Here is a 63,714-nt window from a genome sequence, read left to right as displayed (position 1 = left end):
TTTGCATGGAAGAGCTCACTTAGTAAGGATTGAAAAGTCTATTAAAGCTTCTTTTCCCTAAAGGAATTAATGATGTCCTTCACCAACTCATTGCATGGTGTAGCATGAGATTTTTTAAGATAGAGAGTCCTTTTGATTTGACATTTTAGAGAAAAATGACTCTCTTTCTTAACAATCTTTGGACAAGTCACATCTTCCTCCTTTTCACTCCTCTCACCCTTTAGGAGTTACTTTTGTTGTTCTTTTATTTTCCCATTTTCTTTTTCCCTCATAAGTTTCATTTACATTTTATCCTTTACCACTGGATAGGTGCAACAGGATCTAACACAAATTTCTCACTTTTATGGGTGAGGGTTATTTCATTAGTAAGACAATTATGCATGGATTTCCTATCAAATTTTCATGGCCTTCCTAACAAAATATGGCTAGCCTCCATGAGAACTACATCAAATTAAACTTTGTCCTCAAAATTCCCAATAGAAAACTTGACCTTCACTTGTTAATTTACTATCATATCCTCTTTTTCATTAAGTCATTAAAACCTTTAAGGTTTTGGATAAGGAATGGTAGTGAGGGCTAACTTAGCAACCATCCTTGTGCTACAACAATTGTAGCTTGATCCACTATCCATAATGAAAGAACAAGTTTGCCATAAAATTTTACATTTTGTATGGAAGATGTTCTCTCTTTGTGAAATGCTAATTTCACAAGGTTGACTACCAAGAAGCCTTCGAATCAATAAGAGATCACCATCACAAATAGGCATTTTGTGGAGAAAAGAAAGACACCAGAAGGGGGTTGAATAGTGTCAATAAAAAACTCACTTTTTCAAAACAATGAAGTAGTAATGCAACTATAGAAGTGCAAACAAAAGAGTTAGTTAGAAAAACACAAAGTATTTTTATACTAGTTTGTCTCAACCACCAAGACTACATCCAGTTCTTAATCAACCCAACATCTAGAAAAATAAAGTCAACCCCAAAAAGAATTAGCAACACATATAGTAGCTCATGCATAATAATAGCTTTCTACTTCATTCCTTTATCAAGTTTGAGCATTTATGAAGTCTTGAAGCATTTGAACAAGTGAAAAGAATGACCATATTATGATGATTGAAGATCTCACTTCAAATGGCTAAGTGTTAAGGCTCTCACCAATGAATATATTCTAAAGCCTATAAATATAAGAAGACTTGAAGAGAAAGATAAAACTTTGTCAATATTGTATAAATGCATTTTTTGATATGTTAAACCTCTGACGAATTTTCTCTAAGGCTTAAACATCTTGTAAACCAACGATTAGAAAGAAAGCTTGAGCTTTTGATATCCTTATCTTAGCAAGTAAAGCCTTTTTTGAGCATACCTAAACATACATATCCTCTGTGTGAGAGTTAGTTTGTAAACACTCAAACATTTTCTCTTGTAAGCTTAAAGAAGCTAGCTAAATAATATTGCAAAGTGTGGTTGCGTCTTGGCCAGGAATGGCATAGACAATACTTGGTGTAGCTAGGAGTGGCAAGGAAAATACTTGTTTATAAAAGTTTCCAAGTTAGTGGAACCCTTCTAATTTGAAGGTAATTGGTTGTAGCTTAGTTAAATGTGATAAGTCAGACGAAACAAATTCGCAATTCCCACCAAGGTTTTGAATATGACAAATATAATACATATTTTTATTACTAACATGGGCATTAGTGTTTCAGTCGGAGAACGAAAAGTTCAAACAGTTGAATATGTTCAAGCATAATCTGGCGAGACAAAATATCAGACGATAGAAAGACCAGCATCAAGGCTAAGGTTAATTCAGGCTCAAATCAAATACAAAATCTATCAAGCTTGAGGCATCAAACGAAAATTGGCCAAGGCATCAACATGATGTGACCATCAAAAAGAACCAATATAAAAGATGAAGTTATCACTTCTACACTCCGACGAAAAGGGTCATCAAGATCAGACATAGTATTTTGTAACCAGACGATGTCGAGAATGCTAAAGCACGTCTGAAGTCGACTAATCACATTGAAAGGAATTATACAAGAAACAAAAAAGGACATCATCATAAATAAAAATTGGGCAATCATGCATTCACAAGTCAAAGCCGAGTGTGTCAGAGAAAGGACACATACTTTTCAGAAAAAGACAGCATCGCAGCGGCTAAACTGATGAGAAAAGTACAAATATACCTAGATCATGATTGGAGTCAGATATCTAAGAAATCAACTACACAGAAAAGCTCCACAAATACAAGCAAGCATTTAATGCAAGATCGAATGCATTAAATGAGAAGATCTGCATAAATATGAACGAAGCCTCCATCTGCAATGAATACAAGCCTACGCTCTAATGGAAAAATTCAAATTAAAAAGCAACAAGCAGATTTATCAAAAGGTGTATAAGTATCGAGGCAAAGAAGAAGAAGAGAGAGAGATAGAGAAGCTGAGAAAAACGTGCAATACGAAAAAGAAAATCAAGAGCATATACTATCCTTTCCTTCTCAAAGAAATTCCTATATATTTGTGTAAAAACTAAGATAGCTTATCTTAGTGAGTGTTGTCAATAGTTCATCCTCTCTACGAGAGTAACCAAACACTCAGACACCTATCTCAAAAAAACTAAGGTTACGCAGCTTAGTGAGTGTAGAAACTATCCAATCCTCTCGGTGAGAGTAATACACACACTCAAAGCCTACAATTGTTGTAAAGTTTGAAGAGGCTAGTAGAAAGAATACTTGTGAACCGGAAGTGGTTGAGAATACTAGCGTTGGTGAGTGAAGCCGACGGGCCAGGAGTGGTCGAGAGTACTTGTAGAACCAGAAGTGGTTAAGAATACTAGCGTCTAGTTGAAGAGCCATAAGTGGTTGAGAATACTTGTGATCCTTTGTGATTAGTGGAACCCTTCTGCGGAAGGAAACTGGACGTAGCTCATATTGAGTGAACCAGTATAACTGTCTGTTCATTCTCTTTACTTTCCAGCATTACATACTTTGCACTTGGTTTACTTCGTTTTTCAACAAAGCTTTGGACGAAAACTTATTTGATCTTGTTGAAACTATTTTACCAAACGATAAAGTTTTCTAGATTGAAAACCAGTTTACTTCATCTTCTACGTTGAAAATCAGTTTTGTTAAAACAAAAGTCACTAGATGAAGATTCTAATTAAAATTGCCAATAGCACTCTTGCGAAAATGTTTTCAAAAAATTCCTTCAAATCCGATCACACACATTCAACCCCCTTTCTGTGTGTATTTCCGCTAACTTCAGTTGGTATCAGAGCTTGATCCCTTGGGTTGAGCATCTAACACTATAGGGGAAACGATCATGGAAAACGAAGGACAAGTCGTAAATCGACCACCCCTTTTCAAAGGAGCAAAATATGACTACTGGAAGCAAAAAATGATTACATTCTTTGATGCATGTCATATAGACATGTGGGACATTGTTGAGCAAGGAAACTACATTCCCCTAGATCAAGCCGACAACGAGAAACCCATAGCACAATGGAATGAAGAGCAAAAGCAAAGATTCATGCTGAACTCCAAAGCACGCAATGTGCTCATGTGTTCTCTGTCCGAAGAGGAATACACCAAAGTTCACAACTTCAAAAGTGCCAAACAATGTGGGGCACCCTAGCTCTAACCTACGAGGGGTCCCTAGAGGTAAAACGCAACAAGCTAAGCTTGTTGGCACGTAAGTATGAACTTTTTGAGATGGAAGAAAGTGAACCTATACAGACTATGTTTGGAAGATTCCAAACCATCATAAATGAAATTTCCTTCCTAGGTAGAACTTATGATAATTTTGATCATATTGACAAATTACTTCGTACAAAATGGAAACCACAAGTCACAGCTCTGAGAGCATCCAAAAACCTAGAAAAGCTCTCTCTAGAGGAACTCATTGTACTCCTTAAAGTTCATGAGCTGGAGTTACAACAAGATGTTGCCGGAAGAAAATAGAAGTCTATTGCGTTAAATGTGCAAAAGACAAAATCAACACCATCCCCCTCAAAAGCGTTAAAGATTAATGACATGTCCGATGATAACTACAGTGAGGGAACCTGTGACACATACGATGAAATATCCTTCCTGTCAAGGAAGATTCATTCAATGATGAAGAAAAAGGGAGGGATACGATGGAGGAAATACAACAGACCTTCCAGAGAAAAGGCACAACCATTGTGCTATAAATGTAAGAAACATGGACATTACAAAACAGAATGTCCGGAACTGAAAAAAGAAAAAGAAAAAGAGAAGAAAAAGTTGATCCCTTTCAAAAAGAAGAAAGCCATGATGGCCACCTAGGAGGATCTTGACACAACTTCGTCAGAGGAAGACGAAGAAGCAAACATCTGTCTCATGGTAGATGCAGACTCATCATCAGAATCAGATAATGAGGAGGTAACTGAATCTGACCTAAAAATTCTTGAGCATGCATATAATCAACTTTTATCAGATTCAGCAAAGATTTCTATAGCATATAAGGAACAAAAGAAAAGAATTTTGAAATTACTTGAAGAAAATCGTCTACTGAAAAATGAAAATACAAAGCTCCTTTCAACTTCTGAAGAATTAATCAAATTAACTAAAGAAAATGATTTATTAAAATCTGATTTTTCAAAATTCACACTGGGAACAAAAAATCTTGAGTATCTTCTAAAGCACTCCAGGAGTGGGAAAGATAGAACAGGATTAGGGTTTGTTGAATCTGAGTCCGAAATCAAGACAAAAACTTATGCATCTTCCTTGTATGGAAAGAATGAACATTTTACGTCTAAATGTAGTCACATGCATAAGAAGAGGGATTCCAAAACCTCTAGTACTAACACTCATGGACCCAAATCCATTTGGGTACCAAAAACTGAAATGGTGCCTACTGTTGATTTGTTCAACAAAAATAAAGAGTGCCTAATCATGGTACCTGGACAGTGGCTGATCGCGACACATGACGGGTGAAAGGTCTATGTTCCTAGACCTCAAGTCCAAGAAAGGAGGGCAAGTCACATTTGGAGGAGGACAGAAAGGGTATATCATGGGAATAGGTAAAATAGGTATAAACTCCTCTATTTCCATTGATAATGTTTTGTATGTTAAAGGATTAACGCATAATCTACTAAGCATAAGTCAATTGTGCGATAGCGGTTATGAAATATCCTTCAACAAAGATAAGTGTATTGTTAGTCAACCTGATTCATCCATATTATTCACGGCTAACAGATGCAACAACTTGTACAAAATAATGCTTAATGAACTAGAAAATCATAATGTTGATTGCTTAGTTTCATATGAAAATCGGTGGATCTGGCACAAGAAACTTGGTCATGCAAGTCAGAGATTAATCTCAAAATTGAAAAAATATAACCTCGTAAGAGGACTACCAAATCTTGTGCATCAGACGAACGGTGTATGTGAAGCATGTCAAAAGGGGAAACAAGTTAAAAGTTCATTTCAAAGCACAAATCATGTTTCCACCTCACGACCTCTTGAACTGCTCCACATAGATCTATTTGGTCCCACTAGAACAACATCTATGAGTGGTAAAAGTTATGGATTGGTCATTGTGGATGATTACACTAGATGGACATGGGTACTATTCATAACTCACAAGGATGAGTCTTTTAGGGTATTCCATGTATTCTGTAAAAGAGTTCAAAATGAAAAAGGAATATCAATTGCATCTATCAGAAGTGATCATGGGGGGGATTTGAAAATGAATAGTTTCAAGAATTTTGTGAAGAAAATGGAATAATACACAATTTTTCAACACCTAGAACTCCACAACAAAATGGAGTTGTAGAACGAAAAAATTGCTCTTTACAAGAAATGGCAAGAACCCTACTAAACGATTTTTCCACCCCTAAACATTTCTGGGCAGAAGTAGTTAATACGTCCTGTTATATTCAAAATAGGATATATATTAGGCCCTTACTGAAAAAGACTCCTTATGAATTATGGAAAGGGAGAACGCCCAACATATCATATTTTCATTCGTTTGGATGTAAATGTTTTATCCTGAATACCAAAGATAATTTAGGAAAATTTGACTCAAAAACAAATGAAGGTATCCTACTTGGATACTCTGAGAGGTCAAGAGCCTATAGAGTGTTCAACAATAGAACTAAAATTGTTGAAGAAGCCATTCACGTTAAATTTGATGAACACAAGCTTGATAAAGAAATATCATAGCTAGGAAATTTTTTTGAGAACATGCAGGTAAATAATGATCAGTAAAAAAAGCCTGAGTCTGAAGGAACAACAACTCAATAAGATGAAAGAGAGGATAGAGAGCCAATCAATCGCAACTGGAAGATGAAGGCTCATCATTCGTAAGAGAAAATCATTGGAGAGGCAAAGGATGCTGTAAGAACTAGAAGCTCGTTCAAAACGCAAGCACAAATTTCTCTTCTATCTCAGACAGAGCCAAGAACCACGGATGAAGCATTATCAGACAAAAGCTGGGTTCAGGCCATGTAAGAGGAATTGAGTCAATTTCATAAGAATGATGTTTGGAAACTTGTTCTAATAAGGACAAAACAATCATAAGAACAAAATGGGTATACATAAACAAACTGGACGAATCAGGAAACGTGGTAAGAAACAAAGCAAGGTTAGTTGTAAAAGGGTACTCTCAATAGGAAGGTATAGACTTTACTGAAACTTTTGCACCTATTGCTCGTATAGAAGCCATTCAAATTTTACTTGCTTTTGCTGCATGTACTAGTATGAAACTATATCAGATGGATGTTAAAAGTGCATTTTTAAACGGAACAACTTCATAAGAAGTTTATGTATGTCAACCCCCTGGTTTTGAAAATGAATTACTATCATCTTATGTTTTCAAACTAAATAAAGCCTTATATGGATTAAAACAGGCACCACGTGCGTGGTATGAAAAACTAAGTTCCTTTCTAATAAATAGTAACTTTGTACGAGGCAAGATTGACAACACCCTATTTAGAAAAATAATCAAGGATGATTTCATAATAGTCCAAATCTATGTTGATGACATAATTTTTGGTGCCACTAATGAAAATCTTTGCCAAGAATTTTCCAAGCTTATGTAGGATGAATTTGAAATGAGCATGATGGGAGAACTGAAGTTCTTCTTAGGACTTCAAATCGTCCAGTCAAACGAAGGTGTTAAAATTCATCAAACAAAATACACCAAAGAACTGCTACAAAATTTTAAAATGGAAAATGCGAAACCAATGAAGACACCAATACATCCTTCAACAACTCTTGGTCTAGACGAAGAATCACCAAATGTTGATAGCACAATGTACCGAGGAATTGGTTCTCTTTTGTACCTAACAACGTCAAGACTTGACATCATGTTCAACGTCTGCGTTTGTGCCAGGTTCCAAGTACGACCTAAGGAGGTACACTTGCAAGCAGTTAAAAGAATTTTAAGATATCTAAAAGGAACACCTAACCTAGGCATCAACTTTTATAAAAGCCAGAACTTTTCTCTTCTAGGATATTGTGGTGCAAATTATGCAGGCGACAAATGGGAGAGAAAGAGCACTAGCGGAGGGTGCCATTTTCTTGGTCGTTGCTTAGTTTCATGGACTAGCAAGAGGCAAAGCACGATTGTCCTATCCACTTGTAAAGTTGAGTATGTTGCCGCAGGACAATGTCTCACGCAGCTACTATAGATCAAACATCAACTAGAAGACTACGACATTTACGAAAGTAGTATCCCTATACTCTGCGATAACATTGCTGCTATTAACATTTCAAAAAATCCTGTTTTGCATTCTAGGACTAAGCATATAGAGATTAAGCTTCATTTCATTAGAGATCATGTGAAAAAAGGAACATTTGAGCTGATTTATGTTAAGACTGAAGAACAACTTGTTGATATCTTCACCAAACCCCTTCAAGAAGATAGATATGTTTGGTTGAGAGATAGGCTAGGAATGGAATTGATAGATGATCACTAGAATGTCATACTCACCCTCTATTTCTTTTTGATGATTACAAAGGGGGAGAAAAAGAATAAAAGAAATCTATCAAACTAAACCAATCACGTAGTAAGGGGGAGAGCATTAACTTAAGGGGAGGAACTTTAGGAAACGGAATGATTATAGTATCCCCTACATTACATGATATTATATTATGCTCTGTATCTGATATGAACTAGATAGATTATATTTGTCATCATAAAAAAAAAAGAGATTGTTAAGTCAAACGAAGCACATTAGCAATTCCCACCAAGGTTTTGAATATGACAAATATAATACATATTGTTATTACTAACATGGGTATTAGTGTTTCAGTCGGATAACGAAAAGTTCAAACAGTTGAATATGTTCAAGCATAATCTGGCGAGACAAAATATCAGACGATAGAAAGACCAGCATCAAGGCTAAGGTTAATTCAAGCTCAAATCAAATACAAAATCTATCAAGCTTGAGGCATCAAACGAAAATTGGCCAAGGCATCAACATGATGTGACCATCAGAAAGAACCAATATAAAAGATGAAGTTATCACTTCTACACTCAGACGAAAAGGGTCATCAAGATCAGACGTAGTATTTTGTAACCAGACGATGTCGAGAATGCTAAAGCACGTCTGAAGTTGACTAATCACATTGAAAGGAATTATACAAGAAACAAAAAAGGACATCATCATAAATAAAAATTGGGAAATCATGCATTCACAAGTCAAAGCCGAGTGTGTCAGAGAAAGGACACCTACTTTTCAGAAAAAGACAGCATCGCAGCGGCTAAACTGATGAGAAAAGTACAAATATACATAGATCATGATTGGAGTCAGATATCTAAGAAATCAACTACACAAAAAAGCTCCACAAATACAAGCAAGCATTTAATGCATGATCGAATGCATTAAATGAGAAGATCTGCATAAATATGAATGAAGCCTCCATCTGCAATGAACACAAGCCTACGCTATAACGGAAAAATTTAAATTAAAAGCAACGGGCAGATTTATCAGAAGGTGTATAAGTATCGAGGCAAAGAAGAAGAAGAGAGAGAGATAGAGAAGCTAAGAAAAACGTGCAATACGAAAAAGAAAATCAAGAGCATATACTATCCTTTCCTTCTCAAAGAAATTCCTGTGTATCTGTGGAAAAACTAAGATAGCTTATCTTAGTGAGTGTTGCCAATAGTTCATCCTCTCTACGAGAGTAACCAAACACTTAGACACCTATCTCAAAAAAACTAAGGTTACGCACCTTATCGAGTGTAGAAACTATCCAATCCTCTCTGTGAGAGTAATACACACACTGAAAACCTACAAATGTTGTAGAGCCTGAAGAGGCTGGTAGAAAGAATATTTGTGAACCAGAAGTGGTTGAGAATACTAGCGTTGGTGAATGAAGCCGACGGGCCAGGAGTGGTCGAGAGTACTTGTAGAACCAGAAGTGGTTAAGAATACTAGCGTCTAGTTTACGAGTCAGAAGTGACTGAAAATTCTTGTAATCCTTTGTGATTAGTGGAACCCTTCTACGGAATGAAACTGGACGTAGCTCATATTGAGTGAACCAGTATAACTGTCTTTGCATTCTCTTTACTTTCTAGCATTACATACTTTGCACCTGGTTTACTTCGTTTTTCAACAAAACTTTGGACGAAAACTTATTTGATCTTGTTGAAACTATTTTACTAGACGATAATGTTTTCCAGACTGAAAACCAATTTACTTCATCTTCTACGTTAAAAATCAGTTTTGTTAAAACAAAAGTCACTAGACGAAGATTCTAATTAAAATTGCCAATAGCACTCTTGCAAAAACGTTTTCATAAAATTCCTTCGAATCCGAATACACACATTCAACCTCCCTTCTGTGTGTATTTTTGCTAACTTCAAAATGAACCAATATAAAAATACAAAGTGTTTTATTCTATCTTTTAGCCCTCAAACTTTCAAAAGAACAACTTTTTATTAACTTATAATTGTTTATTTCAAAAACTTTAAAAATACACTCACACATACATTCAACCCCTTTTTATGTATTTATTTCTACTTCACACAACGTCGATGACTCCACTAACACAGCCTCCATGTGGGCCTTCTCAATGGTGCTCACGATGATGAAGGCATGCACAAAGGTGGAGTAGTAGTGGAGCTCACAAAATGTCTCAAGAATGCAATTTTGTGTTGTGGTTGATTGAGAATGTGTGGACCCAACTATATACTAGATTAGTTATCATCAATATTTAATATATTACAAATTAAATCAATTAAATGTTTAACCAATTTGATATGTTGTATATTAAATTGGTTACATTATGACCGAATTAACGAGTGCAACATATCAAATTAGTTAAAAGATTAACTAATTTGGTAGATATATACCAAATCAATTACTGATAATATCGATTTAAAAAATCTTAGTTATATTTATAAAAAATCATTACTCTATTTATTAAATTTAATTAGTGCAGAACAACAAATTTTAATAGTATGGTGTGGTAGGTTACTTTTGCACTAATGTAGTGGGAAGTGGTATGTAATTAGGTGCTTAATTAGGTCTTATTTCTCTAAATTCTAAGTTAGTTTAACACGTAAAAATCAACTTAGTTTTCAGCTACTTATTATTAATTTTACTCATGTTTCTATTCTCTTAAGTTCATTCATAAGCTTAACCAAGTTACTTAAGTTAATCCATAGGTTTAGTTAACTCACTTGGCTTAAAGAGTTCTCATAATTTTCTTAAAATGTTTAAAATATTTTAATAATCAGTTTTGCTCTCAGAGTTACTCGTAAGGACAATGAGCTAAGTAGAGAGAAATCATAAAATTCTAAAAAAAAATCCTATAACCTTAGAATAATATTTTTAACATATTTATATTTTAAAACATCGGTATATTATGTGTTTCGTTGAAAAAAAAAAGAATCCTTAACTCTGAAAAACTATTCGTTTATTCAAGCATTGAATTAATATTTAAATTTTCACTCAATGTCTTTTATTTTAAGACTATAATAATAATATTTACAAACAATTATTATGAACGGTTAAAAACAATAATATAAGTTAATAATTCCAAAAAAAAAATGTGAAGTAACATTATAAGCTTATTTCTTTGCTCAAAATATTATTTTATATAACTCTCAAATTATCGAGTATTTATTTCACGACATTATCCTTTCTAATTTAATTTATTTACTAAAATAAGTTCAAATTTTATCCACAAATTGTTGAAATTGTTTTAATTCTTAAGTATCCAAGTCTAAAATAAATTGTAGTATTGTTTTTAAATATCTTTGGCAATCATTTAGACTTTCCAAGTGCAAGTTCCAACTAATATTTCAAGACAAATTTTTTCTTTCAAGAATTATAAATCTCTGAATTCTTAATAGAAATCATTGGATAATTAATTACATATTAATTATTAAATAATTACTTATGTGTATTTTGAGGGCATTACAATGGGAAATATTATCTTAACATATTTAATGAAATAATCCCTAAGATTTTTGTTAGCTGAATTTAACATAATCTTAAAGCCATTTTACTCATTTGCTAGACAAATGACCTTATTTTGACTAACCCTCAAGATAGTTGATCCCAATATATCATTTCATTCAATTTGACTATTGATAAATGAAAGCCCAAACAAGTTAATCAATTCAACTTAACATTAAATATACTTATTGATAGTCGAATAAACAATCGAAGCAAGTATGTCCAACTATTGGGATGAAGTTATAAAGGAGTAATGTTGAGATCTAACAACATTTCGATGGTAAAATTGTTGAAAGGAAGCCGAACTCTCAAAGGTTTGAAGAAGCACTTGTACATAAAGAAGAAGTAGGCTTCATCGTCATCCCCTTCCAACATACTTGGTCTTTGGCTAGGGACCTTTGAACCTCTATTAAATCCCCCTTACCAATCTCCACAATGTTGATGTGTTGAAGAAAGTAAATGAGTAAAGATTGGTTTATAAATTTGGAAGGGTAATCAAACACTTTATCTAAAACCCAAGTTGAGTACTCATGCGTTTTCATAACAAAACCCACTCAAGTGTTTGGAGCTAACATGAGGTTTGAATTTTCAATGTTGGGAGATCCCTCCTGATTCTCGTCTTCATCCCCATCAATGTTAATGGGTACCCCGACAATTAAGAGAAACTTTACCTTAAAAGAGGTTATCAGGGCACTAGAGGTCTCAAAAGATGAAAAACTAAAGGGAGAAGAACTAGAAATGACATTAACCTCCATACCACTGAATAATGGAGACTCAATACTATCACTAGAACTCATAAAGGAAGGGAAGAAGGTGTACATGGTGTAAGTACTTGATTTTTTGAAGGATGAAGGACTTAGGTACTTGGTGTGTTTGGGAGTCAGAGGTTGTAGGTAAAGTTATAATGAAGTAAAATGAACCTATTTATAGGCAAAATGCACCCCGAGACACGAAGCTTTGTATCTCCCAAAACCATTGGATCTTTTCAAGATCAATGGTTCAAAGAGGCATGACCCTTCGCATTCTAGGAGATGTTACACGCCTATCTAGAGCCTCTAGAACTTTCCTAGGATTTTTAACACACCGTCATTACACTTGATGTCTTTACAAAAAGTGCAAGAATATTTGAAAGGCAACAACTTTTGAAATAAATTCTTCTCCCATTTGTCAAAGACTTGAGGGGCTTGTGTATTGGAGACATCTCGGGGTCAGTAACATATTGACTCCCAAGTACTAATTGCTTGGAAATATTGTGTGTACCCGACATCCAACATCGTGACTTGTAGGAGAAATTGGGCATAACTCGACCTTGATAAATGCGTCATAACATTCGGTCGTTACAAAGCAATAAAAGTTATTGAATACACTTAATAAGCAAAACATCAATGATAACTTTTCTTTATATATAAATATGTCTACATCATCATGCGGTACAAAAAAATATATACTTGATAGCTTCGAGTACTTGCTAACTTTGACATCAGAGTCTCTTTTATAGGTATAAATCACCTGATCTTCAGAGACCGAGGACTACCAAGTCGAGGACCAAGAAGTCAAGAAGGATCATCATTTGAAGATTTCTTGTACCTATTTCTCAACAAGAACACCTTACTTCCAACTAATTCTCATTTTTTTTCTTAAAAACTCATTTAGCTAATTTTAGGTGCTAATAATTTCATACCTTTGTGAAGCACTTAATCAAATATGTTAGTAATCACACATAACCTCAACAAAATTATATTTTGTCTTATGAACATTTGTAATAATTAAATTAAGGGTTTGAATTCAAAAACAATTTAAGATGAAAGATATTGGAAGCTAAAATAGTTCCTTGTAATTAAGGTTGCTTACCCAAAAAGGTGTCATCTCATCTCAATGGAAATATGTCTCTAGTCTTCTTAATGAAATATGCTAGTTGTGATGCAAAGTTGCTAGAATACCTATAGAAAAAGAACATAATCATTTTATTGGGAATGAAAAAAAAGTCCAACAATAAACAAAGCTCAATGTAAAAGAGTTATAGAGAAGTTTACTTATTTCACCAACACGACTTGACAAAATTTATGCAAATCCATGATAAAAGAGTAGTCCAATGATTAGATTGTTTCTTAAGATAGGGCAAGCTATTACTAAGATGTATACAAATGCAAATTGTGTTGGGGAAATTGTTGATAGAAGTTCCACCTTAGGATATTGTATGTTCATTGGTGATAACTTGGTAACATGGACGAGCACACAAAACATGGTTACAAGGTTAAGTGCAAAGACAAAGTTTAGAGCTATGACTTAAGGAATTTGTGAATTGTTATAGATGAAGATCATACTTAACGAGCTCTTAATTAGGTGAATGCTCCTATGTAACTACTTCGTTACAATAAGTTTGTCATTAGAATTTCCCATAATTTGCTTTAGCATGACAATGAAACATAGTAATAGAGTAATAGCATAGCATTTTATCAACAAAAAAAAATTAGATAGCGTCCTTGTAACTATTGCACATGCTCCTTGATGACTTCAAATAACAAATGTACTAACTATGAAGGATTTCTCAAAAAATGATTTCAAGATCTCACTACTAAGCTAAGAATGATTGATATTCATTCACTTGTTGAAGAAGTGTATTGTAACATTATTTTATTTCCTCATCTATTGTTTGTATAATTTTTTATCTTATTTTCTAGTTAGAATGAGTTGTTCATTATTTAGATATTTGTTGTCTGAATTACCAAGTTAACCTTAATTATTAAGTCTATATCTTTAATATTTAGACATTGAAGTAGTCATTTCAAAATAATATACATATTCAATCCTATTTTTCAAGTACAAGGATAGGTTAAAAAATGACGAGTTTAATATGAAAAATGTTACTGATGGGCAATATTAGACAAAAGAAAAATCAAGGAGATGAAAAAGTGTAAGGAAATTAACATTCAACAACAAAAAATGAAAGAAATATCTTATAAAAATGTAGGATGATGAGGATTATATACACTACAAAAGGGATATTGAGGTATTTTGAGAAGATAAATACTAGTCACACTTACTCTAATACTTTTTTTTTTGCTAATATTCTCTATTTTGGATTGAAAATTAAAATTTTTAATTGATTTTATTACTAAATCAAAAGAGACTTATTAAATGAAAGGCATAACTCAAAAATTTTTGTGACTTTCAATAAATCTTAACTAATAATAAAGAAACAATTAGAAAAGTAGTTTTATAAAGTGTACCGTTAACATCCCTATTTTAGATTTAGAAACAAAGTGCAGACCAACTTGGCTTTTGGATTACTCTTCCTTATCCTGGATATTTTACTTTCTCAATGTTCTACATTTTTCCTATGTTATGTTTTTAGATTTTCATAGGTTTGCATTGGTTGTATGAAAGTTATTCCACATTTGCAGTAGAATATAGTTGCATTTCTAATTTCTATTAGTTGCATATTATCTTCAAATCAAGACAGGGTGTTATTATTGTTACCACTAACACTAGAATGTTATTGTTGTTGGAAACTCTATAAAATTCATTTGTAAAGTGAAATTTACCTCCAACTTATAAACTTCTTGTTTGTTGCATCTCTAGACGATATGAAACATGAATTTTTTCCAACATAAATCCTAAAAAAAATGTTAGTCATATTATTAATCGGTGAGATCAAGTCACTTTGTACTTCTACTTTATTTTAAAAAATTTAAAAATAAAATATACAAATTGAGGTTAAATAATAAAATTGGTGATTAATAATTTGAGGATCGGAGAGGTTACAGGTTATTAACTTATTTGAGTGATTAGAATAAAGTAATTTTCAACATTTTTTTATTATTTAAAGATAAAATCATCTGAAAATAAAAAAGACAAAGCAATTATAAACCGATTTATCCCCTGTATATAGAGGTATACAGGTATAGATTTAATACATCCATGGATATCATAGAATTGATGTACTAGCACCTGCTATTTATAATAAGCGAGAAAGAGAAAGAGAATTGCGGCCTCACATTACATGGCAGAAATGAGAACTAAACAAGAAAGAGAAAGGAGCAACCAATACAATCACTATGGTAGCATTTAACAACGTAAATTTGAATATTTTTCAATATGGCACTTAGTTCTACACTTACTATTTACATAGTGAACTTCACAACGTGTAGCAACTTGGCCTTTATTGCAAGTGAAAACCAGAAAAGCCTGTTTTGCTTGGGCTGAAGAGGCAGTCAGATACATAGATGACATGATTTAGGCCTCTGCATTTTCCTCATCCTCAATGTCATCAATTCCAACCCAGCGTGTAAAAGCAAAAAGAAACTCCTTGAAGTTCACCATTCCATTTTTATCCCAATCCATTTCTTCTGCAGAATTTTGCAAATAAAACAAAATACTTATTAGTATATAAATACTACTTGGGAAGGAAAAAGAAAGATAAGATTGCTTTAGTTGTTACTGTATGGAAGTCTTGCCTTGGAATGAAGTTTTAGAATGAGTTGAAGCACAATGGTAGTTTTTTTCATTATTAAAGTAAGTAAATTAAAAAACTAAGATCCAACAAATACACCTGACATTTTAAAACAGTTCTTTATTTCATGCAATACTACCGACTAGAAACAGGAATATAACTGATAAATAGACAACCACTGCAGTAGAAGGAATACAAGATACCTACAATGACCTGAGTTTCTTAAATCTTCCCTTCTCCTAATGTTTCCAAGAAGTATGTTATGATCTAGCCTGAAGACTTAACGCAATTGGCGTTCTTTGTTTTTGATCAATTTGAAGGCACTCACTTTTCTTGTGAAAGAATGTTAAATCATATTATTAATATCTAACGCACCCTGTGTTAACATGACTACATGTGCGTGCCTGTGTTTAAGCAAGCTTGAAAGCCCATTTGAGTTAATATACATGTTATTTACACTAAGCAAGCTTGAGTTTATATGCATGTTATTTCCACATAAAGGAAGAAGGAGAGACAACTGACCAAATCTTTTCATGGCTATTCTTCCAGAAGAACGCTCCCCTGATGTAGTTTCATTTATAGCTTGAACCATCTCATTTTTGCTGACATATCCATCCTTGTTTTTGTCTAAGAATACAAATGTATCAACCAAAGTCTCAAATGTGGCCTCCAGATTTGGCATCCCAATTCGTGATTTCTAGGGAAGTCATTGAAAACTATTTGAAGAGGTAGCGAAACATGGAAATTCAAGGCTTATTGTTATCAAAGCAAAGATGAAGGAAACCATGACAAATATTTAGGTTGTCCTTAAGAAATGCATGAATATTCAAGGCTTATTGTTATCAAAGCAAAGATGAAGGAAACCATGACAAATATTTAGGTTGTCCTTAAGAAATGCATGAATTAGAAAATCATGTCCATAACAAAAATATATCAATGAACATATAGAACTGAATTGTTCATTAAGTCCAAACATCTCCTGATTAAATAAATGATTGGATGCATAAAGCTTCAAAAAGACAAGAGGAATCTACATTCAATTCTCAATAGTTAAATGTATAATGACCCCAACTAATTTAAATATCAATCAGAGGTTAAGAGCACATAAGAGCAGGTTACTAGTTTATCTTTCAAAATTGAATTGTTCAAGAATCTCCCCTTATATTGCATAAATAGCCTCATATGGTAATGAAACTAATATGGCACAGATGTGGGCCAGGATACAGCGTGAAGAGCTGCAGGGTCATCCTTCAGAAGGTAGACAAGGCAAAGAAGTACAATAAACTCATTGAATTTCATCCCCATATCATCATTAATATCACATGCTTCAAAAAGATCATTTATCTCCTCCTCGGTAAAAGAAATTTCCAGCTTACTGAAACACTTTTTCAACTCCTCCGGGTCTATTGCCCCATTAGAATCCTCATCTATAAGAAAAGTCATAAACACAAAACTCTTAGCCATTATAATAATTATAAATATCAATTTGAGTGGGCATGCAATGGTGACAACAATGTTGTGTTAGAAATCTTTGCTGTTCAGCTAAAGCCTATGAATGAGCTCAATCAATGGTAGTTACGTTACGACCACAAAAGTAAGCAATATTTGTCAGTTGCAGTGTATACTAAAATCTAATTGAATTTCAATAAACATTTAAGTATTTAAAGGATTAGCTGAAGCTTTTCATGACATAGGAAAAATAAGAATGATTCCAAGAAGACAGTTACTGCTTACTTTTACTTTGAAATGGCATCTGTGGTATCTACTTTCTCAGGGCCATATTTTTCATTTACAGCATTTGAAGGCTTTTGTTGGAATGTATCAAATCTATATACCAATTTAACAAAACCATATATTTGAAGTGGAACCTACCAAACTGCTCAAATATGGCTTTGCATTTTCTAAGGCTCTCATCAATCTTTGGGAATTTCAATATTATAGTGTTGAATGATTTCACAGAACTTCCTTGAGATTCCCTCCGCTGCATTGCTTCAACCATTTTAGCCTCAACCTTGGTTTCTGGCATCCAACCCTTTTTGGGTGAATCATCCTTTCCCAGTGCACCTCCCATTGCCGATCAATAAGCCAGAAATGGTGCCGCTAGTAACTGTCATGTAAGAGTGAAAAAAATGAACAACAATGTAAAAATGAATTCTCACTCACTATCTCTTAATATACATGATTATGTATTTTTCTTAGTCACAAATGATAATAATAGTTAGACCCTTTTCTTGATCCTTTAAGTATATCATTGCTTAGGATCTATCATAAGTGTCAATTTAAAGTGTCCCAAATTGTGGTGTAACGAATTTTTAACAAGTTTCTAAGCCCTTCATAATCAAGTATCTTTGGTCAACATGAAAATTGTAGTATAACAAATGAAAAATATCTTTTTCTTTGAAAAAAAATTAAAGAGAAACAAATGGGGCATGTGAGGAGAAAATCAGTTTCATCCGATTGTGTTAGGATAACATGCCCTAAAACCCAAATGGTTAAATACAGAGAGAGAATCGGTCATGGGCATGTTATTACAGTCGATTCTTTCAAGAATATATACTTGATAGAGACTAAACTGGTTTTTTTTTTTTTTTAAATTAATAGATTTAACCTACCTACATCTGAATTACATTCAAATAAACGAAATCAATGAATTTGAAAGCTTGCAAAAAGGAAGAGCGTGTAAGGGAGAAGCAACATGAATTGTGAATAACAAACATTTAAAGTAATATTAACTAGAATCGAAACAAATAAATAACAAATAAAGAAAGGAAAGAAAGCATCTTAAAATCAAATGAAGAAAGAAAGACATGAAAATACAAAGCGTACCCTATGAGCAGAGAGAGAAAAGGAGCAGGAGCTTCCAAGCTCCTTGAAGTGAAAGAGAAGGGGATCAAGAGAAACAGTGCAGATCCAAGAACTCAAGGAAGAAGAAGAAGAAGTGGTTTCTGGGTGATGCGTAGAAGAAAGATGCATGAAGAGAAAGAAGAGAAGAGAAGAAGCAGAAGGTTGAATGAATATAGAAAGAATACCAAACTTAGGAAAGTGAGTTTTGTTAACTCATTCTGGGCATAGCCTATGTTTCTGCTGCTCCCACCACGTATTCTCGATCTTAGCGCATCATTTTCTAAATTTTTCAATTATATTAGTATATATCTTCACATTATTAAATATGAGGGATCCAAACACTTTATACCTATTGTCTTTGATGTAATGACTAATGAGTATGAGTATATTAATTTTATTTTACTACTACCTTTATCTTGTACTAAGCGTTATACAAAAAGAAGGAAAAAAAATAGTTTAAAAATTTATGATACTTTAGTTTAAGGGGAACTTCAAAAAAAATAAATTAAAATAAAAATAAGATAACATTTAGAAAGTAACACAAAATGACATAATTCTTGTATGGATCGTTTGATATAGATTATAATAAAGGTGTCACTTTCAACCATAAAAGTCAAGAAAGACAGCACAACGGGATGAAAAGTTCTTGGTAAGTCAGAATTTTGGTTTGGCCCAAAACTTAGAGTGCTTTTTCAACACAAGTGTTTGTTTTAAATTCAAGTTTTCCTTCAATGATTAAAAAAGGTTTCTATTATTAGATTAAGATATTGTGAAGTTAGCAAAAATCATACAGAAGGGGGGTTGAATGGGGGTTGAATGTGTATGTGAACGAAGGAATTTTGAAAATTATTTTGGCAGAGACTATTTTTCGTCTAAAAATATTATTTTGATCACTTAAAAAGTGTGCAAAGTTGGCTCAACAAATATTTTGCGTTTGAAAGTTGATCGCCTGCACAAGGAAAGTGTCTCTTAAAATAATAGGTTAAATAAGTGTATTTTTCGTTTGAGGATAGTTGCAGTAAAAAAGATTTAGCAGTGGACGAAATTTTCAGTATGATATATAAGCTAAACAAAAATTGTGTCTGAAGAATAGATAAGAAGTGCAAAGAGTTTTATATTGGTTCGCTCGACTTGAGCTACGTCCAGTCTCCTTCAACCGAAGGGTTTCACTAATCACAACGGATTACAAGTATTATCAGCCACTTCTGGTTCGTCAACTGCACTCGTCAATCCTAGTATTCTTAAACCACTTCTGATTCTCCAAGTATTATCAACCATTCCTGGTTCGCCAATTTCACTCGTCAGCGCTAGTATTCTTAAATCACTTCTGGTTCCTCGAGTATTATCAACCACTCCTGGTTCTCCAAGTATTCTTTCAACTAGCCTCTTTAGGCTTTATAGTAGATAGATGGTTTGAGTGTGTGTATAACTCTCACAGAGAGGATAGGATAGTTTCTACACTCGCTAAGGTATGCAACCTTAGTTTTACAAAGATGTGTGTTTGAGTGTGTATGTTACTCTTACAAAAAGGATAGGATAGTTTAAACACTCACTAAGATAAGTTATTTTAGATCTACACAGATATACAAGATTGTACAGGAAGAGATTTAACGTTCGCTTTTGCTTATTGCTCGTTGCTTCACTTCTCTTCTTTTCTTGTTAAGTCTTGATATTTATAACCTCGTGATTAATTTGCCCATTGTGTACTTTGGAGCGGAGCTTCTCGTTGGCATAGATAGTAGTTTGTTTATGGCCATATAGATCTTTCATTTAATGCATTTGATCTTGCATTAAATGTTTGCTTGTCAAATCTGTGTTATGTGAAGTCTTTTGCATAGTTTGTTCACTTTTATGTCTGACTTCAATCATAACCTCGGTATATCTGTTCTCTTTTCGTCATTGTAGCTGCAAAGGTGTTGTCTTTTTCTAAAAACTAGGTGTACTTTCTCTAATACACGCAGCTTTGACTTGTGGATTCGTGCTTATCTATCTTTCTTCTTTCTTCTCACAATTTTGATGACTTAGTGTGCCTTCTATGAGTGTAAACGATATATGATATCTCTCATTGTGAATAGTGAACTTCAGATGCCTTTCAGTATTCTTCGTCTGCATCTGGAATTTGAGTCTCCGTCTAAGAGGTAGACTTTGACTTTTCCTTTCGTCTAGTTTATCCTTTCCTTTTGTCGGGTTTGACTTTTCCTTTCATCTGGTCAGTTGTGAAGATGGAAGACTTTAATTCTGTCTGGAATGTTTCTTCGTCTTGTGTTATCCATCGTCTGATACTTTGTTGACCTTTGACTGGTAGTATGCCTTGTCTTGTATGTGTTGTATTTTCGTCTATCTTTTGATCGTCTGATGTTTTGTACAACTCAACCAGGCTTCGTTTAGTTTGACCATAGTATGTGTAATAACACATACTTCGTTCTTCAGTTTTGCCTATTTTTATATTTATCTAAAACACTAACACATATGTTATAAATAACAATATATATTATATTTTTCATGTTCAAAACCTTGTTGGGAATTTCTTTGTCTGACTTGACAATCTCCTCCTTTTTGATGATGACAAATATAATCTATCAATTTGTTTCAAATACAATATAACATACATATAGTTTTATGCATATCAAACAGTTTATCAAGTTCATGCATTTCATATCATATATTAGAGCAATCACTAGGCATTTAAGAGTTTAGGGTTCTAAGGCTCTCCCCCTTAGTATATGCTCTCCCCCTCACTTGATTATCCCTTAGACAAGTTTGATAGATACTTTCCTACTTCTCCCCCTTTGTAATCATAAAAAAGAAATAGGGGTAGACAAAATAGTAGTTTATTGGTCACCTATCAGTTCCATTCCTAGCCTATCTCTTAGCCAGATGTATCTATCTTCTTGAATGGGCTTGGTAAAGATATCTGCTATTTATTCTTCTATTTTAACATATATGAGTTCAAAGGTTCCTTTTTGTACATGATCTTTAATGAAATGATGTTTATATATATATGTGTTTAGTCCTAGAATGCAAAACAATATTTTTAGAGATGCTAATTACAACAGTGTTATCACAAAGTACAAGAATACTACTCTTATAGATGTCGTAGTCCTCTAACTAATGTTTGATCCAAAGCAATTGCGTGAAGAACTGTTCTGCGGCAACATACTCAGCTTTGCAAGTTGATAAGGCAATCGTGCTTTGCCTTTTGCTAGCCCATGATACTAAGAATCGTCCAAGAAAATGACATCCTCCGCTAGTGTTTTTTCTCTCCCATCTGTCTCCTGCGTAATCTGCATCACAATATCCTAATAGAGAAAAATTCTAGCTTCTATAGAAGTTGATTCCTAGGTTAGCTGTTCCTTTAAGATATCTTAAAATACGTTTAACAACTTGTAAATGTACCTCCTTAGGTCTTACTTGAAATCTAGCATAGACGTAGATGTTGAACATAATGTCAGGTCAGGATGCTGTTAGATACAAGAGTGAACCTACCATTCCTTGGTACATGGTGCTATCTACGTCTGGTGAATCTTCATCCAAACCAAGAGTTATTGATGGATGCATTTGAGTATTCATTGGTTTTGCATCTTCCATCTTATACTTTTTCAGCAGCTCTTTCATATATTTTGTTTGATGAATTTTGATCCCTTCGTCTGACTGGACGATTTGAAGTCCTAGGAAGAACTTTAGTTCTCCCATCATGCTCATTTCAAATTCATCCTACATAAGCTTGGAAAATTCTTGGCAAAGATTTTCGTTAGTAGCACCAAATATTATGTCATCTACATAGATTTGAACGATTATGAAATCATCTTTTAGTTCTTTTCTAAATAGGGTGCTGTCGATTTTTCCTCTTGTGGAATTTTTATTTATTAGAAAAGAGCTTAGTTTCTCATACCACGCTCGTGGTGCCTGTTTTAGTCCATATAATGCTTTGTTTAATTTGAAAACATCTGATGGTAGCAAATCATTTTCAAAACCAGGGGGTTGGCTTACATAAACTTCTTCTGAAATTTTTCGGTTTAAAAATGCACTTTTAACGTCCATTTGATATAATTTCATACCAGTACATGCAGCAAAAGAAAGCAGTATTCTAATAGCCTCTATCCTAGCAACTGGTGCAAAAGTTTCGGTAAAGTCAATACCTTCTTGTTGTGAGTACCCTTTTTCAATTAACCTGGCTTTGTTCCTTACAATATTTCCTGATTCGTCCAGTTTGTTTCTGTACACCCATTTCGTACCAATGATCGTTCTATCCTTTGGTACTAGAACGAGTTTCTAGACGTCATTTTTCTAGAACTAGGTGAGTTCTTCGTGCATGGCTTGAACCCAACTTTCGTCTGACAAAGCTTCGTCTGTGGTTCTTGGTTCAACCTGGGACAACAATGCAATCTGTGCTTGTGTTTTGAATGAGCTCCTAGTCCTTACTACATCCTTTGCTTCACCAATGATCTGCTCTTGTGGATGATGAGTTTTCATCTGCCAGTTTCAATTGACTGGTTCTCTTTCCTCTCTTTCATCCTGTTGAACTTTAGTTTTTTCAGACTCATACTTCTTTGTCTGGTCTTTATTCACCTGTATGTTCTCAAAGAAATTTCCTAGCTCTGATATTTCTTTATGAGGCTTGTTTTCATCAAACTTTACGTGAATAGCTTCCTCAATAGTTCTGGTTCTGTTGTTGAAGACTCTATAGGCTCTTGACCTTTCAGAGTATCCAAGTAGAATATCCTCGTTAGTTTTTGAGTCAAATTTGCCTAAATTATCTTTAGTGTTTAAGATAAAGCATTTGCATCGAATGGATGAAAGTATGAAATGTTGGGTGCTCGTCCCTTCCACAATTCATAGGAAGTTTTTTTCAAAATAGGCCTAATATATATTCTATTTTGAATGTAGCAAGAAGTATTAACTGCTTCTGCCCAGAAGTGTTTGGGGGTTGAAAAATCATTTAATAAGGTTCTGGCCATTTCTTGTAAAGATCGATTCTTTCTCTCTATAACTCCATTTTGTTGTAGAGTTCTAGGTGTTGAAAAATTATGTTTAATTCCATTTTCTTCACAAAATTCTTGAAACTGTTCATTTTCAAACTCTCCCCCATGATCACTTCTTATAGTTGCAATTGATATTCCTTTTTTCATTTTGAACCCTTTTATAGAATACATAAAATACCTTGAAGGACTCATCCTTGTGGGTTATGAACAATACCCATGTCCATCTGGTGTAGTCATCAACGATGACTAGTTCATACCTTTTACCACTGACAGATGCAGTCCTGGTGGGACCGAATAGATCTATGTGGATCAGTTCAAGAGGTCTTGAGGTGGAAACATGATTTTTACTTTCGAACGAACTTTTAACTTTTTTCCCCTTTTGACATGCTTTACATAAACTATTCGTTTGGTAGACAAGACTTGGTAGACCTCTTACGAGGTTATGCTTTTTCAGCTTTGAGATTAATCTCAAGCTCGCATGACCAAGCTTCTTATGCTAGAGCCACTGATTTTCATATGAGACTAGACAATCAACATTTTGATGTTCTAGCTCATTAAGCATTATTTTATACAGGTTTTTGCATCTATTAGCCGTAAATAATATGGATGAATCAGTTTGACTATCAGTACATTTATTTTTGTTGAAGGATACTTCATAACCACTGTCACATAATTGGCTTATGCTCAACAAGTTATGTGTTAATCCTTTGACATATAAGACATTATCAATGGAGATAGAGGAGTTGATACCTATTTTACCTATCTCATGATTTGTCCTTTCTATCCTCCACCGAATGTGACTTGCCTCCTTTCTTGGATTTGAGGTATAGGAACATAGACCTTTCGCCCGTCATGTGTCGCGAGTAGCCATTGTTCAGGTACCATGACTGGACACTTCTTTTCTTTGTTGAATAGATCTGTAACAGGTTTTATTTCAATCTTTGGTACCCAAATGGATTTGGGTCCATGAGTGTTAGCGTTTGAGGTTTTGGAATACCTCTTCTTGTGCATGTGACTGCACTTGGACGTAGAATGTACATGCTTCCCATAAGTAGAAGATGCAGATGTACTTGATTCATTTTCAGGTTTAGGTTCAACATATCCTATTCCTGATTTATCATTGCTGCTCCTAGAATATTTTAAAATCTCTTCAAGATTCTTAGTTCCTAGGGTGAACTGCCCACCTCTCTTCAGATGAACAAATTACGACTACTGGAAACAAAGAATGATCGCATTCTTTGACGCATGTCATATAGACATATGGGATGTCATAGAATAAGGAGACTACATTCCACTTGACGAGGTTGGCAAGGAGATACCTAAAGCATGGTGGAATGAAGATTTGTACTGAACTCCAAAGCCCGAAATGCACTCATGTGTGCTCTGTCTGAGGAAGAGTACACCAAAGTACATAGCCTCAACAGTGCCAAGCAGATGTGGGATACCCTAGCTCTAACCTATGAGGGATCCCTGGAGGTAAAACCCAACAAGCTAAGCTTGTTGGTTCGTAAGTATGAACTCTTCGAAATGGAAGAGAACGAGTCTATCCAAATTATGTTTGGAAGATTCCAAACTATTGTAAATGAACTCTCTTTTCTAGGTACAACTTATGATAATTTTGATCACGTTGACAAGCTACTTCATAGTTTACCCAGGAAGTGGAGACCACAGGTTATAGTCTTAATAGCGTCCAAGAACCTTGAAAAGCTCTCGTTGGAAGAACTCATAGGGTTACTCAAAGTCCATGAGCTGGAGCTACAACAAGATGACGCTGGAAGAAAATAGAAGTCCATTGCACTGAATGTGCAAAAGACAAAATCTACACCATCATCTTCAAAATCCTTAAAGGCGGAAGAAGCGTCTGATGAGAGTTGTGGTGAAGAAACATGTGGTTCAGATGACGAGATATCCTTCTAATCAAGAAGGATCCACTCTATGATCAAGAATAAAGGAGGGTCACATTGGAGAAAATTCAACAGAACTCCAAGAGATAAGGCACAACCAGTATGCTTTGAATGCAAGAGACCAGGATATTACAAAATAGAATGTCTAGAATGGAGAAAGAAAAGAAAAAGAGGACCTTCCACAAAAAGAAGAAGGCTATGATGGCCACCTAGGAAGATCTAGACACGACATCGTCTGAAGATGATGAAGAAGCAAATATATGTCTCATGGCAGACACAGACTAATCATCAGAATTTGATGATGAAAAGGTTAATGAATCTAACTTTAAAACTCTTCAGCATGCATATAATCAACTTTTATCTAAAAAATTATTTTGATCACTTAAAAACTATGCAAGGTTGGCTCAACAAAAATTTTGCGTCTGATTTATTGTCTCCACAAGGAAAGTGTGTATTAAAATAATAGGTTAAGCAAGTGTATTTTTTGTCTGAGGATAGTTGCAGTAAAAAAATTTAGCAGTGGATGAAATTTTCAGTATGATATATAAGCTAAACAAAACTTGCGTCTGAAGAATAAATAAGAAGTGCAAAGATTTTTATATTGGTTTGCTCGACCTGAGCTACGTCTAGTCTCCTTCAACCGAAAGGTTCCACTAATCATAACAGATTACAAGTATTATCAACCACTTATGGTTCGTCAACTCCACTCATCAACACTAGTACTTAAGCCACTTCTGGTTCCCCAGGTATTATCAACCACTCCTAGTTTGCCAACTTCACTTATCAGCAGTAGTATTCTTAAAACATTTCTGGTTCCCCGAGTATTATCAACCACTCCTGGTTCTCCGAGTATTATCAACCACTCCTAGTTCTCCAAGTATTCTTTCAACTAGCCTTTTCAGGCTTTACAGTAGATAGATGGTTTGAGTGTGTGTATAACTCTCACAAAGAGGAAATGATAGTTTCTATACTCGTTAAGGTATGCAACCTTAGTTTTACAAAGATGTGTGTTTGAGTGTGTATATTACTCTCATAGAGAGGATAAGATAGTTTCAACACTCACTAAGATAAGCTATCTAAGATCTACATAGATATACAAGACTGTACAGGAAGAGATTTAATGTTCACTTTTGCTTATTGCTCGTTGCTTCACTTCTCTTCTTCTTCTCTTGTTAAGTCTTAATATTTATAGCCTCATGATTAATCTGCCTGTTGTTTAAATTTGAAAGTTTACGTTAGAGCATAGCTTCCCGTTGGCGTAGATAGTAATTCGTTCATGGCCATACAGATCTTCTATTTAATGCATTTGATCTTGCATTAAATGTTTGCTTGTCGAATCTGTGTTACATGAAGTCTTTTGCATAGTTTGATCACTTTTATGTCTGACTTCAATCATAATCTAGGTATATCTGTTCTCTTTTCTTCAATATAGTTGTAGAGACGTTGTCTTTTTCTGGAAAATAGGTGTACTTTCTCTAACACACGCACCTTTGATTTGTGGATCCGTGTTTGTCTATCTTTCTTCTTTCTTCTCACGATTTTGATGACTTCGTGTGCTCTTCTATGATTGTAGATGATATATGATATCTCTTGTTATGAATAGTGGACTTCAGATGCCTTTCAGTATTCTTCGTCTACGTCTGGAATTTGAGTCTCCATCTAAGAGGTAGACTTTGACTTTTTTTTCATTTGGTTTGACCTTTCTTTTTGTCTGGTTTGACTTTTCCTTTCATCTAGTCAGTTGTGAAGATGGAAGACTTTAATTTTGTCTGGAATGTTTCTTCATCTTGTGTTATCCATTGTCTGATACTTTGTTGACCTTTGACTGGTAGTATGTCTTGTCTTGTATGTGTTGTATTTTCGTCTGTCTTTTGATCGTCTGATGTTTTGTACAGCTCAACTAGGGATGGCAAAAATACCCGCACCCGCGGGTATTTGTGGATAAAATCTGCTACGACTAATAAATGGACAGTCTAATTGGGTACCCGCAGATAATGGAGATGGATAATTTTTTACCCGTTTATAAACGAGGTGAGGGCGGGTATGATGGTATCCATACCCGTGAGTACCCGTTTAATAACATTTCTTAAATATCCTAATTATCCTTGTGCCACACAACCCTAAAACTACACTCTCTCATCTTATTTTTTTTTCATAGCCGCACAGCCCACACATTAGTCATCACACATTATGAGATTGAATTATTGTAACTTTGTGATATGAAACTTTCACTTACTCGTGAGATTAATGTGTTTTAAGTTATTGATTGTCTTGCTTTTTTATTATTATTTCAACAAAATTAACGTTAATTACAAGTTCAAAATTAATATTAAATTTTTATTTTTAATATTTCAATGACATTAAATATAAAATTAAAATTATTTGTAATATAATTTTTTAATTTCTTAAAAAATTTATAAATATTCATGGATATTCACGGATATTCAAGAAATTCATGGATACCCACTTAACGGATACTCGCACGGGTATGGGGCAGATATGAGGCCAATTTTTATCTGGCGCGGTGGGGACAGGTTTACCATTACCCGCCCCCATGGGGCCCCATTGCCATCCCTAAGCTCAACCAGGCTTCGTTTGGTTTGACCATAGTATGTGTAATAACATGTACTTCGTTCTTCAGTTTTGCCTGTTCTTATATTTATCTGAAACACTAACACATATGTTAGAAATAACAATATGTATTATATTTGTCATGCCCTCATTGCCCACATTTCTTGCATCGACTTGTAGGTGTAGAAATAGAGCCTCCTACACTAGCAGCACCACTCACGAAAGAGTTTCCAACAATAGATCTACTTCTACTCCCTCTAGAATGATTTCCTTGAAACTTGGCAGGAGCAGAGTAAGGCTTACTCCTACTCTGACCGCCAAATCTCCCACCACGAACAGGACCACTCCCCTTGAAGAAGGTAGCACATGCACGGTTGTCACGGTCGTTGATCCTACACTTGTTGACAAGCGTCGGATAGTGATAAATCTCTTGATAATTGATCGCTGTCTTCACCTCAGGACGAAGGTCATTCACAAACTTAATGCACTTAGCCCTTTCACCACCCTCACCATGGTAGTGAGAGCAATAACGAACAAGCTCATCAAACTTGACAGCATACTCAGCAACAATACCATCTCCTTGCTTCAGCTCAAGGAATTCCACCTCTTTCTGACTCCTCACATTGTCAAGAAAAAACTTCTCAAGGAAAACCCTCTTGAAGTTATCCTAATTAACCTACGTTGCTTCAGCCATCATCCTTTGCAAAGCTCCTTCCCACTAGAAGTAAGCATCAAATGTCAACATGAAAGTAGCAAGATTCACTTTTTGATTTGTAGGACACTCCATAGCCTTGAAGATTTTCTAAATGTCGATCAATCAGATTATAGCGCCTTCCAGATCATATCCTCCCTTGAAAGAGGGTGGATGATTACGTTGAAATCGCTCCAACCAGCTAGGAGCAACTCTAACTCTATCAGTCTCTATGGCACTTGCTAACGCTTGAAGAGCATCAGCAATAGCGTGATCATTCCTACCAACCATAATTCTGACACACAACAAAAAACAAATTAACTACCATATCAAGCAAAACAATTACATAATTAGAGTACACAGGAAAACAAAGCTAGACACATAACACACATGTCCGGTTTGAATCAACTAGGCTCTGATACCACTAAATGTGACACTCTATACCCCACATACCATAACACATAAATAATAAAATTTGAATAACATAATCTTTCATTATTAAAATACCAAACGTGTTCAGATAGAGAGCACCACATTCATAACTTAAACAAATAACATAATCAGCGAAAATTATAAAAGAAATAAGGCTAAGGTTTTCAAAATAATTTAATAGAAATAACATCCTAATCTAATCCTATCTATGTCTCGATGTCACATGTCCTATCAAAGCAAAGTCCAACACTGAAGCCTAAACTTCATCACCAACATCCTCAGTCTCATGCTGATGATCACCTGTATAACAACCAAAGTGTCGCAACCGATATAGCGATGGGACGGCAAAAAATTGGTTGAAAAATATGGAGTCGCCACCAATGTTGTTTTTTACGGAAAAACATTGGAAAAACCATAAATTAGAAAATAGTCTACGAAAATTAGATTTTTGGGTTCGGAAGTCGATTACGTGTAAGGAAGGTATTAGCACCTTACAATGTTCGTCTTAAGACGATTACCTTTAATTAGTTAAGCAAATTTATTATAACTTTTAAAATATTTACTTCACCCCACATCAATATAAATTAACAATCAAATATATAGTTTAATAAATGTTTTTTATTTTATTTTAATGAGTACTAAAATTATTTATATTATTATTATTAAAAATGAGATAATATTGTTATTTTTATTTTTTGGCTCGACAGGAGTTATTTCCTGCTCCTACGTATCTCCATGCGTAATGAAGAATCAGAGTCACGTAGTTCTTTGGTAGAAAATATTTGTGTGTTGGAATTTTTTTATTAATTTGTTTATTATTTTTCTTTTAAAAAGGTTAGGATTTTTGAACTGTCACAGCTCATACATCCCAAAATATAAAAATTGACAGAGGTGTACACCAAAGCCAGATATTTAATTATTTAAAAAAGCATTATTATTGTTAATATTGTGGTACATATTTAAAAAGATTTTTGTTAGATATTTTTATTTTTTTTAGGAAAATTAAAGATATCAAATTATCACAACTTGTATTTTAAATTTAAATGTTATAAAAATATTACATCTAATAAACTATTTTTTCAATAAAATCTTCAAATATTTTTATTTAAAAGATGTGATAATACTTTTTATATTATATTTTGAATTTAAATAAGAAGAACTTTAAGATAACAAATTGTCACAATTTGCACCTTTAAGCCCTAAAATTAAGAGAATCACATCCCTATAATCTTTTTTTAAATGATAGATATTATTAATGTCAATATTGATAAGAGAACATCACAATAATTATTATCTAACACATTTATATTAAGAAACAACTTAATCAAATAAGTCAATTAAACTAATTTTGTTAAAATAATAAATACTATTATCTAAGATTAAGGAAATGTTTCATAATCTTGTTACTATTATTATTATAAAGAATAGATATTATTAATAAATAAAAAATATTATTATAGTAGATATTTAAAAAAGACTTGATTTGATATTTTTTTATTAGAGTAAAATTTAAAGATATCAAGTTGTCTCAACTTGTATCTTAAACTCATAGATTAAAAAGATGTCTCATCTAATTATCTATTTTGCCACTAAAATATTTAAATAATGACTTCATATAATTTTATTAAAAAATTATAATATTCTAATTATTAATTATATATGTTAAATTTAGATAACATTTTCTAGATGACAAATTGTTACAACTTGCATATATTAGGCCTAAGATTAGGAGAATGTACATTCAAGTAATCCTTTTTTTGAATAATATATATATTGTCAATATTCATAAAAGATATTATTCTCAATATTTTGTGGAATAGTTACTAATTTTTATCATTCTCATTATTATCATTATTATGTGAAAATTCAACATATAATAAATTTACATAATCAAATAAAATCAATTGCCTTACACATCAAATGGACTTGACTTACATAAAAAAAAAATTAAAAGGAAGAAAAAGAATAACCCTAAATCCGTGAAACAGAAACAGAAATTGGGGAAAACCAGCAGAAACCCTTACGTTAGGGTTATGAGAGGAGCTCTCCAATTTCTCTCCGCAGACTATGCGCTGGTGCTAACCGGAAGAAGATCAACACACGATACCACTGCGGCTGGCCTAACAAGTGAAGCGGAAAGGGAGAACAGCAGTGAAAGAAAGTAACTCGAAGGGGGTTACCGTTGGAAATCATTTTTGAAGGTGACCCACGGTGATTCTTGTGGGGATTTGTTTGGGGAAGGAAGAAGAAGTAAACACCGCCGTCAAAAATCATTTTCGATGGCGGTGGCTCACGGTGGTCCTTGCGTTTTGGCCATAGACTCACAGGTCGCGGAAAAGAGGTGACAGAGTGAGCGAGAGGGAAAAGAAAAAAAGAAAAAAAATGGAAGAACACACTATGGTTGCTGGAAATCAGTACAGACAACAAATAGTTGAGGTTAGTATTTTCTTTTTATTCGTCTTTACTCGAAAAAAAAAATCAATGCGGCGCACACAAGTATTACTATATGTACAAAAAAAAATAGTGGGTGAAGATGATACCACAATTTTGAGGATCCTGCTTGTGCTCCTTGTTTGAGTTTTTTCTTTCAGATTATATCCCAGCTATGTGGTTTCTCTGTTCTGTTGCCGTTAATTTTTTCATCCCTTTGTTCATCTTGTGTTCTGGTATTTATAGGCACATGATTTTTTATTTTGATTAATCTTTCTCTGCCAAAATCCCTAAATTTAGGGATATGGCTTGTGAATCTGGTTAAGAGGCAATTTTTGGAGATTTTTGTAGGGCATGGTGGCTTGATTGCAGTGGTAAGGTAGAATTGCAGCAGAGTAGTTGAAGGGGAGTAGTTGTTGGGGTTCACGGAAGATACGATCAACACGTTTCTTTTCTTCTTATTTTTCTATTTTGTTTCGTTGTTTGCTTTTTTGCTTTTTTTTGTTTGTTTTTTTTTTTTGCTTTTAATTTGTATTATATTTTGTAATATGTATGGACTGGACTTTTTTTTTATTTATACAGGGAGACAAAATTTGGAGTTAACACAAAGGAAAACAACACAAAAGAAAAGGGAATGAGAAACATCTCACTCTGGCTCACGGTGTAGGAATACACATCGGATAGCCAAACACAAACAAGACATGCATATGTACATAACATAGAGAGAATAACAATAATATTACATCCCACTCATCCAAGACATAAAAATCACTTTATCATATAACACTAAAATGCACATGTAATGGACACAGACTACATATTATCATGCATGTGGTGCTAGTAACACATACATGGTGCATTGCTGCTAGCAACACACATAGAGTAGTCTAGGAGTACATGTCGGGTCACGCCCTCTACGCACTCTCACTAAAAGAACATACTACCAGGGCCTAGTCGGGATAGCTAAGTCACGCAAGATACATCCCATGCACATAATGGGCGAGACTGGAACTTACAAACCAAGCTATCCCCAAGGACTAATCCCCAAGCTTTTACACAAGGGGGCCTTCCCTAGCGGTGTATTCCATATCATATCCTTAAAAACATTTATGCAAATGATGCATGTAAATCAAGACTCTATGCATTCTCATATCACATTATCATGTCTCATTATCATATAACATTATCATGTCATTCCACCTATCAAAATTTTCTCACATCACATACTCATCAATTATATTCCTTAAAGGATATCATTAAATAAAACAAGAGATTCACATCATTGCATATCATAGATCACAAGAGAGAAGTAACACAAGATACACATTGCACCAATATAATTCACCAAAGAAAGAAAGAAAGAAGCACAACAGGGCAATTGGCGCTTAGCCCCAGATTGGGCGCTCAGCGTAAGGCTTCCAGAGAGTAACTTTAACTCTTTGGTTGAGTCACGCTAAGCGTGGAATCTCACGCTCAGCGTAGCCACACTAAGCCTTAGGCTCACGCTTAGCCTGTGGGTCACAGACAACATTATCAACTTTCTGTCACCTTGATGCTTAGCGCCAGAATGACGCTTAGCGTGGTTTCTGTGAGTAGAACTCTGCAGATTTGCGATTTTTGCATTTTGTATCCAAATCATTGAACTCTTCATACAATCAGTAAAAATGTTCTAAATCATACGATAAACATTTAAAACAATAGAATTTACTCATATAATTGCATCTTCAAACAATTTTCTCTTATAACTACCAATGCATTCCCTTAGGATTTCCCATAGAAATCCATAGAGATCTCAAATCATACAATTATAATTCTAAAACTGAAATTAATCATTCTTCAAGCAATTCATACAATTAATTACATACAAGAAGAACAATAGATGAAACAGACACAACTGGAGAAAACCTCTCATACACGAGCATACAACAAACACAGGATTGAGGGCTAATCCCACTACCCAACATACATTCCCACACCCAGAGCAAGGTTTCTCACTCCGCCCTTACCTTGTTGAGAAGAAAAAGATGAATGGTTAAATTTGGGGTAGTTTCCTCCTCCTCGTGGTTCTCCGAGCTCTAAAGCGTAAACACGTACGTGAGAAAAAGGTAAAATATAAAAACTAATCATCTTTCTCTCTTATTTTATTTTATTTTTAAACTTAACCTCCCTTTAACCCTTTAGTAAAAATGTGAACCATGGTTATCGAAAATAATTTCCCTTCCCTTATTATAAATAATTAAATAATTAACTTTTAATTATAAAATCTCACAATATATATTCATATAAAATAATTACCAATAGTTACTAAATTCAAAATATTTAATTATCATAAATATAGTAAATAATAATAAATTAAATATTAACCAGCTCTTATTAAGAAAAATAAAATACCCATATTATGTTTTATAAAAATAGGGTGTTACAATAATAAGAAAAATACCCATAAGAAAAATAAAATACCCATAATAAAGGTAAGTGTCCAATAATTCTTCAAACCGACTTTATCAATCTTCACCTTTCTTGGTCTTATCTCTTCCAAAGAGATCCTTGAGAAGTAGATTTTCATCACAACTAACACAAAAAAATACAACATAATTAGTGTAAAAGGTACATTTTTCAAGATTAGCAAATAATTTTTCTTCTCTAAGCACATTCATGATAATACTCAAATGTTCAATACAAAAATCAAAGTCAATGCTATAAATTAGAATATCATCAAAATACACCGCAACAAACTTCCCTAAAAAATTATGTAACACATAGTTCATCAACCTCATGAAAGTGCCTCTGGGTCTTTGTTAACCCAAAGGGCATTCCTAGTCACTCATATAACAAAGTCAACATAGTACATCAAGTAAAGTTGTTTTTGAGCAAGCAACATTCTTCTCACTTCACTTTCTTTTGATAAACAACTCATTTTACTCTAGGTGTTTCATTCTTTCCCCCAAGTATATCACTCTTCTTCTTTCTATTCCTTTTAGGTGTTTCACTCTTTCTTGCAAGTGTTTTCTTTCTTTTCTCTTGCACTCTCTTTTCTCTCATTTTTATTTAATCCTCATAGACCTCTTTAGGAGATAATGGTTTGAAAATAATTTTCTAATCATTGTGCCTAAAAGAAATTTTTTTGTGAATCTATCATGTACTATTTTGGTGTCATACTACCATGGTCTTCCTAAGAGGATATGACTTGTCTCTATTAGAACCACATCACACAACACCTTATCATTGTACCTTATAATTGAGAAAAACACTTCAACTTGTTGGCTCACCATTATCTCTCCATCTTTACTAATTCATTCAAGTTTGTATGGCCTAGGATGTGGTTTAGTCTCCAAGTTTAATTTGGACAACATTTTGGAATTGACCACATTAGTACAACTTCCACCATCCACTATCAAAGAGCACAATTTTCCATTGATGGAACACTTGGTGTGGAAAATGTTTTCTCTTTGGTTTAGCTCTAATGGCTACATTTGACTTCCTAGTAGCCTCATAACCATCAATATATCACCCTACAATGCTTTCTCTTCTCTTTCTTCCTCCTCTTCTTCTTCACTGGTTGAAGATTCACTTGTGATTTCCCCATCCTCCCTCACGATCATTGTCCTCCTGATTGGACATGCAGATGCAATGTGTCTTTCACCCAAGCATTTGAGACACTTGATGTTTCTGTTCCCAGTGTTTAAAGTTGATGTATTAGGCTTTGTTGGTGATTTTTCATGTGGAGAAGTCTCTACTAGATTGGATAAAGATCCTCTATCTTTCTTAGGTATGTCCCTCAAGTTTGGATTGTAAGAATTGGAAGAATTTCTCCTTACATCATCCTTCATCTTGAGTTTTTATTCAACCTATTCTGCCTTGTGCAATAGATCTTCTAATTCCATATACTCCTGCAACTCCATAACATCTATGATATCAAGGTTTAGCCAAGAAAGACACCACAAGCGAGATTAAAAGCTCTTGATAAGTCAGAATTTTGGTTTAGCCTGAAACCTAAAGAATATTGTCTCAACACAAATGTTTGTTTTAAATTCAAGTCTCCCTTGGGTGGTTACAAAAGGTTCTTATTTATAGAGATATTGAACTGCTCATTACTTTCCACTAAGCCTCCACTAAGTCTCCACTAGGCATTAAAGCCCAACTAACTTTTATTTTGCACTAAGAAGCCTAAAACATTGAAAACTGGCCTAGAAAATATTTGAAGTCATCTGGCTTATTTAATAAAATAGAAAAACAAAAAATATATTTAAAAAAATAAGAAAATGAACTTCATTAATTATTTAGCCCAAAACTACTTAAACTCCAACTCGTTAATTCTTCTTCTTGATTATATGACTTTGAACTTGTCATATTGTCTTCAATTTAAGCGTAAGTCTTCATCAACTTTTAAAAAGTGATCCATTTTAGTACAACTTTTGAACCTTGATTTGAAACTTCCTTAATCTTCATAATTAGTCCTTATAGAGCTTGCTTCATCCTTTTCATCTTGGATCTTGTCATGAAACCTCCAATATCACACAAACAAATCTTTATCTTTATAGGTTGGATCTTTACCAGTTGGTCCTTGGACAACCTTAATGTCCTCATCACAAAATTAAAAAATAGTGGGCTTGAATACTAGAAAACATTCGCATAATTAAGAAATTGGGTCCAAATGAGCCATCAAAGGGCTACATTTAGAAAGTTGGACAATAAATGAATATACATAAATAATTTAATAAGTATATGGATTGAAAAAATTATGGCTTCGACGGTAGTGCCGTCTAGAACAACATCGTTGTTCAATCGTTTTCTTATGCTAATGATTTCTACACCACTTTTAAACAATTAAAAAACATCCCTTGCATGCTTGCCGTTACCATCACAACTATTTTGGCCCTTTGTAGAAAGTAAAATGAGCGAAACAATCGTAAAATGGGAGCGTATTGCAGTTACACTTCCACAACAACATTTTTAAAGAATAAATACGCACATGGGAACTTTATATGAGCACAAGTTATTTTGATAACTTGTGTAATATAATATTTAACCTTTTTTATTATAATAATTGTCTATAAATTGAGACATTTATATTATATATGTCTAAAAAATTATGGTTAAAATGATATTTTAAAATAATATTACAATTTAAAAGTTAATTTTATTTTATCAATACAAATTAATCACATTAGTTTTAATTAAACAATACAATAATTATGTATTTTAAAATAAAATTAATGTAATTAATTAAATATTTATTTTACTTTATTGTAATTTTTTATTATATATTTTCATTCAATTTGTTAGTTAAACAATTCATATCTTTCTCCTAATATTATTTTAACACTTGTTAGTGATTCATTAAAAAAAAATCTAAATAATATTAATATGGTATCATCGTATTTCTATATATGTTTTATTAATATTATATTATATAATTTTTAAAATAAATATGAATATAAGTATCATTTAATTGGTATAATTTTAAATATTATTATTTTATGTAGTCAAAAAATAATATTATTTTCTTTTGACAATCATCTTAATTATTAATTAAGTTTTAAGAAATTGATCTTTAAAATATTTAAAGATAATCTAAAATTTTTGCAACATTATATATTCACTATAATTATGGAGAAATATTTATTTTATTTATTATAAATTTAGATAAAAGTGTGTAAACTTTTACTTAAATCTCTTCAAAAAAAATATGAATGTCTTGATTAATAATTAAATATTTAAAAATTTTAAAGATAATGCTATAAAATAAAAATAAAAAAGTTTAAAGATAATTTGAAAAGGGTAGCAATTTTTAGTCTGTATATATTCACTATAACTAAAGAGAAACAATTTTTATACTTAATGTTAATTTAGATAAAAATATGTAACTTTTTCTTAAATTGTTCTCAAAATGAAATATATTATATTTTGGACGATTTTCATAGTTAAAATGTTTGTTGTGTTTTGTTGCTGTTTTTACTTATTTTTATTTCATTGTTGATCTTGATGTATTTTAATTATATTTACTTGCAATGGATTGGTCTAATCCATATTTTTTACTTTTTGATTTGATAAAAATAAGAATCATCAATGATAGATCTTTTGAATTTACATATTATCATTTCTTTTTGAATTTAAAGAGTCATCAAAGGTATAAATTTATTCATTTTTTTTATTATTTAAAAAAGACTAAAACAATATTATTCAAATTTCAATACATAACCAAATGTCATACAATCATCATTTGTTAGATCACAAACATACCTTCTAACTCTTACAACATAGATTTAGTACTTTTTCGATATACACGAACAAAAATTCTCATATGAAAAAATATGAAAAAAGAAAAAAAAATATAGATCAATTTAAAAATAATCAAACAAGTACCACCAATTTCACCCAAAAAAAATACTTTCTGGTCTTGTGTCTTTTGTTGGTTAAAAATCCAAACTTCTATGTGCTTCTTCTTCTTCAAAATATTTTCTTCTTCTTTGAAAAAAAATCCTAAATCCTAAACATTAAAACACACATTACAATATTTATATTTATGAAAATGAGATATAAAATACGAGATATAAAATGTCAAGAAGCAAAATAAAGAAAAAAAGAGCAAGTAAAATATAACAGTTCACTGGAATGTGAATAAAAGGAATGAAAGATTTTTTTTAATAAAAAAAGAAAAAAAAATGTTAAAGTGAATTCTTACTGCTAATGGAATATATATAGCAAAACAAATGATACTATGCACATATGTAAAACTTTTATTTGTTTTCTTAATTATATTTATTTTAAATTTTTTTATAATTAAGATAATTAATGTTTTCTTATGCCATTATATTTATTTATTTTATTATTTTTTACGTGAATTTTGAGAGAAATATGTTTTGAATTAATACTTTATATATTTACTTGTATTTTAAAATTGTCCATGATGTGAGTTTTTTTTATAAATTATTTTCATGAATTAAATTAGTTGTATTTTTAAATTTTTTATAATATTTTTTCAATCAAAATTTTTTCCATCAAATATTAACGATTAATATAAATATTTTAGATGATTTTTATCATAATCATTGATTTTAATTAAATTATATAATTCTTTCATTTACAATTACTTTAAAACTTTAATAATTAATAAAATTAATCTTTTATGACATTGTTACATATATATTCACATATTAATATCTTATTATATAATAATAATTTTAATTTTTAATTCTATATAATATATGTGAAATGTTTTGGTGAGAGATTTAGGATAAAAGTATCGTAAAAATTGTTCACTTTATATACATCAAAATATTTTTATTTTTTAAATAAAATATTATATTTAAAAATTCATATTAATGTCCTATTATATAATAATTGTACTGACCGCATTTCGCACCCGGGCTCTCAGCCTGGGTTGACATTATAAGGGTCATCCCAGGCACGCGTTGAACAACGTCAGCCCGGAATCCGGACAGACCACGCCCGAGCCCGGAGATCTCGTCCCAGGCCAAAACCGTTCTCCAATTATACCATATTATGTCACAACGTGATCATATCATATTATATGATATCGTATCATATCATATCTTATCTCAGGCCCAAGACAACCCTAATTCACACAAAGGTATGTGCATTATATATACGAGACTCATACTCATACAAACCCTAACTTTGGCATCGGAGTCTCTTTTGCAGGTACCTCCCCCATCTTGGAGCACCAACACATCAAGCAAAGGAGGCTCACTGATCTTACTGGGCAGACCATCCCTACGGCCAAATTCCGGTAAGAACATTTGGCGCCCACCGTGGGGCCGATCAGACCAAGCTCTCATCGGCCACCTGCATGGTTTCTACCAGAAGCCATATTAGACGAGCAACAGATAACACAAGCAACTCAACTACCATGGACAGCGATACCGCGACCCTGAGGCGTTTGGTCGAACAAGTCGAGCAGATGCGGCGACAGCACGACGCTGACCTCCAGAATATGCGTGCCCAGCATGAGAATGACCTCGCGGCGATGCGCACTGCTAACGAAGCAGACCTAGCAGCGCTACACGCCGAGAACGAGCGCATCCGCGCCCAGCTCCCTCGGCATCGCCCCGGCCAGCCACCGCACAACAGCGGTGATCATGAGGAGGAGGCGCATTCAGCCCCCCATTCCCAAGCAACCACCAAGGCACCACATTCACAGCCCGCCACGCACCGGTCTCATGCATCAACACACAGATCAGGGCAGGGCACCAGCAAGGCCCCCACTCATGTCTCCGAGGGCCAAGAGCCTTTCCGCCGTCATCCCTTTGTGAACGGCATCATGGAGACTTCGTTACCCCGCAGGTGGAAGCCCCTCCACCTCGACCGCTACGACGGCACTACGGACCTCGATGAGCACGTCGACGCGTACACGACTCAGGTAAACCTTTACACTAACAGTGACGCTATACTATGCAAGGTCTTCCCGACCTCGCTTAAAGGACCCGCGCTCCATTGGTACACCCAACTGCCGGCAGGGTCCATTGACAGTTTCGCCACCTTGGTGCGGCGGTTCACGACATAGTACGCCACCAGCCGACCTCACCACACAACCTCGGCCGCCTTGGCCAACCTCAGACAGAATGACGACGAGCCCCTACGGGCCTTCATGGAGCGCTTCTCTAACATATCAGTCCGGATCCAAAATCTAAACCCGGAAGTCGCCCTACACGCCATGCTCATGGAACTGAAACCCGGATCGTTCGTCGACAGCCTATGTCGCGACGCCCCTCGCGATATGGACGAACTGCGCGCCGGCGCCGCCGACTACATTCAAATGGAGGAGCACGCGGCCTTCCGCGACCAGGTTCGCGGTAAGGGCCCCACTAAACCAGAACAGGGCCACAAAGACAAGGTTAAAGTCAACAACGACAGCCAATTCAAGAAGTCAGCCAGGACAAACAGAGCCGGGAGGTACGACTTCTACACCCTTCTGAACGCCCCAAGAGTCCACATTTTGGAGGAAGCCAGTAACAACAACCTGCTAGAACTCCCACCACCCGGCCACACACCAAACAGTGCTGACAAGTCCAAACACTGTCGGTATCACAGAAACTATGGCCATACCACAGACGAGTGTCGCACACTCCGGGACCGCATCGAGGAACTCATCCAGGCAGGTCACCTCGGCCACTACATTCAGCGACAGCCAGGCTCCCGAGGTGGCTCCGGAGGCCGGGGACGCGGGAGAGGCCGCGAATCAGGAGCTCGGGGGGACCTACCCACAGAACCTCAGCAAAACGCCAATGGCGCAGTACAGGCTGAAATAAGCCAGGAGACCGAACCAGCCCCCTGCGGGGAATAATCAACACAATTGCAGGCAGCTTCGCCGGAGGAGGTGCCAGCAGCTTAGCCCGAAAAAGACACCTCCGCAGTATCAACTGCGCCCATTCCACTGCCTCGATCCCCTACAAGAGCTCACCACCAATCTCTTTCTCCGACGAGGACTACGCAGGGATCAGCCCCAATCAGGATGACCCCATGGTCATCGGGGTAGAAATTGCAAACTGGGAAGTCCAAAAGACACTCATCGATCAGGGGAGCTCGGCAGACGTCCTGTATTGGCCAGCTTTCCTCAAGCTCGACGTCCCTCACTCTCTCATCCAGCCGCATACAGAGCCCCTAGTTGGCTTCGCCGGTGAACGGGTCCACACCCGCGGATACGTGGACCTGCTCACAACCTTCGTCACACCCCCGGACGCCAGAAGAATCATGGTCCGATACCTCCTCGTGGAGGCCAACACCTCCTATAACATCATAATAGGGAGGCCGACCTTAAATCATCTCGGCGTGGTGGTGTCCACCCCGCACCTCACCATGAAGTTCCCAGGATAGGACGGAAAAATTATCTCCGTTAGAGCAAACCAGAAGACAGCTCGGCAATGCTATGCCGAAAGCCTGAGGATCTCCGCGTCCGGCAAGGAGGGCAAGAAGAGTCCCCCCACAACATGCCCCTAAACTCTAATTTCACATTTGTAAAAGCGAAACCGCGCACTCTTTTCCCGCCTCCGTCCTAAATGGAGAGGGTTTTTAACGAGGCACGGCAGGATTATCTAATAATATTCTCCTTTTCGCTCACTCACTGCATTTCCTTAAATATTACCGCATCAATTACTGTAAACACGAAAATAGAACCCCTGTAATCCAATCGCGCGCGTAAAACCCGAGGTCGAGTACGAACCCTGGTATTCTTGATAAAGGTCGAGTTCGAACCTTAAAAATGCAAACCCGAGGTCGAGCACGAACCCCGGTATCCTTGATAAAGGTCGAGTTCGAACCTTAAAAATGCAAACCCGAGGTCGAGCACGAACCCCGGTATCCTTGATAAAGGTCGAGTTCGAACCTTAAAAATGCAAACCCGAGGTCGAGTACGAACCCCGGTATCCTTGATAAAGGTCGAGTTCGAACCTTAAAAATGCAAACTCGAGGTCGAGTACGAACCCCGGTATCCTTGATAAAGGTCGAGTTCGAACCTTAAAAATGCAAACCCGAGGTCGAGTACGAACCCTGGTATTCTTGATAAAGGTCGAGTTCGAACCTTAAAAATGCAAACCCGAGGTCGAGTACGAACCCCGGTATCCTTGATAAAGGTCGAGTTCGAACCTTAAAAATGCAAACCTGAGGTCGAGCATGAACCCTGGTATCCTTGATAAAGGTCGAGTTCGAACCTTAAAAATGCAAACCCGAGGTCTAGTACGAACCCCGGTATCCTTGATAAAGGTCGAGTTCGAACCTTAAAAATGCAAACCCGAGGTCGAGCACGAACCCTGGTATCCTTGATAAAGGTCGAGTTCGAACCTTAAAAATGCAAACCCGAGGTCGAGCACGAACCCCGGTATCCTTGATAAAGGTCGAGTTCGAACCTTAAAAATGCAAACCCGAGGTCGAGCACGAACCCCGGTATCCTTGATAAAGGTCGAGTTCGAACCTTAAAAATGCAAACCCGAGGTCGAGCACGAACCCCGGTATCCTTGATAGAAGGTCGAGTTCGAACCTTAAAAATGCAAACCCGAGGTCGAGCACGAACCCCGGTATCCTTAATAAAGGTCGAGTTCGAACCTTAAAAAGGCAAACCCGAGGTCGAGCACGAACCCCAGCACTCTCGTTAAAGGCCGAACACGAACCTTAACCCATTCATTCGCAAAAATCTGAGGTCCAGTTCGAACCTTAATCAAACGTCAAATCCGAGGTCGAGTACGAACCCCGACGCTTTCTTCAAAGGTCGAGTCCGAACCTTAATGGAACCCGCTCGCAATTTACGAAGTCAAGTGCAAACCTCGACGCTCTTGTCAAAAGTCAAGGTCGAACCCTAGTAACTCATTCGGAGGTCGAGTCCCGACCACATACCCGAAATCGAGTTCGATCCATGACAAAACATGCATGACCCTAAACTTAAGGGCTGACATGGACCACTTATCCAACCTACTACACTCCGGCTTGAGGTCGGCGCAATACCTCGACACTAATAAATCAAGGTCATCAAGCCTCTATAGAGACACTCACCCAAACAGAAGTTCGAAGTCACGCCCGAACCTCGTTTAGCATACAAGGTCGAGTATGAGCCTCGATGCTCCCCCTTAAAGGTCGAGTCCGAACCTAACCAAGTCGCCTAATTCAAAATCCGAGGTCGAATACGAATCTCAACACACACACGAATTCTCCCTTAAAGGTCGATACCAAACCACTAACCTGAGGACAACTTTGAACCCTGGCAAAGCACACCCCACTCTCGATACCGGGGTCGAATTCGAACCTCGGCACGACCAACTTAGGATTGAATTCTGACCTTGACTCCAGCCTAGGGTCATTTATAAACTCTCACAACAATTACAAAGTCACAATTAGAGATCGAATACGAATCTTAACACATTCATCTACGGCCGAGTCCGAACTATTCCACGAAAAACCCTACTGAGCAAGCAACTAAGGCCGACCTCGAATCTCGACGTCACTAGCGCAAGATAAGAGGTATCACCCGATACAAAAGCATATAACAGATGCCAAACATGCGCTTCAAACAGCGCGAACAGCCAAAATTAAACCCAAAACGAACAAAATAGAGCAACATGCATACATGTATACAAGCAAAGTTCACAAGATTCAGTACATCAATTCACGCCAAAGAGAAAGGAAACCAAAATTACAAAGAAAACCCAAGCGGATGCATTTTCACTGGAACTGTCGTTAACATCGTCCTCCGAAACAATCCTCCCACGACGGACCACCTTCTCCACATGCATCGAGGAGAAGTCGAACCCGGGAGCAAGAAGTCGTGCTTGACAGGCAGCCTTCTAAAAGCCCCTCTTATGCTCTGCCACGACGGAGCGCTCCATCTCGACGAGCCGTCCTTCCACGGCCGCTTTCCCCGCTGCCAGCTCCACGAGCTCTACTCTCAGCGCAGCAAACTCATCCTCTCGACCACCCAGAGTGGCCTCACTACGGAGACGCTCCTCAGCCGCCGCTGCCAACTCCCCCTTTAGAGAGGCCACAGCATCCTCTAAGACCCGCACCTGGTCACGGGAGGACGTCACCTCGTCCTCCAAAAAACGGGCCCGCGCCCGAGAAAAAGCGGCGAGCCCCTACAGCTCCCCCACTCGAGAAGCATAAGCCTCATTGGACCGCAATGCAATCTCAAGAGATTTCTGCACCCGCGCAAGGTCGCTACGCGCGGTCCGGAGCTCAGCCTCCCGCCGCTTCGCCTCATCAAGAGCCGCGGTGAGAGTCTTGTTATCCTCCCTCAGGATCTTGTTCGCCTCCTTCCATGGCTGAAGCCGACCCTTCACCTTAGCCAGCTCCTGCTCTTGCTTGGCCAGCTCCTGCTCCCGCTTAGCCAGCTCCTGCTGCTGCTTGGCCAAGTCTTCTCGCTGCTGGCCCCACTTGGGTTTCCAGTGACTCATTATGCCTATCACCCTCTGCAGCATGACCTGGGCAGCATCAAAACTGTCCTCGGGACTGATCCTGTCAATCAATCCCTGGTCCTCAGAGCTCAACAAACCCTGAGGAAAGAACCTCTCCGCGGTCACCCCCGCGCTCCGTAATGAATCCATACCGGCGGACGCGCTCACGTGATCCAGCCGCACCGTATCTATCCCCTTCCCAAAGCGATGGGACAGATATTGGGTCCGGGAAGGCCCCTGCGATGAGCCCGCCTGTAAACACCAGTCCCGCATCACAAATAGATAAGGAGACATGCGAGAAAGCCACAAAAACAAAACAAAACAAAACAAAAAACCAGACTCACCCCAGTGGCCTGGGCGGCCAGCCCGGAAGCCTGCACCTCAGGATCAGCGGCATTTCCTGCTTGCACCTCAGGCTCAGCGGCTTTTCCCGCCTGCACCTCAGGCTCAACGGCTTTCCCTGCTTGCAGCTTAGGCCCAGAGGCACTTCCTGCCTACAAAAAATCACCCAGATCAAACAGCCAGGCAACATAGCAAAAAGCCAGAGTGAAAAGTCCGAGAAGACAATACTTACCACCTTGGCAACTCGGACGGTCTGCTCGGAAACGCAGACCTCCACCTCAGCAACGCCAACCCCGCCTTGCAAAGGGATCCATAACGCCTCAAAAAACAAAGACGGGGAACTAACACGGAAAACACGTGCATATGATAAGCTACTCACCTCGGCGTCCGGTGCAGTAAGCCCGACACCCTGCACCACCTCCGCCGTAGCCACTGGCGAGGCCTCCATGGCCGGAGGGCTATCGGTGAGATCCACAGCGTCCACAACCCGGGAGGTCGCCTCCTCGACATCGTGAGAAGCGGAGGTCCCCCCGACCTCCTCCTTCCCCATCTTCCTCTTCCGGTGGGTCTTTAGGGAGACAGCATCCTCCTCCGGAGGCTCGGGAACCTCGAGCTCGGAAACATTGTAGCGGTGTTTAAGCTGACGCCACAAGTTTCTGCCCATAATGCCTGCAGAAAAGAAACAGAAACACATCAATAACCGGCAACCACACAAGTCCTAAAAACCTACCAGAGCACATAATACTCACTCTCTAGGCCCCTCTCCCTGAAAGGCGAATTCGCAAGCGACAAGACGAGCTTGCAATCCAATGGACGAGGGAGCGCGGCAAGATTCTTGATGGCGGCCGTCTCCGCGGCCGTCACCTTCAGATCCCCCAAACCGTGAAACCGGGACGGCTTGGGACACCAATAGAATGGAAACCTCGGCAAACCGCCTAAGTAGAACACCTCGTCTTCCAAAGGGTCAACACCCACAAGGGCGACCCGGAAAAACTCCTGCTTGAAATTTTTATACGATTGGGAGTAGGGAGTAAACAAGCCCCCATCCCTACTCCCTCTCAGGGACAAAATGCCATAAGGCAGAACGCCCATCTTCAACTGATAAAAATGAAGAAAGACGCGAAGAGACACCTCTATACCTAGAACTGTACACAGGACCTGAAAAGCCCTCAAAAAACCCCAACTATTGGGATGCAACTGGCAAGGAGCCGCGTTGATGAAATTCAAAAAATCGCACTCAAACTGGGTAAAAGGAAGACAGACACCCAAATCCCTAAAAAAGCATTGATATACATAGAAATGAGGGGGATCAGTAGACCTCCCCATATACACGCCCTCATCAGCTTGACAAGGCTCAAGCTGAATCATGTGGGAAATAGAGGAATCGCAAACCCTATGCGCTCTCCAAAACGCATTCACTTCGAGGAAAGAGCGAAAAATGCTCTGAGCCTCGGCCACCTCGCGTTTGACCCAGTCGTAACCAGGAACGCCCGGCTCTGGGCCCCTAGGTGGCGGCGAATCTTTCTTCTCAACAGTGACCCTTCCGGCGGCCACCACCTTGCCACGCGCCTTGCCCCTGGCAGACGCAGAGGATCCGGCACCACTTCCACCGGCCATGAAAAAAGAGAAGAAGCAAATAAAAAGGAAGTACCTGGTACTCCTCCTCAGAAAACAACCCTAACAAAGAAGGGACTACCGGAAACGACGACGGCGACGGAAGCGCAAAAGAGAAAGGAGGTAAAGGGAACCAAGAAAAGCTCTCGTACTCGAGAAGTCAGAAGAAAGACAGGGAAGACGCGCGAGAAGAGAGAAAGGCTAAAACTCTCCCCGAAATTCAAAACCGACGCGACACGTGTCAGTTGAAAGGCACACCCGATGACACACTTATTACCAAACCATCATTAAAAAACCGTCACTGCCCCCAATACGTCAATCAAACGTCTCCAGAGCATGAACAGTCGCGACACGTGGCGAGCCTCCAGCTAGCGTACGCGCAAAGCCACCTCTCCTCTCACGGGCCCGACCTTAACTCCTCGGCCTACGGCCTTCGGAGCTCGGGGGGCTAGTGTATTGACCGCATTTCGCACCCCGGCTCTCAGCCCGGGTTGACATTATAAGGGTCATCCCGGGCACGCGTTGAACAACGTCAGCCCGGAATCCGGACAGACCACGCCCGAGCCCGGAGATCTCGTCCCAGGCCAAAACCGTTCTCCAATTATACCATATTATGTCACAACGTGATCATATCATATTATATGATATCGTATCATATCATATCTTATCTCAGGCCCAAGACAACCCTAATTCACACAAAAGTATGTGCATTATATATACGAGACTCATACTCATACAAACCCTAACTTTGGCATCAGAGTCTCTTTTGCAGGTACCTCCCCCATCTTGGAGCACCAACACATCAAGAAAAGGAGGCTCACTGATCTTACTGGGCAGACCATCCCTACGGCCAAATTCCGGTAAGAACAATAATAATTTTAATTATTACATTTTTAAATATTAATTTCTTATTATATCATAATAATTTTAATTTTTGTGTGAAGATAATAATTTTAATTTTTAGTTCTATATTATATATGTTGAATGATTTGATGGGGGATTTTAGGATGAAAAGTATAGTAAAAATTGTTTGCTTTATATACATGAAAATATTTTTAATTTTTAAATAAAATATTGTATTTAGTTTTTCATATTAATGTCTGATTATTATTATTATTATTATTATTATTATTATTATTATTATTATTATTGTTATTATTATTATTATTATTATTATTATTATTATTATAACTTTTATTCTTTATAATATGTTGAATATTTTACATAAATTTTAACACAATAATTAATTTTAATCAAATTATGAGATATTTTTTCATTATAATTACTTTAAAATCATAATAATTAATGAAATTAGTCTCTTATGTGTTTATGTTTTTTTACATAAATTTTGAAAGAAATACGTTTTGTAAGAACTCTTGAATGGATTCTTAATATTTGTATATCACTATAATTTAATATCCTATTAATTATTAATAAATGGTTGAGTGAAATTTTTAAATGAGTTATTTGTCAATTGAGTTTATGTATAGGTTTGGATTGTTGAGTCTAGACCTTTAATGTTTTAATTATGATAAACCTTATGAGCAAAATGTCATAAGCCTTTTGAATATTTATGTTATTAATAAGTTTTCTTAGTGTATTCAGAATATTAATTAAAGTAAACTTAATTTATTCATAATGATTTTTAGAAGATGGCTCAAAATCAATATGGCATAAATCTCAAAATGAGACTTTAGTAGCAAGAACTCGGAATGGCTCAGAAAGAAAGAGTGTGAAAATTATTTGTATAATATTCCAAGTTTTGGGAATTCATTTGAGAAGATCTTGGTGGTTATGAATAGTTTGAAAAAGTATCTACATTCTTCATGAAGAGCCAAGAGCTTATATGAAGGAGATCATGTGCAAAATTGGAAAAGAAGTTGCAGATACTGTTGGGCTTGACTATGAAACACAACTTCAATATTTCACGCATAACTTGAGTTATAGATATGATCTTGAGGCAAACTTTATGGTTATGAAAAGGTAGAACAATTATCTACAACCTTTATGAAGAAGTTGTGCACCGAAAAATCCTACATCATGGACAAATATAATAATCAAGATGAAAACGTCATCTTCCTTACAGCTTGAAAATAATGTAGTATATTGAGCATATTTGGAGTTGTAGAAATGCAACTTAGCAAAACTCCTTGATGACCATTTTGAGGTATATATAACAATTATTTTAAAGATTTATATAAAACTAGTATTTTAAAGATTTATTATGTATAATATAATTAAAATTTATAATAAATTATATAAAAATATTATATTTTAATATATAAATTATATTTAAAATAAGTATATATATAAATATTTTAAACATACAAATTATAGTTTAAATTTATAATAAATAATTTGTACTGTAAAAAAATATTTTTATTTTATTGATAATTTATTTTAAATATTAATAAATAATTATGATAAATAAAAATTGAATTAGATAACAAATTGAAAAATTCCTACAATCCCTCTTATTGAAGAAAAGTCCCTAAAAATACTCTCGCACATGATCGAGATTCATGATTAATAGATAAAGGTTGATTTAGAAGTGTCATATGTAGATAAAATTTCACAAAGTGTATCAGCTAAGATGATTAAACAACATTCTAATTGTGACACCCTTACTACCCCAACACATACATTATAATAATGTAATTAAATTAAGAAGAATACATTTTCAAAGTTGGTAAAAGGGTTCACATGAGAAACTTTAAAAATCGTTTTCCAATAATCACAATATTAAAGATTACAAATTATTTTCAAAATGATATTTACAATTTCAAATCCATATAAAAATTCTGTCCTAAAAGTCCTCTGCCCCGATGTCACAATATCAGAGCATACCCCTAATTTAACTGTTGGCATTCTAGATGCCACTCACAGCCAGATCTTCCTCACCTAAAACATCCACAAAATTGTACGGTGAGAAAAGAAAACATCTATATGTAAAGTACATACAAACACACAACATATCATCTCATTATAACTCGATACTTAACAAAATATTCATAACCATTTCAATGTATCATAATTTATCAATCCAGCATCACGTCACAATTCGCAATCACAATAATCATCACAAATCTTGCAATCAACCCTATGCCAAGGTCACGCCTATAATATCTCTTGCCCAAGGTCGTGCCACCCCCGACATAAGTATTAATTGTCTCACACATCCCACCCTATGCCAAGGGTACACTCGTCTTTGATATATCACCTACCCAGGGTTCGTATCATCCCTGATCATCTAGGAGTACGCTCGTCCCTGAAGCATCACCTACCCAGGGTTCGTATCATCTGTGATCATCCAGGAGTACGCTCGTCCCTAAAGCATCACCTACCCAGGGTTCGTATCATCCGTGATCATCCAGGAGTACGCTCGTCCTTGAAGCATCACCTACCTAGGGTTCGTATCATCCCTGATCATCTAGGAGTACGCTCGTCCCTGAGCATTAGTGTGAGGAAACACATCGCAATCACATTCATAATCATGTCCATACAACATCTCATCCAATATCACGATTCTGTATCACATACACAATTCTATATCACATACTCAACAGATACGTCTAACAAAATAAGGGTTTACACATTCCTCAAGCAATTCACATCTAGATTATCAATTCTTATTAAATAATATAACAATAACATTCATAAATTAATATAATACTCAACAAAATTACCAATTTAATATAATTTCAACATAACGGTAAAACCCCCAATTGTTCCAAAATCTAGCCCACAGGCACTTTTCTACAATTTCGTTCTCCCTCTCAGATCATCATTCTTACAAATTAAATATATATTTTTAGTCCTCAACACATACAGAATCTAATAGGATCCTCAATTTCTCAAACAGAAATAGTCCAATTTTTCCCAAAACTTAACTTACAGGTACTTTTCTATAATTTCATTCTCTCTCCCAGAGCATCATTTTTACAAATAAAATATATATTCATAATCCTAAATTCATACAGAATCACACAAAACAACGAATTCTCTAAACAAAAATAATTATAAAATTAGGGTTCTTCCTCTACCCAATTTCCTCGTGTAACTCTACATATAAATAGTCCCCTTTTCTCCCGTACATGGATATGAAGAAGCTGAATCTAGATATGTAGAAGCTGAATCTACACTAGATCTGGTTGATCTCTCTCGCTGGGTTCCCCTCGGTCTGAAGCAGAAAGTAGAGGAAAGAAGAGAGAGAGAAGAAGAAAAGAAATCAGAAATGAGAGGTGTGCTTTTTTGGGAGTGGCAAACAGCTCTATATATAGGCATTCTGCACCGGAACGGCCCGTTCCGGACCCTTAAACCATGGCTAAAAATCACATCCAAAACGGCCCGTTCGAAAACCAGAACGGCCCGTTCTGGTGTGCATTAATTACACCCAACGACCATAATTTTGGGAACGCCCCGTTCCAAGCCCGTTCCCATTTAGGGTTAATGGCATATTTAATAGTCCGGAACGACCCGTTCCATCTTGAGAACGGCCCGTTCTGGGCTATTAACTCACATATAATTTGGTAGTTTGGAACGGCCCGTTCCAATTCCAGAACAGCCCGTTCCAAGCTACTAAATCACATACCTTTTGGTAGTTTGGAACGGCCCGCTCTGGTGTGCATTAATTACACCCAACGACCATAATTTTGGGAACGCCCCGTTCCAAGCCCGTTCCCATTTAGGGTTAATGGCATATTTAATAGTCCGGAACGGCCCGTTCCATCTTGAGAACGGCCCGTTCTGGGCTATTAACTCACATATAATTTGGTAGTTTGGAACGGCCCGTTCCAATTCCGGAACAGCCCGTTCCAAGCTAATAAATCACCCCTATCACCTTTATAAAATTACCAAAATACCCTCAATTAAAATAAATAAATAATAAAAATGAAATAAAAACTGGGGTGTTACAATTCTCCCCTCCTTTAAGAAATTTCGTTCTCGAAATTACCTGAAGCAAATAAAAATGGATATGAAGCTTTCATCTTCTCCTCTAACTCCCAAGTAGCACTTTCAGGTGTAGCTCCTCCTCCCCAAATAACTTTCACCAAAGGAATTTCCTTACCCCTAAGTTGCTTCACCATTCGATCCTCGACTCTCACCGGGGTAGCTTCCACAGTTAGGTTCTCCTTAACCTCAAGATGATCCGACTCAATCACATGCGAAGGATCATGGATGTATTTCCGAAGTTGGGAAATGTGGAAAACATCATGGAGATTTGACAGATTAAGAGGCAAAGCAATTTGGTAGGCAACACTACCGACTCTTTTTAGAATTTGGAAAGGACCAATAAATCGAGGAGTAAGTTTTCTGGATTTCAATGCCCTGCCAACCCTAGTCCACGGAGTGACTTTCAAGAACACATGGTCACCTTCTTGAAATTCCAAGTCCTTCCTTCTCCTGTCAGCATAACTTTTCTGTCAACTCTGAGTTGTTCTCATCCTCTATTGTATCAATCTAACCTTATCAGTGGTTTGTTGCACAATCTCAGGTCCTAAGATAACATTATCACCAGGTTCGCACCAACACAAAGGGGTCCTACATCTCCTACCATACAAGGCTTCATAAGGTGTCATACCTATACTAGAGTGGTAACTATTATTATAGGTAAACTCTATCAAAGGTAAAAGACTATCCCAACTACCCCCTTGGTCCAATACACAGGCTCTAAGCAAATCCTCTAAAGATTGAATAGTCCTCTCAGTCTAACCATCAGTTTGAGGGTAGTAAGCTGAATTAAGTCTAAGTTGGGTCCTCAAAGCTTGTTGTAGGCTCTCCCAAAACCTAGAGGTGAATCTAGGGTCTCTGTCTGACACTATACTAGATGGTATCCCATGCAATCTCACAATCTCATCAATATACAGTCCAGCCAATCTCTCTAGAGAGTACCTAATGTTAATAGGTAAGAAATGTGCACTCTTAGTCAACCTATCAACTATAACCCAAATGGAATCCTGCCCTCTCCTAGTCCTAGGCAAAGCAACTACAAAATCCATAGAAATGTTATCCCACTTCCACTCGGGTATACTCAAAGGCTGAAGCAGTCCTGAAGGTTTCTGATGTTCTATCTTAGCCTTCTGAAACACTAAACAGGCACTCACAAATTCAGCTATATCTTTCTTCATCCTAGGCCACCAAAATATCTTCCTACGGTCTTGATACATCTTAGCTGCTCTTGGGTGAAAACTAAGCTTGCTCCTATGACCTTCCTCTAGGATCAAACGTCTAAGTGTAGGGTCACTAGGCACGCACACTCGGTCTTTAAATCTTAACACTCCATCTACACCCAAGGTAAATTCTCCTCCAATACCTTGTCCTATAGCCTCACGTGTAGCCACTAGAAACGAATCCACCAACTGTGCTTCTCCAATTTTCCTCAACAACTCACTAGTCACTTGAGTCATATCTAGTCTCACACTACTAGGGGTCACCTCACAAGTCAAACTCAAGTCTCTAAATTGAGCCAAAAGGTCCATCTCCCTAATCATAAGAGAAGACAAATGCAACAATTTCCTACTTAAAGCATCAGCCACCACATTGGCTTTGCCCGGATGATAACTAAGATTAAAATCATAATCCTTAAGGAACTCTAACCATCTCCTTTGCCTCATATTTAATTCCTTTTGGTCAAATAAATACCTAAGACTCTTATGTTCACTAAACACCTCAAATTTTGAACCATACAAATAATGTCTCCAAATCTTAAGTGTGAATACCACAGCTGCTAATTCAAGATCATGGGTGGGATAATTCTTCTCATGTATTTTCAATTGCCTAGATGCATAAGATACGACTTTTCCTTCTTGCATTAACACTCCACCCAAACCCATCTTAGAAGCGTCACAATAAACCACAAAAGTCTTACTAAAACAGGTGCACTAGTTAACTTCTCCTTAAGGGTTCGGAAACTATTCTCGCATTTACTATCCCATACAAACACAACTCCTTTCCTAGTTAAACTTGTCAAGGGTAATGCTAACTTAGAGAATCCCTCTATGAATCTTCTATAGTATCCAGCCAATCCAAGAAAACTCCTAATCTCACTAACTGACTTAGGTGTCTCCCAATTAAGCATCGCCTCAACTTTAGATGGATCTACTGCTATACCCCCACTTGAAATCACATGTCCTAAGAAACTCACCTCCTCTAGCCAAAAGTCACACTTAGACAACTTGGCATAAAGTTGTCTCTCCCTGAGAGTTTGAAGTACTACCTTTAAGTGTTCCTTATGCTCTTCTTTAGTCTTGGAATAAACTAGTATGTCATCTATGAAGACAACTACAAATTTATCCAAATACGGATGAAAAATTTGGTTCATGTAATCCATAAAAATTGTAGGAGCATTTGTCACACCAAAAGGCATTACTAGATACTCATAGTGTCCATAACGAGTCCTAAATGCTGTCTTAGGTACATCCTCACTCTTAACTCTAATCTGATGGTACCCCGATCTAAGATCAATTTTACTAAATACACAAGCACCCACCAACTGGTCCATAAGATCATCTATCCTAGGCAATGGATATTTATTCTTAATGGTCACCTTGTTCAACTGGCGATAATCTACACACAATCTCATACTACCATCCTTCTTCTTAACTAATAGTACGGGTGCTCCCCAAGGTGATACACTAGGCCTCACAAACCCCTTCTCCAACAAATCTTCTATTTGTTTCTTAAGCTCCACTAACTCTACGGGTGACATCCTATAAGATGCAATAGAAATAGGTCCTGTTCCTGGTACTAAGTCTATGGAAAATTCTACTTCTCTTCTAGGTGGTAAGCTAGACATATCATCAGAGAAGACATCCGAAAAGTCACATACAACAGGCAGTTCATTCACCAAAATATTACTATCAGAATTCAAAGAAGCTAACAACATGTACACTTGGGCATCCTCTTGTAAAGATACCTTAACTTGGTTGGCAGTCAAATAATCCTTACTCACTTTTTCAACAGGCTCACCGAAGACAATAGATTTATCAGCACAATTCAAAAGGACATGATTGGAAGATAACCAGTCCATACCCAGAATAACATCTAGCTGACTTAGAGGCAAACAAATTAAGTCAACTATAAAATCTCTACCATCAATAATGAAAGGACACTTTAAACAGACATCAGAAGTAGACACTGAACCACTAGTTGGTGTCTCTACTATTAATTCAAAAGACAAGGAATAAACAGATAATTTTAATTTGGACACACACGCATGTGATATAAAAGAGTGAGTCGCACCAGAGTCATACAACACAATTAGAGGAGTTCCATTGATGAAACACATACCCTGGATTAAGTCTTTGGATTGAGTAGCTTCAACACCACTCAAGGCAAACACCCTTCTTGTCACTCTAGGTTTACTAGCGCTCCCTCCAACCTCTGTTGTTCCTTTCTTGTTATTGGGGCATTCATTAGCTTTGTGTCCCTTCTGTTGACAGTTGTAACATGTTATTGCTCTTGGTATTCGACACTCAATTGTCCTATGCCCTGGCTTCCCATAGTTGAAGCAGTTGTTGTGTGGAATAGAACTCACACTCCCTCCTCTAGACATTTGACTAGCTTGGCTCCTTGGTTGCACAGAATCTTGATTATTCACTTTAGAACTTGAATTCCCGGCAGACTTGGTGTAAGGTTTACCCTTACTAGATGACCCAAACTTATTATTCCTCACGGGTCATCCACTCTTATAATGAGTTACCCTAGCACGGTTGTCCTCATCATATACTCGGCACTTGTTTACCAATTCATGATAGTGAGTGATCCCTTGATAATTGAAAACTTGTTTAATCTCAGGACGAAGACCGCTCACAAACTTCACACATTTTTCCTCTTCATTGCCCACACCATCATACATAGGACAAAATCTGACCAAGTCTTCAAACTTAGTCACATACTCAGCCACAAAATTTTCTCCTTGCTTCAACTCAAGGAATTCCACCTATTTCTTATGTCTTACATCTCGGGGAAAGTATTTCTCCAAGAATAGCCGCTTGAAATTCTCCCAGTTCACTTGGGTACCTGTAGCTATCATTCTTTGCAGAGCACCTTGCCACCAGATTCCAGCCTCTCCAGAAAGCATGAAGGCAGCCAAAGTCACCTTCTGTATCAAAGGACATCCCATAGCTTGGAATATCTTTTCCACTTTAAAAATCCAGTCAGCAGCTCCATCAGGATTATAACCCCCACGGAAGCTTGGCGGATTATTTCGCTGGAATCTCTCCAACCAATCTATCTCTGGTCGTTGGTTCAAATTACCAAGAGCCTGAGCCATCGCTTGTAGAGCATCAGCGATTGCACGATCATTCCTACCTCCTGCCATTACTTTTCTGATCTCCAGAAAAGTTAACAATTATACTATAAGTAAACAACAAACTTAATCAATCACAACACTAACATATCAACAGATTCCACAATCAATCATTCCATCAATCATCTACCAAACAAGCATAGTAGACTCATAACTCACGGCCGATTGGATCGACCTGCTCTGATACCACTAAATGTGACAACCTTACTACCCCAACACATACATTATAATAATGTAATTAAATTAAGAAGAATACATTTTCAAAGTTGGTAAAAGGGTTCACATGAGAAACTTTAAAAATCGTTCTCCAATAATCACAATATTAAAGATTACAAATTATTTTCAAAATGATATTTACAATTTCAAATCCATATAAAAATTTTGTCCTAAAAGTCCTCTGCCCCGATGTCACAATATCAGAGCATACCCCTAATTTAACTGTTGGCATTCTAGATGCCACTCACAGACAGATCTTCCTCACCTAAAACATCCACAAAATTGTACGGTGAGAAAAGAAAACATCTATATGTAAAGTACATACAAACACACAACATATCATCTCATTATAACTCGATACTTAACAAAATATTCATAACCATTTCAATGTATCATAATTTATCAATCTAGCATCACGTCACAATTCGCAATCACAATAATCATCACAAATCTTGCAATCAACCCTATGCCAAGGTCACGCCTATAATATCTCTTGCCCAAGGTCGTGCCAGCCCCGACATAAGTATTAATTGTCTCACACATCCCACCCTATGCCAAGGGTACACTCGTCTTTGATATATCACCTACCCAGGGTTCGTATTATCCCTGATCATCTAGGAGTACGCTCGTCCCTGAAGCATCACCTACCCAGGGTTCGTATCATCCGTGATCATCCAGGAGTACGCTCGTCCCTGAAGCATCACCTACCCAGGGTTCGTATCATCCGTGATCATCCAGGAGTACGCTCGTCCCTGAAGCATCACCTACCCAAGGTTCGTATCATCCCTGATCATCTAGGAGTACGCTCGTCCCTGAGCATTAGTGTGAGGAAACACATCGCAATCACATTCATAATCATGTCCATACAACATCTCATCCAATATCACGATTTCGTATCACATACACAATTTCATATCACATACTTAACAGATACGTCTAACAAAATAAGGGTTTACACATTCCTCAAGTAATTCACATCTAGATTATCAATTCTTATTAAATAATATAACAATAACATTCATAAATTAATATAATACTCAACAAAATTACCAATTTAATATAATTTCAACATAACGGTAAAACCCCCAATTGTTCCAAAATCTAGCCCACAGGCACTTTTCTACAGTTTCGTTCTCCCTCTCAGATCATCATTCTTACAAATTAAATATATATTTCTAGTCCTCAACACATACAGAATCTAATGGGATCCTCAATTTCTCAAACAGAAATAGTCCAATTTTTCTGAAAACTTAACTTACAGGTACTTTTCTATAATTTCGTTCTCTCTCCCAGAGCATCATTTTTACATATAAAATATATATTCATAATCCTAAATTCATACAGAATCACACAAAACAACGAATTCTGTAAACAGAAATAATTATAAAATTAGGGTTCTTCCTCTACCCAATTTCCTCGTGTAACTCTACATATAAATAGTCCCCTTTTCTCCCGTACCTGGATATGAAGAAGCTGAATCTAGATATGTAGAAGCTGAATCTACACTAGATCTGGTTGATCTCCCTCGCTGGGTTCCCCTCGGTCTGAAGCAGAAAGTAGAGGAAAGAAGAGAGAGAGCAGAAGAAAAGAAATCAGAAATGAGAGGTGTGCTTTTTGGGAGTGGCAAACAGCTCTATATATAGGCATTCTGCGCCGGAACGGCCCGTTCCAAATCCGGAACGGCCCGTTCTGGACCCTTAAACCATGGCTAAAAATCACATCCAGAACGGCCCGTTCCAAAACCAGAACGACCCGTTCTGGTGTGCATTAATTACACCCAACGACCATAATTTTGGGAACGCCCCGTTCCAAGCCCGTTCCCATTTAGGGTTAATGGCATATTTAATAGTCTGGAACGGCCCGTTCCATCTTGAGAACGGCCCGTTTTGGGCTATTAACTCACATACAATTTGGTAGTTTGGAACGGCCCGTTCTAATTCCAGAACAGCCCGTTCCAAGCTACTAAATCACATACCTTTTGGTAGTTTGGAACGACCCGTTCCAATTCCGGAACAGCCCGTTCCAAGCTACTAAATCACCCCTATCACCTTTATAAAATTACCAAAATACCCTCAATTAAAATAAATAAATAATAAAAAAAATGAAATAAAAACTGGGGTGTTACACTAATAAGCACATAAATAATTAAAAGTCACATTGTAGTAATTAATGTTGGGGACTAAAATAATAGTTTTGAGTTTTAGAAGATAAATAACAAAGAAAAAACTTATAGGACTAAACTTAAAATATACTTATTTTGTATGGATGAAAAATATATTTAAACCAATAATATATTATTTATATAAAATATAAATAATATCTTTTGATATATATATATATATATATATTATAAATAATCAAGGAGCAAGAGAGTTTAATATACTGATCTAACTTAAGAAATGTTGCCTTTTGTAAGTTGTTAAATCATGTAAAATATGACAATCACTTTAGTGGCGAGTACAAACTATTAATGACACAAACTATTAATGAAAACAACAATTATGTCAAAATTAAAATAATAATTATTGTTGTTATTGTATAAGTAGTGACAACGACATCTAATGTTGCTGCAAAACTTTTTGCAACAATAGTTCTTGCAACTACAATTTTCTTGCTAGGACATTTTTTACCAATGACAATTGAGTTTTGTTAATAACGAATGTTGCTACAAATGACCTTCCTTCTTGTAAGGAGAAGGCGAAGAGCAATGAGACCCTCAAGGGTCAACTTCTCTCTAAGATTCCATGCTCTTTAGCTCGAATTTGAATTTCTACAACTCGACCACCACTTAAAGGAAGGATAAGGATGCTCAAGGTGGAACCAGAAAAAGAAATAATCTTTCTTGGCTCAATAGCTTATCTTTATAAAACTTCTCTCTATAAATTGAAAGAAATTACCTTATGATGTTTATTATTTCCGAAAACCTTATATGTCTTCCCGTTCTTGGAAAACATTGTTGTCAACCTGAATAACTATAAACAACTTAACTTATAAGTGTGACACCCTTACTACCCCAGCACATATATAATATAATTTAATTAAGAAGAATAAACTTTCAAAGGGTTCGTAAAAGGGTTCACATAAAACTTCAAAATTGTTCTTTCTTCAATATAAGAAAATGACTGAAAATTAAAACTTGAAAGGTAAAATTTAAGAGTTTACAATTTTAAAATCATTTATTACAATACCAAATCCATATAAATATTTTGTCCTAGAAATCCTCTGCCCCGATGTCACACTATCAGAGCATTCCCATAATTTAACTGTTGGCATTCTAGATGCCACTCGTAGCCGGATCTTCTTCACCTAAAATATCCACAGTTTATACAGTGAGAAAAGAAAATATCTATATGCAAAGTACATACAAACACATCACAATATAATCTCATCACAATTTATTATTTGATAAAATATATATAGATATATATATATATATATATATATATATATATATATATATATATATATATATATATATATCAATCATTCATGATCTTCACATCTCAATTCACATTTAACATATCTCATTTCACATACATATCTCAATCCATCATAATCCACACCAATTATACAATTTACAACATCATTTCCATATCCATAATTCATGTCAATCTTACAATTAACAATATCATATCCACATCCATAATTCACACCAATCTTACAATTTACAACATCATTTCCATATCCATAATTCATGTCAATCTTACAATTAACAATATCATATCCACATCCATAATTCACACCAATCTTACAATTAACACTATGCCAAGACCTCGCCACATCTGACACAAGTGATACGGGTTAATTGCCTCCCACACCAAACCAGGGTCACGCCCTCCCTGTAGCATCACTTACCCAGGGGTCGTGCCATCCCTAGTCATTAAGGAGTACGCTCGTCCCTGAAGCATCACCTACCCAGGGTTCGTATCATCCCTGATCATCCGGGAGTATGCTCGTCCCTGAAGCATCAACTACCCAAGGTTCATATCATCCCTGATCATCCAGGAGTACGCTCGTCCCTGAAGCATCAACTACCAGGGTTCGTATCATCCTTGATCCTTTAGTGTGAGGAACCACAATCACATTACAATCCACACAATCTCTTGCAATTAGCCCTATGTCAGGGCTGCCATAATTGACATAAGTGGTGTGTGTTAACTGTCTTACTCATCCCACACCATGCTAGGGTCACGCCCTCCCTGTAGCACCACTTACCCAGGGGCCGTGCCATCCCTAGTCACTGATGTGAGGCACCACAATCACAATCATAATCACATCCATACAACATCTCATCTCATAATTCAAATTCACATCACGTACACAATTCCACCTCACATACACAACAGATAAGCCCAACAAAATAAGGGTTTACATACCCCTCAAGTAATTCACATCAAGATCATTCATTCTTATCAATCAATACAATAATAACATTCATAAATTAATATAATTTTAACACTAATAGTGAAACCCCCAATTGTTCCAAAACCTAACTCACAAGCACTTTTCTACAGTTTCGTTCTCCCTCTCAGATCATCATTCTTACAAATTAAATATGTATTTCTAATCCTCAACACGTGCAAAATCTACTAGGATCATCAATTTCTCAAACAGAAATATTCCAATTTTCCCAAAACCTAGCTTACAGGCACTTTTCTATAATTTCGTTCTCTCTTCCAGAGCATCATTTTTACAATTAAATCATATATTCATAATCCTAAATTCATATAGAATCACATAAAACCAAGAATTCCCCAAACAGAAATAATTATAAAATTAGGGTTTTTCCTCTACCCAACTCTACATATAAATAATTCTTTTTTCCCCCGTACCTGGATAAATAGGAACTAGGGCATAACCTCCACCTCTCTTTCCTTAAATAGGAACGGGAACTAAAACTGGGACAAAACCTCATCCTCTGAGTTCCTCTTGGTCTTCAGAGAGAAGAAGAGGAAAGGAAGAGAGAACAGAAGAGAAGAGAGAGTGAGAATGAGAGGTGTAAAAAAATGAGAGGATTTGAGGCCTATTTATAGGATTTTTCGCCCACCTACCACTACGGCCCGTTCCAAAACCGGAATGGTCCGTTCTAAAACTCAGCAGAACGGCCTGTTCTCCCTCTGGAACGGTCTGTTCTGCAAGAAGAACGCCCCGTTCTCCAAGCAGAACGGCCCGTTCTACTTGGAGAACGACCCATTCCAAGCCCGTTCTGAAGCAACGCAGAATAACATATTTACATCCTTTGGAACGGCCCGTTCCAACTTTGGAACGACCCGTTCTGGCAATCAAAAATACCCCTAAACTTTTAATAAATTTACGAAAATACCCATAATAATAATAAAAAAATTGGGGTGTAACAATAAGGATTATCTATTCCTTAAAAATCACAAAAAAAATATACAACACAACACAAAAACTTCAAATATCAATTAATCAAGACACCATCAAACAACACATGCATAAAAGCAACACATACAATGTTACAACTTTTGTGCTCTTTTCCTTTATGATCACAAGCTATTTAAACACAAGCTTTTGAGTTTTTTTGTCACAAACTGATTAATTATAAGTTTCCAAACTCTTCGCCTTTATGATTGCAAGCTGATCAACTATGAGTTTTTGAGCTCTTTGCCATTACGATTACAAGTTGATCAACTACGAATTTTCCAGGTTATCATTTTAATGATTACAAGCTAATTATTTATGAGCTTCTAAGCTCATCTTAATAATTACAAGCTAATAATATACAAGCTTCCAAACTCGTAATCTTAACGATTACAAGCTAATTATTTCAAGCTTTCAAACTTAACATCTAATTAACAATTATAAGTTAATCATTTAGGAGCTTTCGAACTCAACTTGATGATTACAAGCTAATCATTTACAAGCATACAAGCTTATCATCTTAAACAATTATGAGCTAATCACTTCCAAGATTTCAAGCTTATTTATCTTAACAATTACAAGATAAACACTTATAAGCGATTAAGCTTATTATCTTAAATGGTCATGCATTAGTCATTAGTAAAAACTTATCATGATAAGATTTTGAAACATGAATGATCATCTTGAAACAGGTATAGGAAAGAAAAAGGAACTTGACCCTAACCGCGACCTACCGATAGAACCAAAGTTATCAAAATAAATATGCGTGACCCTGACCGCGACCTTCCGGTAGAATCAACACTATCAAGTTCTTATCCAATTATTACTACAACACACAAGCTTATTATCTCTAGAAAATATAAACCAAAATGTTTTCTCATAAAACGACATGAAACTGTCAACATGTGTATAACATGCTTCAATACCCATGTCACAACCTATCGATTTTTAGCAACACAACAAAACTAACTAGTGTCGTTGAGCTCACTATCACCGAGATGAAAGACAACCTATGCAATTTCGTTACTTGTGTATGATTCTTCTCTTAATGCTTATTTCAGTTTGATCACCTATTTTATGATTTTTGAGTTTTGAACTCTCTTGGAAAATGTTTTCAAAAACCCAAACTGAATCACACACCTAATCATCTCTTGTTCTAGGAATAGACTTGAGTTGTTTAGCCACCTTTGTTCAAGTTACCGTTCTTAATGCAAGGTGTTAATCTCAAAGCATAGAGGAATCATGTTTAAGATTAATCGCTTTAGGACTCAATTTTGAGGGATTTGGTTGAGTTATTTAATGAATATGGAAGTAATGAAACTGAAATCATATTTATTTAAGGAAGATCTAAGGGTTAAGAAGTACACTCGAATCCAATCCACTCTTCATATAGCTGTTTCTTTTAAAATTTATATTGTCGCTTTCATTTGCTTTATGTTGAATCAACTTTCCATCATATCAATATTCTTTCATAAATCATTAGAATAGAAATTACTAATATCAAAAATATTTGAGGACGATACTAAACTACTACGACAAAGGTTGGTCCACTTTCCAAGGATAGTGAGAAAAAAATATCACCAGTGGAGACCATCATCCATTCTCGCAGAGCACTTGCAAAATCAAATAGCAACAAAAATAATATTAAAATTCAACAAATTGACATTAGTACATTAACTAAGTTACATGAAAATTGTAACTCATCCCTAACACATCAATCAAATAATTTGTTACCTTAACTAACATAGTTGCATAGATAATAGGTAGGGCAGCTATTATCACTATAGAACTAGACAAAGTATCTTTTATGATAACTTGAATGATTTTTCTAGTTCTTCCAAACAATAGTCCTTTTCTTCCTCGAGTCCAACCCTAATAAAACAACAAAGGAATATTCAACACCCTAACAAAGAAAATTTGAAAGATATCACTTTATCTTTGTTAACTGGAGATAAATCCACTATAGATATCAACCTATTGTTATATTCCTTGGAGAAATGATGGTTGAATTTCCCTAGGAAGGTTCCAAGCTCTTCAAGTTTTTTGACATGGATCCAAAACACCAAATGAAAATTGAAAATATGGAGAGATAAGAAGGGGTGCACCACTCTTTAAGGAAGAGATGAGCAAGAAATGATGTACAAGGAAAGTTTTCTTGACGAAAGTACTTAAGCAAAGAAATTCTCCTAAGTGATTCTAGAATGATTTGAGAGAGAAT

General features: G+C 36.1%; 3 protein-coding genes across 6 annotated transcripts; 2 read left to right on the top strand and 1 right to left on the bottom strand.

The window, feature by feature from the left end:
• Positions 1-15,352: 15,352 nt before the first annotated feature.
• Positions 15,353-19,043, bottom strand: LOC109812347 (Calcium-binding EF-hand family protein). 2 transcript variants are annotated; one of them, XM_020376294.3, is made up of 5 exons: positions 18,909-19,043; positions 17,752-17,986; positions 17,104-17,306; positions 16,402-16,576; positions 15,353-15,775 (listed from the first exon to the last, which is right to left on the bottom strand). In XM_020376294.3, the coding sequence occupies exons 2-5, from the start codon at positions 17,948-17,950 to the stop codon at positions 15,663-15,665; spliced, it is 690 nt and encodes a 229-aa protein (XP_020231883.1). In that variant the 5' UTR covers positions 17,951-17,986; positions 18,909-19,043; the 3' UTR covers positions 15,353-15,662. The 2 variants fall into 2 exon arrangements, with proteins under 2 accessions (XP_020231883.1, XP_020231881.1); XM_020376292.3 differs by having other exon boundaries at positions 18,706-18,994.
• A 6,036-nt stretch (positions 19,044-25,079) lies between these two features.
• LOC109812339 (uncharacterized) lies at positions 25,080-25,490 on the top strand. Its single transcript, XM_020376283.1, has one exon. It carries the CDS (start codon positions 25,080-25,082, stop codon positions 25,488-25,490), a length of 411 nt encoding a protein of 136 aa, XP_020231872.1.
• A 5,739-nt stretch (positions 25,491-31,229) lies between these two features.
• On the top strand, positions 31,230-59,497 carry LOC145958260 (uncharacterized). 3 transcript variants are annotated; one of them, XR_014433965.1, is made up of 3 exons: positions 31,245-31,739; positions 32,316-33,838; positions 47,347-59,497. XR_014433965.1 is itself a non-coding variant. In XM_083075043.1 (2 exons), exon 2 carries the CDS (start codon positions 39,547-39,549, stop codon positions 40,258-40,260), a length of 714 nt encoding a protein of 237 aa, XP_082931169.1. In that variant the 5' UTR covers positions 31,230-31,739; positions 32,316-39,546; the 3' UTR covers positions 40,261-42,392. The 3 variants fall into 3 exon arrangements, 1 of the variants encoding a protein (XP_082931169.1); XR_014433964.1 differs by lacking the exon at positions 47,347-59,497 and having other exon boundaries at positions 31,230-31,739; positions 32,085-32,368; XM_083075043.1 differs by lacking the exon at positions 47,347-59,497 and having other exon boundaries at positions 31,230-31,739; positions 32,316-42,392.
• Positions 59,498-63,714: the final 4,217 nt, after the last annotated feature.

This window comes from Cajanus cajan, chromosome 5 (assembly GCF_000230855.2).
Source record: "Cajanus cajan strain Asha chromosome 5, NIPB_CcT2T_4, whole genome shotgun sequence".
In the NCBI taxonomy this organism is placed as follows: domain Eukaryota; kingdom Viridiplantae; phylum Streptophyta; class Magnoliopsida; order Fabales; family Fabaceae; genus Cajanus; species Cajanus cajan.
This window is presented reverse-complemented; position numbering and strand designations above follow the sequence as displayed.

Coding starts and splice junctions, on each gene's coding strand:
- LOC109812347 (XM_020376294.3), bottom strand. CDS start 17,950: ATGGGAGGTGCACTGGGAAAGGATGATTCACCCAAAAAGGGTTGGATG. Junction 17,307..17,751: donor AGCCATATTTGAGCAGTTTG/GTAGGTTCCACT, acceptor CTTTTCTTATAG/ATGAGGATTCTAATGGGGCA. Junction 15,776..16,401: donor AATAGCCATGAAAAGATTTG/GTCAGTTGTCTC, acceptor AAAATTCTGCAG/AAGAAATGGATTGGGATAAA.
- LOC109812339 (XM_020376283.1), top strand. CDS start 25,080: ATGTGTGCTCTGTCTGAGGAAGAGTACACCAAAGTACATAGCCTCAAC.
- LOC145958260 (XM_083075043.1), top strand. CDS start 39,547: ATGGTTTCTACCAGAAGCCATATTAGACGAGCAACAGATAACACAAGC.